Here is a 69,854-nt window from a genome sequence, read left to right on the forward strand (position 1 = left end):
TCAAGGAACTAAGGACCTGTAAGCCACAAAATGAGGCCCCAAAACCCTCCCCAAAACCAAAAAGACAAAAAACTAATAACTAGTTAAATAATAAAAGCAGAGATTCAAGGAGCAATGATTCAATGATGAGGATGTGCCATGAATCATGGAGAAGGCAATGGCACCCCACTCCAGTACTCTTGCCTGGAAAATCCCATGGACGGAGGAGCCTGGTGGGCTGTAGTCCACGGGGTTGCTAAGAGTTGGACACGACTGAGCGACTTCCCTTTCACTTTTTACTTTCATGCATTGGAGAAGGAAATGGCAACCCACTCCAGTGTTCTTGCCTGGAGAATCCCAGGGACAGGGGAGCCTCGTGGGCTTCTGTCTATGGGGTCGCACAGAGTTGGACATGACTGAAGCGACTTAACAGCTGCAGCAGCAGCCATGAATCAAGGATTATAGTTAACCCAATTCTTTGTACCTGAGGTCTGTAAATGGTCTTTTGTATATAGTATTGCATGGCACATGTGTTTGCATGGCAACAAAAGTAGTACTTTCTATTTGCATAGATTTTGAAGTGCTTCTACATAGCCATAAAAATTGTTTAAGTAGTTCATTACAGATGGTTGAACTCTGGGTTTCTATGTCCTGGGAAAAACTATTTTATTCTTCCAGTAGTTCTAAAGGGAGGCAGGACAGATCTTATCATCACTGTTTGACAGATGAGAAAGACAGGACTGAGAGGCACCGGACCCGCCTGAGATTACACAGCTGGTTAGGGCTGGACTGGGACTTAAGGCCCTGCATCTCTTGCCCATCTAAGGTTCTTCCCTTAGCCCATCTCTCTCCCCAGTTACTATCCATCCGTGAGACATTTATTCTGTTTCCACTACATGCCAGGCACATTGCACTTATGTGTTTGAGTTCATATATGTGTGTGTTTTCTGGGTGCTGTGTGTGCACTTTATGTAATTTCTATGCACAGAGTCCTTGTGTGCCCCCTTAGGCCTAACTGGTCCTTGTAATTCCAGGAGGAAGCCCCAGCTGGGGTTTCAGTTGTCTAGTTATTCCTAGGTCACTGGGCTGCAGCATCTCCCCAGAGTCCCAGCTAGACAGGAAGGCAGCTCTGGTATCAGGGACAGATCCCCAGGTAGTGGGCACAGAGCAGAAGAGCAAGCCATCAGAGCTTTAGCCGTGATAAGATTCACTATTTCACGATCATTTCTAGTTTATGGGGAGTTTTCATGAACATTATCTCATTTAATTCTCACTCAACCTTGATATTTGAATGTATTATTTCTCTCTCTCTCTTTTTTCAGATACAAAGAAGAGAGACTTGAATTCAGGTCATTTGCCTCTAAATTCTGTTCTCTTTCCACTGAGCCTCTGTCTCTGAAAGAGCAAAAAGAGCTTATGCTCTTTCTAACCTTGTGGAGAAAAGCAGGTGAAAAGTCAATGCCAGGTAGTAGGAAGGCCCCAGTGACTCTGCAGAGGGAGAAAGACCAACTCCCAGCCCTGCGTAGCCCCAGCCCAGGTGAGATGAGACTGAAGAGCTGGTGTTTCTGCCTCCGCACCCCTGCATCCTTCTCTCCGTCCATGGGCATCTTCCTTGTGTGCCCCAGGGAGGTGAGAACAGTACTGCACAACGGGTGGGGTGTCTTCCGATCTCTGTGGCTGTCTTTGAGGAGTTAGAGGAACGGGGAACTGTCTAACCTGTCTGCCCTCTAGCACGAGAGGAAGCTCTCAGTCTCAGAGACAGAGGAGGATCCCTCTGTCTTCCCCTCCCGGACTTGCGTCAGTGCCACTCTCTTGATGCTTGTACCTGTCTTCTTTCCCACAGATCAACACCATCCGCCACTGCAGGTCTGAGCATGGCATCTTGCCCAAAGTCAAGATGCTCACTAAATTAACTGCCGAGAAAGATCGAGTACCGGTGTTAGGGTAACCGTATTTCTCCTTGGCCCTGGAGTGAGTCCTGGAAGGGACCGTATTTCTCCTTGGCCCTGGAGTGAGTCCTGGAAGGGACTGTGCTCCTTTCTTCGCTACCCTTCACTCCTTCCCTGCTTGGGCTCAGGCCACAGGGCACCTGTCCTTAGGATGTTCCCTCCTCTGCTTCTTTCTGAGCAGGGTCTCCCTGGACAAGGGGACTCCAGAATATTGGGGGAACATGTGAAGCGCCACATGTGGCCATAGGTCAAGCCATACTCTCTAATTCAGCCTTCTCAGTTATTAAGCTGAGGTTTTGTCTTCACCTGTGTGATTCCTTCATTTTATTTCTGGACTGTTTTACCAGTCAGAGTGGGGAGGAGGTCAGCAGGGATATATTTCATGATCATCCCCAAACCTCCATCAGAATATATACAGAGACCCTTTGGCAGCATATATTTAGGGCCTCTCCAACCTCCTCCCCTGATTTGGGCTACATTTAGGTACAGCTAGATCTTTGGTGTGGAGAAGGCAATGGCACCCTACTCCAGTATTCTTGCCTGGAAAATCCCATGGATGGAGGAGCCTGGTGGGCTGCAGTCCATGGGGTTGCTGAGGGTCAGACACGACTGAGTGACTTCACTTTCACTTTTCACTTTCATGCATTGGAGAAGGAAATGGCAACCCACTCCAGTGTTCTTGCCTGGAGAATCCCAGGGATGGGGGAGCCTGGTGGGCTGCCTTCTATGGGGTCGCACAGAGTCGGACATGACTGAAGCGACTTAGCAGCAGCAGTAGAAGATCTTTGGTGGGCTTCCCTGGTGGCTCAGCTGGTAAAGAATCCGACTGCAATGCAGGAGCCCTGGGTTGGATCCCTGGGTTTGGAAGATCCCCTGGAGAAGGGAAAGGCTATCCACTCCAATTTCTGGCCTGGAGAATTTCATGGACTGTATAGTCCACCGGGTCCCAAAGAGTTGGTTGGACACGACTGAGTGACTTTCACTTTCCTTGGTGTCTTCCTCAGAGACATGAGGCTGAACTGGACCAGAATTTGGCTTCTTCAAAAACACCCATTTCTTAATGCTCTAGGTTCAGGGGCTAACTTTTCCATATTGGAGATGAGGTACATTGTCTCTTTTTGTTACACTGTCTCAGGGAATTCTCTCCACACCCTGTTCTTGCCACTGGGAGTGGTGGACCGCCTAGCGAAAGGAAAAGGCCGCCTGAATTCAGGCAGTCTGAACGCAGTCCTCTTCGCCTTGAAAAGACACCCCCAGAGGCTGCTGTCTTGAGGTAGACAATTGGAGAAAGTGGATTTTCTATCTGATTATGCAGACACTTTCATGCACCTCCCTTTCCCTTTGAGCGGCCCTCACTAATGGACAACTAGGGTTTTGGATGAGATGGTTGGATGGCATCCCCAACTCAATGGTCATGAGTTTGAATAAACTCCGGGAGTTGGTGATGGACAGGAAGGCCTGGCGTGCTGCGTTCCATGGGGTCGCAGAGTCGGACACGACTGCGCGACTGAACTGAACCGAACTGCGGGTTTCTCGGTGCGGCAGTCCTCACTAATGGACAACTAGGTCTTCTCGGTGCGGCGGTCCTCACGCCCGTCCCCAGCTCCGGCGGCCCTGGGCTCTCGGGACGCCGTGCGCCCTCCCCTTTAAGGCCAGCCCCGCCCACACGCCCACACCGCCCGGCCCTACCCCCGCCACCTCCTGGTCCCGCCCCCTCGGCCCTCCCCTTTAAGGCCCGGCCCCGGACGCAGACGCGGGTGTGACGCGGCCGCCGGCCCCCGGGCTGGGTACTCTGTTGCGCGGCCGCTTCCCCCCGGCCGGGCCCCGCGCGCCGTCCCCCGAGTCCCGCCGAGCGCCCAGCCCCCGGGGGGAGGGCGGCAGGCAGGCAGCAGGGCCGGCGGGCGCCAGCGGCGCGCAGCGGGGACCCACGGAGCCGCGCGACCCGCCGAGCCTGGAGCCGGGCCGGGGCGGGGAAGCCGGCTCCCCCCCGGAGCAAACTTCGCGGCCGGGCGGGGGGCGGCGGGGCCCGCGTCCGGAGCCGGAGGCGGGGCCGGCCGCCGCGCCCGCGCCCGCGGGCACCATGCTGTCCGGCGCGGGCGCCGCGCCCCCGCCCGCCGCCGCCGCGGCTGCCGCGCCGTGCTGCCCGCCTCCCGCGCCGTGCCCCGGCCCGCCGCCCGCGCTGTGCCTCGGTCCGCCGCCGCCCCCCGCCCCGGCGCAGCCGCCGCCGCCGCAGTTCCCCCAGTTCCACGTCAGGTCGAGCCTGCAGATCAAGAAGAACGCCATCATCGACGACTACAAGGTCACCACGCAGGTCCTGGGGCTGGGCATCAACGGCAAAGTTCTGCAGATCTTCAGCAAGAGGACACAGGAGAAATTCGCCCTAAAAGTAGGTGGCGCGGGGCGGGTGGAGGGCTCCCAGGGCCGGCGCCCCCTCACTCCCGGGCAGCTCGTCGTGGCGGTGCCGGCGCGCTCCCGGGACCCGCGTCCGGACGGCTGAGCAGTGGCCGCTGCGGGGGCTGCGGGCGCTGCGGGAGGGTCGCGGCCGCGCGGGCCGGGTTTCCGGTCACCTGCGGGGACTCCTGGGGACTCGTGAAGACTCGGGCGTTTGGGGTCTGAGCGCCTTCCGGCCGAGTCGCCGCGGTTGGCTTCGGGGACCACTTGGGCTCGTTTCCCCGTCTCAGGAAGCAGTTTTCGGGGGGCTTGTGGTTCCCGGTCCTCTCCTCCCGGCTCTCTCTTCTTTGCGCGGGCACAAAAGGCCCATTACTCATTGAGCTGGTTGGTGGGTTGGTTTGGAGAAGTCGGATCTCAAGAGGTTTATTTAGCCTCGCTCCTTATTTGGGAGCCGGAATGTGTGATTTCACTTCCCTGGGCCTCGTGAGTGCGGCTGTGCCGCCTCGGGGCGCGCGCCGGCCGGGGAGGTGCAAGGCTGGAGATTCCGGGCGCGGGGGCAGGGATTGTTTTGATCCGGGAGCTGGCCCCCTCCTACCTTCGGTGCCCGCGAGGCTCCAGATGGGAGGCCCGCAGGCTCCAGCGCGGTGTCTGCTGTTTCCTTAGTTCCATTGATCATTGTAAACTAGGTCTGGAAAACCACGCTTGGACCCGGGCTGATTCCACAAATCGGAGATGGCCACTTGAGTCTTGGACTTGGGCGATTGGTGGACAGTAGGAGGGAGCGTTTTCCTGGAGCTCGGAAAAGCCAACCTCTTTTTATTATTTTTTTTAAGGAGCCTGGTGTGGGGAGAAAGGGGATTTCAGTGGGAATATCTACTTCGAAGTTAAAAATAATGAACTTGGAGGCCTGATGAGTCCCCAGTGCAGTGTGAGCAAGTGTCTAGGGTCACTAAAAAGGTTTTCCCCTAAGCGGGGTTTCAGATCAAACCACATCTCTAAAGGTGACACATAATGCCTATTTCTCTTGAGGTGTCTTTAATGATTGGAGGAGGAGAAAAATACTTCCTGTGTTATATTTTCTCTTCCCCCTCAACCCCTATGGCTAGCTGTGTTTCAACTATTCATACACAATTCAGATATGTGTCATGGGTGGGACTGTTGGAATATATAATTAGATATAATAAAACCCTGGAACTTGGGATTGTAGAAGGCAAACATGTTTGATTTACAGATTTTCAGGCGTCTAAGATTGTTTTCTTGCTGCTTTCAGTTCTTGCTTTCAGGGAGAACTTCAGCTAGCCTCAGTACTGTCAGATTTCTTTGGTTTTACTACAAGCTATTGCTTTGGACTTTTGGAGAAGGAGTGCATCAGTATCCTGAACCCTTTAATATTTGTGCCTTAGGCTGTTCTTTCCATACTCAAAACTGGGGCAGGGAAGGAGAGTGGTTGTTTGACCGTGGCTCTGACCTTGGGGAGTGGAGTTGAGTGAACACAGTTGGACCACAGTTAACCTGCACCGTTGAGGAAGTGACAGATGTTCTTTCCAGGAGAGTTTTCTGTCCCCTCTGAGATGCCATCTGCCTTTACCCACCAGCAGTTTGGGGATACTGACTGCTCATTTTCTTGGATAGCTGGAACATGGTATAAAGACTCATAACAAAAGCTCTCAACTTCTGCTCCTTACTCTATTTGATAGACATACAAAACTACCCCCTAAAATGCTTTTGGGTGGCAATTCAGATTTCTATTGTAATTAATAGAGAGATTTGGATTTTTTTCCCCTTTAAATAATTTTGAAAGGGAAGATCCGGCAGTATTTTAAATAACACTCCTAGTTTGCCCTTCGCAGGTTAGAAGCAGGTGACGACTGAAGTCAGAGTGTGTTTTGACAGGCAGCCTGCTCCCGGATCTCACAAGTTGACTCAACTGTTAGATTGTAGATTTCCCACACATCTTTGTATAAAAACTTAATAATAGAGGAAGAAAGGAGGGATGAGGCATTCAGAGACTGACAGCAGTATCAACAGTGCTTCCACGTCCAAATGCTGGTAAGACATAATTACAGCTGTGGGGGAAGCCTGCTTCAAACAGTTCTGTTCCAGAGACACAGCAAAGAGATTTCCAGATCTTGAATCTTGACTAACTTAACCGTAGGTGCTGAGTAGTGAAATGATTTTTCAAAACCAGGAGTGTTTTGATTATGAAGCGAGGGAGAAAGATGTGGTGGGGATTGCCTCATCAGAAAGGTGCCTGAAGAGAAAGGGAGGAGGCCTCTGCTCTGTGTAGAGTGTGAGGCCATTCCTGGGGTTTAGGGCAGAGAGTTGCAGGGCCTCTGACGGGGTTCTCTGCTATCTCACAGCCCTGAGACTTGATGAGAGGTGGCAGCTGCTGTGATGGCCTGCTCCTCTGTCTGTGGTCTGGTGACCTCTTAGTCCTATTAAATGTAATCAGTGCTTTTAAAAATAGCCTCAACCCACCCTGCTATTTCTCTCCATCCACCTGAGAGATGCAGCATTGAAATGCTTTTTGGTTGGTGCAGTGACCTTGCCTCATGGTCTCTCCTGGCTACTTTTGCTAAGGTCTGAGTCATACTCATACTTCACTCAGAGTTGGAAGGACAGTAGAGGTCATCTCATCTGACTCTCTCATTTTGCAGATGAGAAAACCAAGGCGCAGAGCAAAGGCTTTCTTGAGGTGAGACAGCCACGCCGTTGGCAGAATCAGGATCAGAACCCAGGATGTCTGACTCCTTCCCACTTGATAACTGCTGTGACATCAGCGGGCTTGGTCCCAGGACTGGTTGCTGCTCCAGAGCCCCTCAAGCCCCAGGAACTGCGCTCACTCCAGGCCCCTCCTTGACTGTTGGGTCAGGGGTTGCTGGGTGGGGATTTGTCACCTCCCAGCACTGATCCCCAAAGTTGGAAGGGCAGGTTATAAACCAACTCAGCAGCTCTGTAAGTAAGTTTTGATCTGGAGTAACAAACTTTCTTTTTTTAACCACCCCCTCCTCTTTTTAGGAAGTGTTTGCTAGAAATCTTGTTTTACTATTATTATTTTTGTGTGCAAGAACATGAGAATTCTATTCACTATTTCTTTGGTAGGGACACTTAGTCTCAACCCACTCGTGCATGAATTGGTCCTGTTCCCTGCTGCTTCCTGCTTCATTGTGTCATGGTGACTCTTAGGTATTAGCTGAACAAATTTAATTAAAGCCAGCACCCGTTGTCCTCCTCTGCTGTGTGACTCTGATTTGGTGAAGCATGTTATTGCTTTACAGAGTATAGAATGTTGTAACGTACCTCTGTTTGTCTTTCCATTGTGTGAATTAGAGGAAGCAAAGTCCTGTTCCTTCTTCTTCCCTTTCTCCAGGGCTCCCTCCCCAGGTGACTCGCGTCGCGGCCATGTGGCTTCCTTGGTGTCTGCTGATACCAAGGGTCGCTGATCAGAACCTCTCAGGGTTGGTCTGGACACTGTCAGAGAGAGAGCAGGGCTGCCTCATCCCCGCACGCAGGCAGCACCCTCTGCTGTGTGCCTTTCAGGGAGCAAGCAGAGTTAGTGTAGCTGGGTGAGGGGCAGTGTTCCAGACGGGGGTTTGCTGGATGGAATCACAAGGTGAGCAAAGGTTCACTGACTGACCAGCCTCTTTTATCTCCACTATCATTACAGGTAGTTAACAGTTCTCTGAACATCCTACCATGTGCGTTGTGGTGCCTTAAAAATTTGGAGGTCCAGAAACTCTTTTGGAGAAGGGGGAATTATGAAATTAGCAAATATAGTCTAAGGCTGTACTGTCCACTATGGTAGGCGGTGCCCATGCAGAGCTGATTAAATTAAAATTAGTTAAAATTGATGAATTAAATTAAGCTGAGTTAAATTTAAAAGCCAGCTGCTAGCCACATGTCAACTGTCAGTAGCTAGATGTGGCTAGTGGCTACTGCATTGAACAGTGGAGAGGAACGTTTTCGAGCTAGTAGAAAATTCTACTGGGCTTTGCTGGTCTAGGGGTTAAGTTGTGTGGTTGGAAGTAGAGGAACGTGGAAGAGGGTGTCTGTGAGGACTGAAGGTGCTGAGGACAGTGTGTTGCTTGGTTCCTGGGGGATGCCCACATCTGCCTTCGAGAGGGGATGGTGGTCGTGGGGGAGCGGGGGGAGGGGTCGTGCTGTGAGGAGCACGCAGGGCTGGGGGCTCAGCGTGGAGCCTGACGGATCTTTGTGTTAAAAGCGGATGTTAAAGTGTTTGAGGAGCATGAAGTAAACTAACAGGATGTTATAAAGAAAAGTTACAAATCTCTGAGGTTGGGGCCTGTGGTTTTTTGGGGGAAGGTCTGGCTTCTGGGTTCAGAGACCCTGCGCCTTACTTTGGGCCCTGCCTGTTGCAGCAGGGCTCTTGACGCCCACTGAGGCAGGGTCAGAGCTGGGCCAGCGCGTGATTCCTTTTCACTTAGGAGTTCTGGGCTCTGACAGAGCTTGAAAATAATCTCCAGCTAACATGTGGGGTCAGCGGCTGACAGCAGTGGGGAGAAAGGCAGCCTTAGGACCAAATATTGATGGGTGTCTGGGAATTAAGGGGCTCCCCCCGTCTTTTTGAAAAATCAATTTAATGTCTGGTGGACTAGAATACAACCAGATTTTTTTTTTTTTTTCAGTTTGTATCGTGGTTGTGGCTTTTATTTACTTTTACAACCTTATTTATTTGTTTATTTTTGGCTGGTTCTTTGTTGCTGAGCACGGGCTCTTCTCCGGTTGTGGTGGGTGGGGAGCTGCTCTCTAGTTAACATGCATGGACTCTCATCGTGGCCTCTCTTGCTGTGGAGCAGGGGCTTTAGAGCATAGACTCAGTAGTTGTGGCCCACGGGCTTAGTTGCTTCACGGCATGTGGGATCTTCCCGGACCAGGGATGGAACCCGTGTCTCCTGTATTAGCAGGTGGATTCTTTACCACTGAGTCACCAAGGAAGCCCTTAGGGGCTCCTTTTTAGGGGATGAAGGTATTGGTATTCCTGATTAAGATGTTTTGGTTGCTTGGAATCTGAGCTGGCCATCATCAATTGATGATTTTATTGGGAGAGGCCTGGAGGAGCACTAAATCCCTGGAGGTAAACGAAATCCCTGGATGTCCTGGGGCTGAGGGAAGTCCCCCTCCCCGCCCACAGAGCCTGGGGATATTTGGATTCTGTGCCCGGAGGAAGGTCAGGTGTCAGCATCTGCGTCTGAGTTCTTCCATGATTCCCAAGTGGCCCTCCTGTGCCCTGGTGCAGGAAGCTCCTGGTGGTTTGATGTCTGTGGCACAGGATTCACACTTGACTGCCTGCTCCTCCTCTGCTTCAGGTATTCTCCAGGGTCCTGTGGAGTCTCTTCTTTCCCCTCTCCCCTGTGCTGCACCTTTCTCGTAGCTGCTGTGACCTGGACAGAGCTGTTCTTCGTGTCTGAAGAGGCTTCAGCTACTCTTGGTCATGATGAAAGGCTCAGGGACCCATCTTGAAGGGACCCACAATTCATAGCTTAGCGCTCACGACACTCCCTGCTCCTCTTTCTTGACCTTTTCCACCTCACCGAGGAAGAGGCTGGGCCGTTCTGAAAGGTTCAGCCACACATGCAAGATCTTACCTGGTGTCAGCATCAGAGCCATGTCTTGGGACCCGGTTCCCCGGGACCTTCTCTGGGTCTGGGTTCCTTTGGTGTTTTGGTTGCTGGAGCGAGTGTGGGGACTGTGGGCCTGGCAGTGCCAACCTCAGTGTCCACTAACCAGTCACTGAGCTCTTTCTTCATCAGTCGGCTTCAAAATGGGGACGCTGGTAAGGAGATAAGGTCGTGCCGCTGAGCATCTTGATATGTACCAGATACGAAACCAAAACCAGATTTTGTACCTTTTCTAGTCTTTCGGGAAATACTGATATTTTGTGTTTTAAGATATGTATGGATACAAATAGCTAGGGATGACTGTATTACCATGGGTTATGTGTTAGATTAGAAAGAAAAGAAAGAGAGAAAGATCGATTTAGTATTGGTGCCCTGCTAACTAGTTGCATGACGTTGAATAGGTTAGTTAAGCTTCCCAGGCCTCAGTGTACATGTCGAAGGGTCAGGCTACTGGTGGCCCCTGGCACAGGAGTGTGGGGTAGGCGGGCCATGCTGGAGGCAAGAGGCAGGAGAGCTGGCTGCTGTGCTCCACGTCTGACCATCAGCAGTACCATCCAGCGTGGATGCCCTTTTGACAGGCTCCTTGCTGGGTTCCAGGGCAGCTCCCGCCCAGTTAATTAATACCATCACGGACCAGCTGTTGCTTCTCTCGTGTGAAGACTTGGTCTGTGTTCCAGCAAGAGCCTCAGTGGAGAGGATGGGCTTTGTAACTCAGTGGGCTGTGAATCCTCTCCTTCCTTAGAAATCGGAAGAACCAGTGTTGTGTGGCTTAGGGTGGAGCCGGGAACTCTCCATCTGACCCTCCTTCCCATTTGAAGCTCTGGGGCCAGACACGGCCGCTGAGGTCGGCTGTGCCCTGCAGTTGTCAGGCTTTGCCTTGGTGTATGTCTGCATCCATCCGAGTGGGTGCCACCTTCTAATTCACCTGAAGTGATAGTATGGGTTTGGGGCTGTTCTGAGTGAGAATTGGGAACTGATTCCCAGAGCTGATGGGAAGTTAGGATACATACCAGGTACACCTGGGTACTCCTCCTTACCCATAGGACTGGGTGCTAGAGGATGTGACGGGACTGAGGAAGCAACAGGAGAGGGAAATGCCTGGTGATAGGTGTTTTCTCTTCTCTTCTTCCGGCCCATTTAGAGATACCGCAGTGGTTTCAGCCCTGAACTTTGGACCAGGGTCCTCGGTGCCAGGCCAGGAGATTTGGTTGAAGGAAGAGAAGACTCAGCGGAAAGGGGGCTACAGTTGTGCTCAGCCTCTGGCAGTGTAGAGTTCTCGAGGGTCTCTCTTCTCTGACCTGGTAAACACCTTTGCGTGCCATCTGGCAGGGAGTAGAGGCTGGGACGTGGCCCCAAGGTCACCCTTTATCGGAAGCAATGTTCCCTTCTAGGACCAGCCAGGCTGTGTGTGTGTTCCGCCCGGAACCGGAGCTGTCCAGAAGGGTCATATGAAAGGGCACCTTCCTCTTCAGGGATGTTTGCAGCACTCTGCCTGGGAGGTGAGGAGTGGTGACCAAAGGCAGAAGCCTTTCCTGTCTCAGAGAAGATGATGGGAACATCTCTGTGTGGCTTATCTCTGGGATGGTTCTTTTGAATGTGAAACAAAAGCAAAATCTCTCTAGTCCCAGGTACGGGGACCTGGGAGGGGACCTCTTGACGCGCCCCCACCAGCTCCTACACCTTCATGTTCCCGAGGGGCTCCTCCCCGCTTCCCCCAACATCCCCACCCCCGACCTAGGCAGGTCATCGAGTTGACCACTTTGCTGTCATTTTGATTCTTTATGTTGTCATGAGGCTCCCAGCCTGCACTGGATGTTTGTCACCTGGCGTCCCGACCGGGGCCCAGAACTGTCACTCAGCCCCTCTTGTCTCAGACACTAGAAATAAACCTGGCCTGCTGCCCCATCCGTCACGGGTCGCCCCGACAGCGGCCCAGGCCTTCCTGCTGCACCGCCGCACTGCTTCTCACACTCACTGGCGCCCCCTCCCCCTTCGCCCCTTCTTTCAGCCCGAGCTTGGTGGGCGGCCTGGCTGGTTGTGCTGAGAGCGAGCTGCGAGTGCTGGCCTCCAGGTGTAGAGATGCGTGTCTGGAGGCTCCGTGGGCTCTGGGGAGGGGCGTGAGGCGCTCTGTGCTGGCCTCCAGCTCCACCTTCCTCCAAGTCCTGCCTGCAGGGGGGCGTTCCCTGGGGGTGGGGGTGGGGGGCGTGGGGCTGAGTGGGGAGCCCAGGGCGGCTGCCAGGCCCTTACCCAGCTGCCGGGGGACTGAGTGGCTACCTGCCCCTGCACAGGGCTCAGCAGTCCGGGGCTTCGGGTTACCGCATCCACAGTGTGATCTCATCCCCTCGGCTTCCAAGAATAGCCTCTGTCGTGAGTCAGGCACAGCCCCCGGCCTCCCCCTGGGCCACCTGCAGGATGTCACTGGGAGCTGGGTCTCCTCTTCCTCCTGACTCGGGGGAGGGGGGGCAGGGATCTTGGTGATCTGCGACCCTTGAGGCCCATTGAGGTGGCCTCTTCTCCTGCTGCCGTGGGTCCTGGTACCCCAGGTGGTCCTGGTGCCCCTGGTACCATATAACCACGTGAGGACATGGGCTTAGGCAGCTTGCATTCCTGGTTGCCGGATGGACACTGGGCAGAGTGGTCCCTTTCGTTGGCTTCAACATCCTCCTCTTGTTCCTAATCCTCGGAGGGTGTCGGTGCTGACCCCACCAGACAGGGGGCTTCTGTGTCTGTTTTCTGGTGTGGGGGCTTATTTGGGAGAAGGGGTGCCTTGGGGGACCCTCCGTCTGCAGCTGGAGTCCCATCCCGAGCCCGGCTCCGTGACCGCCTGCTCCCGGCTGTCCTCTGGGGCCTGGTTTGCTCCCCAGGGAGGGATTTCTCTGCCAAGGCCCACGGGCCTCTGGAGGGGAGGAGCTGGGTGTAGATTGCTAAGGGTTTATTTTTAACTCTGACAGGAGTCCCTGTCCTTGGGGGAGCCGTGCTTTCCCTCTCCTCCCCCGATCCTGGGCCTCCAGGCCTGGCTTCTGTAATTCTTAGAGGAAGATGAGGAAGAATTTTAAAGGCAGGCTTCTGGGAGCCTTAGGTGAGGGCGGTCTTTCTGATTGAAGAATCTGTAGATTGCTTGTCTGGTCTGATTTCTGCAGAGTTCAAAGAGTTGGGGGTTGCGGGGGAGGAAGACTGGGAGCCCAGGGCGCTTAAAGCCACGTGTGTGGAACTCGGAGCATCCGAGGAATGCAGGTGGATGGGGGAAGAGCTCCCGTGCTCTGGAGCTTGCTGCAGTCTGGCTTTTCTGTGCTTGGTTTCGTACAGGCACCCAGGTCTGAGGAAGGCTGGAGGCCACAGCGGACTGAGTAGCGTCACCTCTCATGCTTACAGAAGCATCGTTTTGTTCCTCCCCTTGCTGCCACTCCGCAGCTCCGTGTCCCTCCCGCTGGACGCCAGTGGGACGCTCAGGACTTCCTGCTTCTGTGTCCCCCCCAGCCGTGGCCCTCGGTCACCTGTGCTCTCAGGGAGGAGGAGGGGCCGTGAGTGCCCCTTCACCTGTGCTCAGCTCTGCTGCTCTCACGGGCACTTTTGGTTTCCTTGCTTTAGATATTTAAAAGGAAAATAAAATTGAGTTTGAGGTGTAGTTAGAGGGCGGGCGTTGGAATGAAGTCTTGCCCCCTGGGTTCTTTGGCAAGCGTGGGGATTAGTTTGCCTGAAGCACAGCTCTGATCATGTCGCTTCCCAGCTTAAACAGTGGGTTCGTTTTGACTGCAGGGCTCAAGAGGCTTCCACGTCCTTCTTAGATCTGACCTCATTCTGTTTTTTTCTGAACATATGTTGTGCTTTAGCCCCAGTGACGTATGTCTACTGTGTGCTCTGGGACCCTGCTTTCTAAGCCCCGCTCCTTTATCCAGCGTGTCTCCCGTTGGTCCTGGGTCGTCCTGGCCCCCGCCTCGCCCCAGCCCTTGTCTGGGTCTGCCTCTTTCGCCCTGTGCCCACGCTGCTCCTTCCTTTGGGACCCCTTTCAGGCCAGAAGCGGGTCTTCCCATCCCTCCCTGTCACACTCGCCGAGACTCTCTTATGGTAAATTCCGTGAAGACCTCCATCTCCGTTATTTTCGTCTCCTCTTATTTCTATGTAGTAACTGTATACCATCATTAAAAAAACTCCAGAGTATTTTGGCCTTGTGCATCACACCCAGCTGCTTCACGAAGATGTGATTACTGAGTAACAGTGGATGCCGCCTACGCAAGTGTAACTCTCCCATGCTGAAGGGTGCTCTTCATCACTGCTGCCGACGGCCCTCTGCTGGGAAAGAGGTGGTCAGCCCGGGCTCCAGGGCTCCAGGGATTGGGAGTGGTGATCCTCAGGGTTCCAGGGGGTGACTGGGTGAGGGACAGGGTTGGCCTGGATTCTGAGAATGAGTTGGGGCTCTAGTGAGGGTCTCCCTTAGGGTCTTTCCCTGGTCTCCCTCCTGTCTGCTAAAAGGCCATTCAGGACAGTCTTCTGGGAGGTCTTCCCCTCACCCACTGGGGTCTGCTGACTCAAGCTGGCACCTGGCGTTTCTGCTAACGGAGTTCTCTTTCTTGTAAGGGCCCTGACCACAGTTTCCCTTGATGCCTCTCCTCCTTGTTTCAGAGCTCCTCTGTCTCGTGTTGCACTGTGGAGATGACCTTCCTGCCCTTTGGAGAACTTTAACTGAGGGAGGGACAGGTGTGGAGGTTGCCAGCTATCTCAAAGTTCTTGGCGTCTTCGAGTTAGCCCCAGACACACAGAGACACCTGGATGCAGTCTGATGTGGTCTTCCCATCTCCTGGCCTCGTCCAGTATGTTACAAGAGGGCCAGCATTGAGCAGCATGATGCCGGGACTGGGGTTAGAGGTTTGAACCTCGGGGAACCCGTGAGTTCCGGGCCGGGGAAAAGAACCTGCCTGGCCTCTGAAGCACCCACCCGGCTGTGTGGGTCTCAGCAAGTTCTTGAACCTGTTGGGGCCTCACTCAGCTTCTTCTTCATAAATCCAGGGCTCTCCTGTGCTGAAGGGCCCTCTTCATCACTGCTGCTGACGGCCCTCTGCTGGGAAAGAGGTGGTCAGCCCGGGCTCCAGGGCTCCAGGGATTGGGAGCCACCCTCTCTGCCCTCACTTTCTGCAGGCCAGTGTTCTTTCATGCCTCCTGGGCTGTAGTATTTTTATTCATTCAGCCGTTCAACTAATGTTTGTAAATGTGAATCCTCTCTGTGCCTGCCTCCCGTTTTCCCTGCTGAGTGGCCATTAGGAGGCCCAGATGGCAGGATTAGCCTGGAGGGGTGATCACTCTGGGTCTTCCTCTTGGGTTTAGACTCCTTTAATACCTCTGCTATGTGAGAAGAGAGGGGTTTAGAATAAGGAGGGTTGATTCTTTTCTAACAACTTAGACTGGACCCCTTCCTTTCTAAGTGGAATTTGCCCCAGGGTACCTTCTAGCTCTCTGAGTTCCAAAGCAATTTACTACTCGAGAAAATTAGCACTGCCAAGGATGACTTGCCATCTCCCTAAGGATAGATCAGAACAGCAGAATGAGTGATACATACAACAATATTCTGTCTTCTGTCTCCTTCAGATCACTGTCCAAAGCTTAGCAACACTGTGAAGGGTTTCCAGATTAATAGCAAGTCTTTACCGAGCAGATACTGTGTATCAGGCATTATATTAAGTGTTTCACTTACATTCTTGTTAATCCTTAATATTGCAAAGTAAAAGTCCCTGTTTTATGGGAGAGGAAATATGTTCAGAATCATTCAGTCCCTAGCAGTTACTTATTGAGCACTTACTAAGTGCTAAGTGTTATTTCAGGCTTGAGGGATACCCCAGTGTACCAAAAAGATCAAAAAAAAAAAAGAAGAAAGAAAGAAAATCCTGCTTGTGTGGAGCTTGCATTCTAGCATGGGGAGACAGACAAAATACAATCAGATAAATGATACAGATTGTCAGATGGCTGTAGGTACAAAGGAGAAAATAAAGGAGGGGAGGAGACCTTGGAATGCTGGGGACGTGTGTGTGGTGTTGAAATTTCAAATAGGGGCTCAGAGAAGGCTTCACTGCAAAAGTGACATTTGAGTGAGCCCTAGAAATATTTGGGGGAGAGGCAGGCAGAAGGAATAAAGTGTAGAGCCCTGAGGCTACTAATGCTGGGCGCGTCTGGCTTTCCTGTCTGGCTCCAGTACTGCCTCTCCTATAGTTCTTCCCTGACTCCACTGTGATTCAGTACTTAGTTGATTCAGCTCTTTGTTTTTTCATCAAATATTTATGGAATGCTTGTTGTGTGCAAACTGCTACAGTGATCAGATGGGAGCCCTGCCTTTGGGAACTTAGAGTTTAGAGGAGGAGCGGACACCTTTGTGTATAAAGGAGCGCAAATAGCCTGACCCCGCAGTCTGTACTGTGCCGGTTCACAGGCATTTCCTCTTGATGCTCTCCAACACAAGCAGTGCCTCCAGGTGGCTGGATCCAGGTCTTACCCATTAAGAGGTTCAGGTAGCAGACTCTGGGGAAACTGGTAGAATCAGAGCCTCAAAGGAAACAGAGACTCGGATGGGCTCCTCCAGGACAGAGGGGTCGGGGGTGTGGTCCCTTTTGCCTGGTGCGGACTCGCACCTGTGACCCTCCCACGGACCACTGCACACAGACGGTTGGGCAGCAGGAGGGCGAGAGCCAGGCTGCGGGACTCCCCTGGGGCTCCCATCTTCCGTTGGCAGACGTCTCCTGGGCTGTTTCTGTAACCGGAAGCGCTTGGGATTACGCTGACCGGCCATCCATGGAGCCGGGAGGACGGGCTGGCCAGGCTGCAGCCGAGGCCGCGGGTCCTCCTCTGGGCCTTCACGGGGCTCCTCCCCTCCCCGCGGAGTCGCGTCCTTCCTGTGGGGGCCTCCAGGTGGACTGGGGTGCCGGGAGGCTCTCTGGGCCCTCGGTCTGGCCGCCTTGCCTCCTGCCTCTCGGGTGCTGGGTGAGCGGAAGTCCGGGCCCAGGATGGAACGGGCCGTTAGTGCGGATGGGAAAGTGAAGCAATGGCTTAGGTCGCTTCTTCCTGAGCATGTGCTGTGACAAAGGAAGTTGCAACATTTTTTTTTCCCTTTCTTTCTTTCTTTTTATAGAGCAAGAAGGGGAAAAAAACCCAGTCTTCCAGTAAACTTCAGAAAAAGATCTAGCCTTTGCTGGATGGTTCTCCCTTCCCCCACAGTGCTTTTTTAGTATGTGGTCTTTCTCCCATCCTGCCTCCTCCGTCCATCCCTGCTGGCGTCCCTCTTCTCCGAGGGCCTGTGTTGCTGAAGTGTGATAAGTACCTCTCCCAGGAGGAGACAGTAAGTTGGTCTGCGGGAGCCGTGAGGGAGTGTCTTGTCCGTCGTCCTCTCCACATACTGAGAGTTATTTAAATATAACAGGTGTTTGCAGATACCCACCTGGCCTCTCTCACTGCAGCTTTGGTCTCTGTTCACTTGGTGCCCCAGAAGGTTGAGGTGGTACCTATTTCTTGGCTCAGATAACCACCCGCTTTGATAGGGTGTATGTCCAGTCAGATGGTGGGAAAGAGGCCCAAATGTGGGAGCAAGAATCAAGCTGAAAGACCACACATGTGAAGCTGGAGTCCTTGGTCAGGTTGAATCTGGCCTTTGTGCTGCACCTGGATGGGGCTTTCCAGGTGGCTCACTTATAAAGAATCTGCCCGCCAGTGCCGAAGTTGCAGGTTCAACCTCTGGGTCAGGAAGATCCCCTGGAGAAGGTAATGGCAATCCATTCCAGTGTTCTTACCTGGGAAATCCTATGGACAGAGGAGCCTGGCAGACTACACCATGGGGTCACAAGGAGTTGGACTCAACTTAGTCATTAAGCAGCAGCAGTTGTACTTGGGCAGGAATCCAGTTGTCTTTTTTAGTCTGCGGATGATACATTTTCCTGATGACGACGATTGAGTTCTGGAAAAGTAGTGTAACTTTTTTTTGGTGAGGTTTATGTCTTCTTCCTTGGATATCCGTGGGGCTTCCCTGATCGCTCAGATGGGAAAGCATCTGCCTGCAATGCAGGAGACCCCAGTTCAATTGCTGGGTCAGGAAGATCTGCTGGAGAACTGATAGGCTTCCCAGTCCAGTATTCTTGGGCTTTCCTTCTGGCTCAGCTGGTAAAGAATCCGCCTGCAAAGTGAGAGACCTGGGTTTGATCCCTGGGTTGGGAAGATCCCCTGGAGAAGGGAAAGGCTATCCACTCCAGTATTCTGGCCTGGAGAATGCCACAGTCTATGGGGTCGCAAAGAGTTGGACGTGACTGAGCATGTGTATAGATACCCAATATCTATACTCCAAATATACTATCCTGTATCCCTGTAGTATATTCCAGAGATATACTACAGGATATTTATACTCCAGCATAGCCCAAAAGTTCCAGTACAAATCAGCTTTGAGACTCCAGCTTCGGACAGCTGAGGGCTGTTCCAGGTCATCCTTGAGACCGAGGTCCTCTTGCTCTGGGGGAGCTGGGGGCTTGCACTGGGCGATAGGCTCCGATGTCTTGGATGGAGTGATGGCTGCTAGTGTTAATTGCTGTCTTGGGCAGAGAAGGGCACAGCCCTGTGGGGTGAGGATTGCTGTTCAGGCTTTTTGTTCTTTGTACCTGTTGTCTGCGGTGCAGCTGACACGGAGCTCCTCCTTTCCTGCCGTTTTCTCTGAATTGTATCTCCCCATCACAGGTCAGTCTCTTCGGGCTGGAGCTGACCTCCAAGAGGTGGTAGTGGAAGGAGTCAGAATTTGCTGATTTGTGTGGATCTCAGAGTGAATGCATAAGCCCTTTTTCACAGCTAGTTGTACTGCTGGTCCAGTAGCCACTAGCCACATGTGACTGTTTAAATTTAAATACTTGAATAAAGTTAAAAATTAGTTTCTCCATGCCGCAGCAGCAGCCACATGGCAAGTGCTCGAGTCACATAGAACTAGTGGCTGCCGTGTGGGGCAGTGCAGGTAGAGAACATTCCATCGTTGCAGAAGGCTCTCACACAGCGCCAGACTCTGAGGCCGTTGTTCTGCACCCTGGCAAAGATTTAGCAGAGCTGGGAGGGAGTTTGTGTAAGAATACGAGGAGAGGTTTTGCGGTCCAGGAGCAAGAGTAGAGAAGGTGATCTTTAGAAAGGCAGCTTTTGTTTGTCTTGTTCAGGACTGCCTCCCCACAAAATGGAGAAGGCAGTGGCACCCCACTCTAGTTCTCTTGCCTGGAAAATCCCATGGATGGCGAAGCCTGGTGGGCTGCAGTCCATGGGGTCGCTAAGAGTCGGACGCGACTGAGCGACTTCACTTTCACTTTTCACTTTCACGCATTGGAGAAGGAAATGGCAACCTCTCCAGTGTTCTTGCCTGGAGAATCCCAGGGACGGGGGAGCCTGGTGGGCTTCCGTCTATGGGGTCGCACAGTCGGACACGACTGAAGCGACTTAGCAGCAGCAGCAGCCCCACAAAATGGTCGTCTAGCTCAGTGGCTCCCAACCAGGTCGATTGTCAAAATCACCTGTGTGGGTAACATTTGAAAATACAGATTCCTGGGCCCCACTCTGTGTATTTTACTGAGTCCAAGATTGTGGGGTGGTGTTCAGGAATGTGTGTTTTTGTCTATGATCAATATCTCTGTTTGGCATCCTGTGGAACCTCTTCTTAAATTCCTCCAGTGATGGGGAGCTTACCTCTTTTGAAGAAAACCTTACTCTTAAAAACTTTTTCTGGTTTTATGTTTTTTAAAGTTTTATGTTGATCAAGTCAAAGTTTGGTTCCCTGAAGGTGCGTTACCCCTTGGTGCTAGTGGCGTTTTCCAGAGCCTCACGGAGTGCATCAGCCCATCCCCACCTGGCCTTCTGCAGACACCTGTGCGCGGCTGTGTCTGCCACCCCCTCGCCACGGCCGGGTTTCAGAGTACCCGACCTGCGAGGGCTCCCGAGAGATGCAGGCCGAGACATCATTCCCGGGATCCTGCCGATCGTCAGGCCTCGCTGAGAGATCGTGGAGAGGTGCTCGTCTCGGGGGACCCTGATGGTGGAGGGTCCTAAGGGCCATCAACCCGGTCATCCCCCAGTGCCCATCCTGCTCCGTGTTTCTCTGCATGGTTCACACCTGCTTTCTGAGGCCACTGATCCGGTTTTCTTTAGAGGCATTCAGGGACAGCCATCTAGCCAGATACGACCACAGTTATGTCTGTTTAGAGACCTCCCGTGGCCTCCACTTGCCTGCATTGTGACACTTAAACTCCTAAATATGGTGTTCAGGCAAGCTGGCTTTGACCTTTCTTTCTTCCCCTACTCCTAACCCCTAACACACCTGTGTGAACACGCGCGCACAGTCACGCATGCACACACACACACGCTCCCGCTCCTTCCCTTCCAGGAGAGGACTCCATCCCACCCTGCAGTGTGCTGCTTCTGCTTCCTGACCTTCTGTGTCTTTTTCTTGTTCATCCTTTTACTCCTGGGAGAAGTTTGTTTCTACTTGGAAGCTTAGATTTCACCCGCCCCGCCCCCAGTTCCAGGCAGAATAACTTTCTGCCCTATATTAGTGGTAGTTCACACACTGGCTACTGCTCTGAATTTAAATGATAGCCACTCCCATGTCCTGGCCTCTGAGTGCCTTAAGGACAAGACACGAGAAGGCAATGGCACCCCACTCCAGTACTCTTGCCTGGAAAAATCCCATGGACGGGGGAGCCTAGTGGGCTGCTATCTATGGGGTCGCACAGAGTTGGACACGACTGAAGCGACTTAGCAGCAGCAGCAGCCCCAGGGTAAGCACAGTGCTGGGCACTTAGCTGAGCTGCATCAGACCCAGGGAATGGCTGAGCCTCTTGCCTGTTTGTCTTCATTTGGATTCTAAGGAGACGGCCACCAGGGAGTTGGGCCCCTTTTCTAATACCAGCTTTTTACCCCTGGTGTCCTCTGACCACGTCAGCTTCAGTGAAGAAACTACTGCTCAGCAGCTGATAATTAACAAGCTGAGCGGAGCCTTGGCTGCCTTAGAGGCAAAACTGGTATTTAAACAATAAAGTTGCTAAAATCAAGAATTAAAGTGTCAGCTTCAGAAGAGCTACATCCAAACACAAGCCCGCCCAGTTAGAGAAGATAAGTGGAATAATGGAGCCAAGGAATTATCTGTAGCCTTGAGGAGTCCAGGGACAGGAAGCCGGGTGGGGAGGTTAGGGGGCTGGCAGGAGCTGGAGAATGCACTTTTCTGTCTGTCCTCCAGGAACAGAGATCTGGGGTCTGCGGTTGCTTGGGGATATTGGGGGGTGCTTCACTGGAAAGGGCTGTCAGTGTTCTCTTCGCTCCCAGTCTAGAGATTGAACTAGTTTTGCTGGGTGGGCAAGAAGAGAAATTAGGGGAAATAGGGTAGAAATAAACTGTGAACATTTTTCTAAGGTGATAAAACATGCATTTTTGTATTTGGTTATGAATGGAGACTGCTCAGTGTTACCTTGTGGGCTCTCACCTTATCTGATGTTTCCAGGGTTGGGAGGGGAGAGCTGATATGGGGCCTCCCCGCTTCTTAGGTCAGAACCAGAGTCCTCGGAGTTCCCCAACCTCTTGGTGGTACCCAGAGAAGAACCACAGTCTCCATCTCCATCGAAGGTATTCTCAGAAATGTGCACGCCAGGAATAGTCTGTGGCTTCAGAACAAGGGCAGAGGCTGTAAGAGGCAGAGGTTTCCTGGGTGCGGGGCCGGGGGCTGAGGGTGCCGCCTGGGGCCCAGCTGCCGAGGTCAGTGGGAGGTGCCCCTCCAGGGTGTGCTTTACTGTGAATGAAGCAGGAAGCCCTCACCAGGGTACCAGAGGGGCTCCTGAAGGGGCTTTTCTACAAAGTTACCCCAACACACAGCCTCTAGTGTTTCCAAGCCGAAGGAAGGGTCTGTCTGACAAGTTGTTTTTTTAGTAGGGGGACTACTTCCAGATCCAAGAGACAACCTGAAATACATAGTTTGAATATAAAAATACTGGACTTTCTGGTTCATGTTATTTCTGAGTGTCTGTCACTCCCATGGTGGGAGGAAGGTTGGGTAAGAACCCTTTCTGGTCCAGCTTGCTTAGCCCGCTGTTCTGTCAGGTTTCTCTGTTGGGATTGGTGGTGTCAGTGGCTGAGGTTGCCCCCACCACGTGCGATGCTTAGCGTGGCGGCATCTCACTGACCACAGGTGTGTACATTCAGTGCAGTCACCCAGTTACTTTTATGGGCAAATGCAGAACAGCTGAGGAAGTCTAGGGAGCGATTTGGTCAGGGAATAAAACCAGCCAGTTCATCCGCAGGTGAACCCTGGCCCTTGGTGGCATAAGCACAGATGATTCAGAGCCAGGGTTGGCTTGAGCGTATGCAGGGTTCAGTGTTTTGGATGAAGTTCTAGTGGTCTTTGCGGAAACGTCATCACTGGTTGAACCGAACTGTGAAGATACCACAGCACGCTCGTGAGTCTGTTCATTTGTTCACTGAAAGCTTATTGAGAAGGAAGCACGTAAGCAAAATGTTTCTCATGTATTTCAAATCGTAGAAGAGCTACATAAGGGACTGAGCATGGAATAGAGTCACCCATTTCTCCAAACACCAGACAGCCTTGGATTGTGTTGGTGGAACATCAGTCCTGGGACAGACACCCTGTGATCAAATGAATCTGGGAAACATTCTTCAGCACACATTAACATTCTAAAGGCGCTGAGAAGTCCTTTAGTAGAAGAATCTGTTTGGCCTTGTGGTGGTGGTGCTTCTGACATATGTCGGGCCCCTTTTTCTTGATACCTGTCACTTATTAATATCCTGCAGAATACTGTTTGAGAAATGGTGGTGAAGTCTCCCTGCTCTGGGAGAACTGTCTGGTGATTCAGAGAAAAATTCACCTGACTGTGTGTTAACACAGGTTTGAGAGGCTTAAAAATTTGTGTGTGTGCACGCCGGGGGTGTGGCCGAGAAGGGCCCCCTGGCAGGTGGCTTCCATTGACGTTGGCCTGTCTGCATTCCTGCTGGCTTTGTGCTTCTGGAGAAGGCTTTTGTCCTGTCTTGAACACACTGAATAGCAGTTACATCTGTCATGCCTGGGAAGCGGCAGTGTGCAGCATGAGGGGGGGGTGTGGGGGGGAGCAAGCAGTGGGCGGTCACCCCCGCTTGAGCCCCAGGCTACTGAGAGCTCCTTGCCCTTGGAGAAAGGGCCTCGTGATTCAGAGGCGGCTGCTTGCCAGGTCTGGAAGTGCAGGGGTGCAAGAGTTCACTCCCTTGCCTCTGCGTGGCCTCCTGGTCTGATGGGGGTCTCTGCACCTTGAGGTGGCCGTGGAAGAGGCAGATGAACTGTGTCTTTTCTCCCCTCCCCACCGGCCAGGGCGGAAAGGCACTAGGGAACCTCCATCACCTGGGGGAACCGAGATGAAGGCTTTTTGGCTTCAGTTTAAGGATTCAGAATTTGAAAGTGGACTTAGTAAAGTCTGTGGAATTTTAAAATTCAGGCTAGAGTTGTTTGCAGGCCATCGGTGACCAGAGGTGGATGTGAAGGTTGGTCCCCTTGACGGCGGCTCCTGAGGAAGGGTTTGGTGGCTCTGCTGGGCTCTTCACTCGCAGAAGAGCCTCACTTCACACCTGAGCCTGCTGCAGGCCTCGGTGCCCTCCCAGGGCAGCTTGCTAGGGGGTCATGGTTGTTTACAAGGAAGTCAGCAGCTGAGGGACAAAGGGAGTGTTGGTGGGAGTCGTTAACACTTCTGGAGATTGTGCACTGCCAATGTAGGTAGCTCTGTGTCATGGAGCCAGGCCCCGGACTTCCTCCCTGTGTGTGCGTGTATTTGTATTTTTATGTCTCCTCTTTTGACGTCCCCAGAAGGAAGGGATGTAGTGTGTCCTCAGGAACAAGGGTGCCTGTCCCTGTCTCCCTGGCATCTCCCTGCCTTTACACCGCAGGCAGCCTCGGGCATCGCTCGGGTGGGGAGGGGCAGCCCAGCCCCAGGCTGTGTGAGCCGAGGAGGGGAAGGGCAGCTACCCCACCAGCCCCAGGAAGCCGGGAGTATTAGCTCTGCCGCCAGCCATGGCTGTGCAGACTCCCAGGCTCCAGTGTCCCCAGAGGGACCAGTAACTCTGAGCCCCCAGGACTGGTGGCCCCCAGGGAGGGAACCCTTGCCAGAAAGCTCTGAGCTTACTCGAGATGGGCCTTGGTAACGGCAGCGTGAGAGCTGGGCAATGGGGAGAAGAAGGGGCGGCTCCTCCCTCCGCCCCTCTTCAGCTGGAATGCATCACCGCCACTGCTGGGAATGCTCTCAGGCCACTTGTAGGCAAATTGGTCATTATGGAAATTCTTTCTGACCCCGGGGTGGAGCTTTCCTTATTTAGAAGAACCTTCATCTGTGTTCTTTCCAGGTCTTGGCACTGAGGGACAGAGCTGTTGCCCTGCTGACCCCTCAAGGCTAGAAGGCAGGGCGGGGTCTGAGCCCCACTCTGTCGTCTCTCTCTCTGGTTCCCCTTCCCCTCTCCCGCCGTCCCCTCCCCTGCTGTCCCCTGCCCCGCCGTACTCTGCCCTGTCGTCCCTGCCCCGTCATCCCCTGTCTGGTCTTGCCCTGATTCTGGCCTGGTGAAGTAGGCAGGGGTTGGGGACGAGTGGCCTCGAGCCCCTGTGTCATCTTTCCCACGGGCCTTGTTGGGTCTGTGTCTCCTGCACGGCCCTCTTTGCAGCTGGGGCACATCTGGACCTCGACAGGGTGTCCTGTTGACCGGCCTGATGAGGATTCCAGATTTCCCCTAGGTACCGGCCAGTTATTCCAAGAGAGGAGTGGGATTTCCCCACCCGCAGGCACTCCACCTCCAGGAGAGTCTTGACCTCTAAGCCGCCTGCCCTCATGCCCTCCCCCAGGAGAATGGCAGGAAGGAAGTCCTGCCCAAAGTTGTTTTTTGGTTTGTGAAGTAACCTCGGTTTGAGAAGCATCGAACTTATACCCCTCCCCTTGAAGATCTGAGGCCAGAAGCTCTAGCTTCTCTGGTTTCCAGGGAAACCAGATGGATCAGGCAGGGAAAGAAGGGACTGGTTATGGGGACTGAAAGTCCTGAGAGGTTCCTGGGCTCTCCTGTACTTCTCTGGGAATGTGAGTGGTCTCCTCGGGGCCTTGGTCGTAGCCCTCACTTGGTCAGCAGCCGGCTGTGCTCAGCTCTCTGCACCCGAGTTGCCACGCATTTGAAATGAAGATCATGTGGGCTGTACATGGTTTATGACTTTATTTTATTTATTTATTTTTTGGTTTATGACTTTAAAGGGCTATGGAATATATAAAAATTAAACACGTTTTCGGGTTGTATTTCCTAACCCAGAAGAGAGAGTCATGTTAAAGGATTTAGCATCAGAAGAAACCTTGACCTCAGGTAGTCTAGGCTTATCCTAGAGAGGAGGAGGCTGAGCACAGGTGCCTTGAGTTCAGGTTCTTAGCAAGGGGACTGCAGAGCTGGGCCAAGGACCAGGCCACTGAGCTTCCCAGTCTCCTTTCTCTAGGCCAGCTCCAGGACGCGTGTCCTTGGGGTGGAGAGCCACAGTAGGTAAAACGTACCACAGAAAAAGGTTTACATGGTCTGTGCTGTTGCAGGCAGGACAGTAGGGATAGTCAAGTAGATAATTTTCAGATTATTGAAATTCGACTTCTCAAAGTATCAGTAATTTTTTTTTTTTTTTTGCTCCAGCCAATCTATCTTCTTAATTCTCTTGAATTTCCATACTATTCTGTGTCCCAGAAACCTGCCGGGTGCTGTGGGGCAGGGTACAGTGGTTCCTGTATTGGTTCAGTGTTGGCTGTGGATAATCCACAAAGTGGATAACTCACATGCAGACAGAGCTAGTTAGCTGCACCAGTCCCTCTTTTGCGGACATACTGATTTGATAGCCATCCCCTTGCTGGAGGAAACTGGCTGGAGCTCACTGCAGCTGCATCTCTGCATTCCTCGGCTCCTGTCTGGAAACATGGTTGGCACAGATGTGGTGAATAGCTGACTGTCCAGGGGAAAGGACCACAGCCAGAGAGGGGCAGGGCTAGGGCCAGAGAGTGATGGAGCCGGTCCCATGGGAACAAGAACTTAAGCCAGCGGAGGTCTGAGCACGCTTACGTATGCTCCATCTTGGCCAAGATTTCCTGCCCCCAGGTTGGCTGGGCCTTTTGCAATTCTGCCTTGAGAGGCCCCTGTGTTGACTGGAGCAGTCCCTGTCCTTCCCCTTGCTGCTGTCCTGCCATGACCTCCTGGCCACTCCTCTTTCCCCTGTGCCCCTTACTGGCTGTCACTCCTTCCCCCCTCAATCCATTAGGAAGCACTAACAGGCAGTGAACTTGAGAGAACTGTTCAGTGAGCGCCCATGTACCCAATGACCTAGATTCTACCCTTAACATTTGACTCTACTCGCTTTCTCCTGTCTTTTCTTCATCTCTCTGTCTCTTCTACTCATTTATCAGCCTGTCTTACTTTGAGAATGCATTTTATAGGAAGTGGCAGACATTAGTACCCTTTGCCCTTAAACATTTTAGCATGTATAAGCACTGGAGTTCAGTATTTGTTCGTGCATCTAATTAATTATTTTGTGGTAAAATTTATATAGCAGTGAAATGCTCAGGTTTTAAGTGTATCATTTGGTGACTTTCATCCATGCAATCCAAACCTCTGTCAAGATAGAGAACAAAAATTTTTATTACCCTGAAATTTCCCTCATGCTCCTTCCCAGGCCATCACAATTCTGGTGTGTTTTTTGCACTAGGGATTTGTTTTGCCTATTCCAGAATGTCATGTAAAAGGAAATTAATCATGATGACCTTTCTTATGTAAAGTTCATGCACCTGGTTACCTGTATTGGTAGCTCATTCCTTTTTATACGGTGCAGTTTTCCATTGTATGGATGTGATACAGTTTGCTTATCTCTTCTCCTTTAGCGCATTTCCAGGTTTTGGCTCTGATGAGTAAAGCTCCTATGAATATTCTTGCAGGAGTCTTTTCGTGGACACAGTGTTTCCATTTTTCTTAGGTCAATGGCTAGGAGTGGGAGTGCTGGGTCACAGGAGGCAGTTACTTCTTCTCGAAATAACGCGGGTGTTCTGTTGTCAAGATTGTGAGTATTAGAAAACACCTTATTGCTCATCTAGATGATTCTTTCACTCAGTGTAGGATTCCCCCCGAGAGCCTCTGCCTGAGTGTTTCCAGGGGTAAGGAGGTTAGTACCTTCCAAGCCCCTACTGTTGGAGGACAGCTCCTTGTAATTTCTGCCATGGGAGTCACGTAGCCCTCTTCTCTGTGACAGCCCTGCAGAATTTGGGGAGTGTTATCACATCCAGTCTCTCAACTGCTCAGAGTAACGGTCCCAGTCCATCTATCCACTTGTCCTGTGACTTTCTTATCAGACCTTTTATGTCCTGGTCATTACTTTTTGGAAGTTTAATAGTTTCCTTTTGCTTAGACGTGACAATGGATTCGTGTGATGTGAGAGGTGCCGAGTGTGACTGGGTCTGGACGCCTGTCTTGATCTAGGACCTTGATCTGCCAGGGAGCTGAAGGTGATGCTCACTTCTTGGCAGCTGCATCATGACCACATCATGGCAGTGGGTCAGGTATTTGTAAAACAAATACCACAAATCTAAGGTGATATTAAGGTACTCCTGCAGCTCGAAGTCGTTTAGAACCTCTGATATTAACAGCATCCTGTGTACCTTCTGCTTGCCATCTTCTCAGTTTATCTTTGCCACCACTGTATGAGAAAGGTGCTATTAAAACAAACTTAATAAAAACTGTTTGGTTTAAAACAGCATTTGTCAGCTTGGGTACTATTGACTTTTTGGATCAGATAATTCTGTTGTGGAAATTGTCCAATGCTTCTTAGGAATTAGCATCCTGGCCCTCTACCTACCAGATCCCAGATGCAGCTCTCTCTGTGCTGCAAGTTGCAACAATGAGAAATGTCTCCACACGTTTTCAAATGTCTCATGGGGAAAATCATGTCAGGCTGAGAACCATTCCCACAGTGTGGAACTTAGTAATTGAAAGCAATTTAAATAATGGAGCTCTTCCTGAAAGGTGACCACTGTCACTGTTCATGTGTATACTTCCCTCTGTGTTCATTCCTTGTGCCCGCAGTCCTTGCTTTTCACTGTTAAGTATACATGAATTTCATGGACTACAGCTTCGTTAAATAGCACCAGTCCCAAAACAGCATAGTTCCAGTTCGAGTTGTTATGACATGTGAACTGAGTAATTGTACAGAGTACAAACTTTGCAACTAGCTCTTCAGTTCACAGATCCCTGTGTACCTAACAGATGTGACCAGTGACAGGTTAGGCTCCGTGACCAGTCGCGGCCCTTCTTTGCGCCTGTTGGTGGAGGTCACTGCCTGTGTGTTGTTGAGTTCACACGGGCAAGTGTGCGGCTGTTGTGTTGCTTCCTTGTCTCCTAGCAATAAACTCATGTGATGTTTTACAAAAATGGATAATCAAAAGAGGAAATTGCCCAACACTGATGACATTTCAGCAAAGAAATGAAAAATGGTAATTCTGAAAGTGAAATTCCATGACTGAACATGAGTGGAATTACAGCTGACTGCAAAAATGTCGACATTGCCGCTGTTTGAGACTGCGAATGCGGCCAGAAGAATCAAGTAAAGGCAAATTCCCTGACCCAGCAGTTGTGACACAGAGGACAAAGAAGTGCCAGAGGAAGTGACACTGGGAAAAAGTTTCACATGGAAGGGACTCGCGAAGGTGTTTTGCAACATTAAAAGCCCAAAGGATAAAAGGTTGGAAACTGATTCAGATTTACAAAGAGTGTGGCAACTTATAAAGGCGTGGAAAAGATGTTTGCTCTGTCTTGTGTGTTAAACCTTGAGAAGGCAAGCCCTGTCAGCCTGCTCTGCATGAGTTTTTACAAAGAAACAAAACACTCATTCTCAGTGTCTCTGTTTTTTAGTTACAGTGTGCTAAATCAATATTAGTTTTATACTAGTTTCTTCTTTATTCATTTATAACTGACAGTAAAAGAGTTTTTAATGTTTTGATAAAAATTCCTAAAGGTCATGGAACAATCAGCTTTCCCCATTGATGATTAAGACTGTTTTGTGTGGTCATTTGCATGGTTCCACGTTACTTCCCAGGTGGCCCTAGTGGTAAAGAATCCACCTGCCAGTTCAGGAGACACGAGAGATGCAGGTACAATCCCTGGGTCCCTAAGATCCCCTGGAGGAGGCCATGTCAACCCACTGCAGTATTCTTGCCTGGAAAATCCCGTAGACAGAGGAGCCTGGCAGGCTACAGTCCATGGGGTTGTCCGACGAGCTCTCACTCATCGAGTCGTGTGGATCTGACTTAAGAAAGGTCTCTCATCACATGCTATTATTTTAGTAGATGTTTTTTGAGCCCCAACATATGATATTTTTAGGGAGTTACTTTGGCCCGTATTTTTACTTACTGTGATCTTTAAAAAAATCTGTTACCTACACACGCCCCCAATATGTGAGTCACCTGCAAGTTTGAGACACACACACACACACACACACACTCTACTAAGCAGAGCCTGTCTGGATTTACAAGAAAGTGGGTAAACACACATATACGTACACACATCTGCCTTTTCTTTTTCACAACATTTTGCAAAACTGGAACCAGACTGTATTTATCAATCTGCAGCTTGCCTTTTTCATGGAAGAATATCTTTTTTGGAGAAATTTTGATCTCAGTTTATCTAGATCTACCTCCTATTTTATAATTGCATGTTATTTAATGTACCGTTATGGGTATATTGTAATTTATTTGACCAGTTTCTATTAGTGGGCATTTAGTTTATATCATTTTTTTAACCCACTTGCAATACACTAATACACTTGACTCTTGACCAGTGTGAGGGGTAGGGGCACTGACCCCCATGCAGTCAAAAACCCGTGTATAAGTTTGTAGTCGGTCCTCTGCACCTGCAGTTCCGTATCCTTGAAATCAGCCAACTGGGGGTGCAGTTGTCCTGTAGTATGTATTTATTAATAAAACTCCGCATGTAAGTGTGCAGTTTAAACCCATGTTGTTCAAGGATTAACTGTAACGCTAAAGTGAATATCTCTGACAGATAATACCATTAGCCCCATTTAATGGATGGAAACATTGGAGATTAGAAAGTAAGGGAATTCCCTGGCAGTCCAGTGGTTAGGACTCTGCACTTCCACTACTGGGGACCTAGGTTCTATCCTTGGTCAGGGAGCTCATTTAAAAAAAAAAAGGAAGTGAGATAACTGCCTAGGGTCAGGCAGCTATTAATACTAAGCTTAGAGCTGGCTTGAATTTAGGGCAGTCTAATTGTAAGGCCCTTGCTTTTAACAACAATGCTTTATAGTTTCTCTTGGAAGTAACTTTTAACAACAGTAACAGCAACATCATCAAGAAACAATTGTAGAGTTTATTGAATTGCTCTATGAAGTAGGTACTGTTATTATCCCTGCACTGCAATGAAGGAAACTGGAGGTGTAAGTTAGGAAACTTCCAGAATCTCATGGCTAGTTAGTGGAAGAACTGAGACTCATACAGGCAGCCCGCCCTCAGAGCCTTCGCTCTCACTCATCGAGTTGTGTGGATCTGACTTCAGAAAGGTCTCTCTCATCACATGCTATTATTTTAGTAGATGTTTTTTGAGCCCCAACATATGATATTTTTAGGGAGTTACTTTGGCCCGTATTTTCACTTAGTGTGATCTTTAAAAAAATCTGTTACCTACACGCCCTGAATATGTGAGTCACCTGCAAGTTTGATGAACTTCTGTCCACTACATCTTTAGCCAGCATATTGGTAAAATTGTGGGCAAAGCCAAGGATGGCATTCCATGCTTTGTCACTGGAGGTGTTCTCTGGGTTTAGTCAACAAGCAAATATTATATTGAGTATGTCCATGAATCCATGTATTGGGCCCAGGATTAGGAATCAAAAAGTGAGTAAGACACGGTCCTAGCCTCCAAAAGGCACGTGGTCTGTATAGCAGAAGGAGGCCAGTCTTGGAAATGGAACCAGTGTGTGTGTGCGTTGAAGTAGGCACTTAATAAGAGTCTTGCGGGAGCAGAGAGGAAAGAGGGACTGACTGTGCCTGGAGGTCACTAGGGAGGCTTCACAGAGGCGGTGACATTGCACCGGTGCTGGAAGGATGCGAAGACATGGTGTCCTGACAAGGCGTGGCATGTTTGAGGACAGTGGGGTTCAGTGTAGCTTAAATAGGATGAGGGCAGAGGTATTACGGGCAGGAGCTCGGAAAGACCAAGCTAAGGAATTTGGATATTATCCTCTTAGCCAGTGGTGATGTTTAAGGAAGAAAATGTGTCTTCTCAGATTTGCCTTTTAGAGGTTGATGTGGGATGTGTTGGAGAGCAGACCAAGTGTAGAAGCTAGTTAGCACTGAAGGGCCAAGGGGACCAAGCAAGTGGCAACCAGACTGGAAAAGAGAAGATTGATTGGGGAGATCTTTGCGTAGGCAGGGGTGGATTGGCTCTGTTGGGGGCGGGTGGAGAGAGGCTACAGATGACTGCTTCAAGATTTATATCCGGGAGCCTGGCTACATATGTCATTGTCGTTTACCGAGACCAGGCAATAAGTCCGAGTTTGTGCCGAGTTCAGTTTGGTGCATGTTCAGCCTGTCCCCAGTGGCTCAGCAGTGAAGAATCTGCCTGCTAATGCAGGAAGGACGGGTTCAATCCCTGGGTCGGGAAGGTCCCCTGGAGAAGGAAATGGTTACCCACTCCAGTATTCTTGCCTGGGAAGTCCCATGGCCAGTGGAGCCTGGCGGGCTACAGTCCATGGGGTCACCGAGTTGGACACAACTTAGCGACTAAAAAACAACACTTAGCCTGTCCTAGATCCACTAAATAAAACTTTAGTGTTGGTCATTGATAACAATTACAAATAAACTCAAAGTACTTTGTCACCTCACCGCCTCTTTCTTTATCATCCCAAAGGTCTGGCAGGAGACTTTGTCCATGTCCTTTGTAGAAGTCAAGGACCCGTGCATTAATATCTGTTGTTTGTTTGGCCTATAATTTAGTAAGCCTGCTGGAAAAGGTGCTTCTCGGGGAGCTAGCCCAGGTTGTGACGGTCTAGTTCACGGCCTGCTCTAGAGCTTCACGAGAGACAGATGTGAAGTCACGTGGGCCTTCTTATTAGCAATTCTGTGTGCATATTGTTTCTTTTTCCTTGACTGTTTCCTTCCCTAGGCTGAACTCCTTGACAGCCTCCCCACCCCCCCCACCCCCGTGCCTGGAGCAGGGCGGGCACTGGGGGAGTGCTCGCTGCCAGGAGGCCGGGCACTGCCCACTCTCCCCACGGCTCCTCTCACGGCTCCTCAGTGCTGACCAGTGGTGGTTTGGGCATCACACCTGCTGCAGGTTCCTTCTGGTCGTGGGGTGTGATTCTTCTGAGACTGGGGTGTGTCTTTCAACTCAGTCATCTTTGGGTTCTTATCAGTTGGTTCTTGGGCGAGCTTGGATTTGAGGTCTGCCTTAAATACGGTCCAGTTTGAAGAGCTTTCTCCTTGACAGAAATGATAGCACAGTCGCTGTCACTTCGGCAGATGAGAGCCTCTGTCCCTCCACATGAGGGGTGCACTTCCTCCCTGGGTCTTCTTCCAGTCTCACGTGTACGTTTAAGACTTACTTCAAGCAGTTGTTGCGTTTCCATCCGCCCTGCTCACCTGTGTCTGAGCTCGTCCCACTCTCGTTGGGCCTGCCCTGGGTTTGGGCAGCTGCTTGGGACTTTGGACACCTCCTCAGCCCCCTGTGCTGTGACCGTGCCTTTGGCAGCTGGGGATTACCGTGCTTTAGACGCTCCGAGTCCACTTGTTGGAGACCAGGCCTCATCTTTCCAACTGCATTCCCTGTTGGGATCTCTGCTGATACTGTTCCTTTGTCTCAGATTTTTCAGGAAGTCTAGGCGAAACAATTGTTTTTGTCTCCAGGCTTTTTCTTCCCTCCTTTGAACTCCAGATTGACCAGGTTATCCCCTAATGTGGTATTCTTGTTGTTATTGTTTTTGCTAATCAAGGTTTCTTTCTTTCTTTTTTTTAATGTAATTTACTAGCCTTTGCTTTCTGGTTAGAATCGAGTTCTAGGTTACACTTCCCTTCTTGCATCTTCAGCTGTTTGAGAGGTGAACGCCTTAGTGAGGCAAGATAGGAATGTGTCAGGGACCCTGCCCCTAGCAGAAAAGGACTTCGTCTCGCTCTCCGATGTCCAGGTACTCATGGACGGTGGTTGGAGCTCTGTTTTGCATCTGGTCCGTTTTCATCAACTGTGTAGGAAAGAGCAGTTTCCGTCTCTTACCCCATAGTCCCCCACATGTTACCACAGTACCCACTTCTTGTTCTTTTTCGTTCTGCCTTCAGCCAGCTGTCTTACAAGACCCTCCTCTTCTACTTTCTCTCTCAATTCCCTCCACGTCCCCCCAGATCTGTTGGTTAGGGCACACTTTCCTTGAATCTCATTCTGCTGAACTAGCACGATGAAGATGAGCGGCATTTATTGCTTCCACCTGAAGGTTTATATTTGCTTTGTTAGCCGCATAGGGTTAGATGGATAGGGGCCACGTGTGGACCAGAAGCGTTGTTCATGACCTCTACTCGTCTTATTATCTCTTGATGGTTTGTCCATCTCTGGATTTCGTAAAATCATACCTATGTACTACAAAGAACAGGGCGTTTCTGTCCCCACCACTCGGACTTTAGCTTCCAGAACACTTGGCTGGTCCCGTGTGTTTGCTCCCTGCCCCCATCCGCCTGTGTCCGGGGAAATAGGCTGTGTCTTGGGCAGTGAGCCACAGCTGGTGGCGCGGTCCGGATCCGCGACCCCCGTTTGGTCGGTGAGTGTTGTAGCTCCTTGGCGTCAAGCTCTGAGCGGGGCCTGGTGGACACAGAGATGGCTGGGGCCGACCCCAGACGGGCCGGGAGGGGAGGCCTTTGGGAACAGGCGCTAGTATCCGCAGCCCGGGGTTTGTTTGTCGAAGCCTCGAGTGTCGTGACGACGGGGGCCTGGAGGCTGGGGTCTGAATGGGGTTGGATCCTGGCTGTCATCACTAGCTGTGTGACCTGGGGCAAGCTGCCTCACCAGCCCATCGCCACACCTGTAAATGGAGTCAGCAGTGGAGGCTTTCCAGAGGCCTGTGAGGAGGCTTAAATATAGCGTATTTTCTATATATAAAGTACACCCGATGCCTGGTCGGTGCGGCACACATGAAGATTCTTCTTTCTCTTTCTGTCTGCTGGAAGAAGCAGAAATCTGTGTCCTGTGGCTTTTGGGTTCCTTCCTGAGACTCCTTTGTGGTGACATCCACGCTGAGTGCAGGCCTTTTTCCCAGATAAGTCAGAAGTGCTCAGCAGTGGTGGTTTGGGGCCGCAGCCTGCTCTTTGTCATATTCGGCTTATTGTTGTTGTTCTTAGTCGCTAAGTCACGTTTGACTCTTTTGCGACCCCGTGGACTGTAGCCCACCAAGCTCCTCTGTCCATGGGTTTGTCCAGGCAAGAATACTGGAGTGGTTTGCCATTTACTCTTCCAGGGGATTTTCCAAATCCAAGGATGGAACCTATGTCTCTTTATTGGCAAGTGAATTCTTTACCGATGAGCCACCAGGGGAGCCATTTTTGGGTTATATAGTCTCCAGGAAGATGGCAGGTCTTCTCATCATTTGGGCTTCCCTCGTACTCTGAGTACCAGCAGGCCCCCCCCACCCCCACCCCCACCCGATGTGGTCAACGAAGAGTCCCCATCTCCGCTGCTGCTCTAACAAGAAGGTGGACTTGCTTCTGGGGGGACTTAGGCTGGTGGTCAAGTGGAGGACCAAAGCATACCGCACCTGTTGAGAATCCCTAAACTTAATTTTTAAGAAGAAATACATGCAGATGATAGAGACCCAAACAATACACAAAAATGTAAAATGTAAAAGGGGAAAGATGAGAAAATATAAGCTCTTCTTTTGGTCAACACTGTGGATGTTTTTTGGGGGGGGAGGTAATTTAACTTATATGCAGAGTACATCATGAGAAACGCTGGGCTGGAAGAAGCACAAGCTGGAATCAAGATTGCTGGGAGAAATATCAATAACCTTAGATATGCAGATGACACCATCCTTATGGCAGAAAGTGAAGAGGAACTCAAAAGCCTCTTGATGAAAGTGAAAGTGGAGAGTGAAAAAGTTGGCTTAAAGCTCAACATTCAGAAAACGAAGATCATGGCATCTGGTCCCATCACTTCATGGCAAATAGATGGGGAAACAGTGGAAACAGTGGCAGACTTTATTTTTCTGGGCTCCAAAATCACTGCAGATAGTGACCGCAGCCATGAAATTAAAAGACTGCTTACTCCTTGGAAGAAAAGTTATGACCAACCTAGATAGCATATTGAAAAGCAGAGACATTACTTTGCCAACAAAGGTCCGTCTAGTCAAGGCTATGGTTTTTCCTGTGGTCATGTATGGATGTGAGAGTTGGATGGTGAAGAAAGATGAGCCCGAAGAATTGATGCTTTTGAACTGTGGTGTTGGAGAAGACTCTTGAGAGTCCCTTGGACTGCAAGGAGATCCAACCAGTCCATTCTAAAGGAGATCAGCCCTGAGTGTTCTTTGCAAGGAATGATGCTAAAGCTGAAACTCCAATACTTTGGCCACCTCATGCGAAGAGTTGACTCATTGGAAAAGACTCTGATGCTGGGAGGGATTGAGGGCAGGAGGAGAAGGGGACGACAGAGGATGAGATGGCTGGATGGCATCACTGACTCAGTAGACGTGAGTCTGAGTGAACTCCGGGAGTTGGTGATGGACAGGGAGGCCTGGCGTGCTGTGATTCATGGAATCCAAAAGAGTCGGACACAACTGAGCAACTGAATGAACTGAACTGAATTTAGCCTCCAGAAAGATGCTAAACATCCACGAGTCTGTGTATCGTCTCGCTCTGCCTTAATCAAAACAAAACCACCACCCAAGTGGTGTATTTTACATTCTATTTAGCACTTTTTTTTATTTTTGGAAATTTAAAAAAGGCAGAAAAGGAAATGTTACCTATAGTACTACCATTTATGTTTAGTGGCTTGCAGGATCTTAGTTCCCTGACCAGGGATGGATCCTATGCCCTCCACTAATGAACCTTTTGGTGTGTCTGCTTCTTGTTTTTGTGAACATACTTTAAAAGTTACCTAAGTAATGTGAATTCAGCTCCATTTAAAAAATAATTAGAACGTAAACAAGAAAGCCAAAGGATCCTCCTGTCCTTGTCTGCGTCCCCGTTTATTAACGCCCAGTCCCCTCTCAGTGGTGAGTGCAGCCCTGCCTCCCTTGCAGCAGGCTGTGCCCCCCTCTGTCCTGTGTGGCACCTATCTGATCAGTTCCTTAGTGGTAGACGTTTAGGTTATGAGCAATTTTTTTTGCCATTAAGATGCTTTAGGAACATACTTGTAGAATGATTTCCTAGCTAAGTAGTACTGGGCCTAAGGTTTGAACATTACGGTTTTGATAGACATAGCCAAAAATATACTGGTGTATGTCCCTGTTGTGTGTATGCTATGTTATGCTAAGTCACGTCAGTCGTGTCCGACTCTGTGTGACCCCACAGACGGCAGCCCAACAGGCTCCCCCATCCCTGGGATTCTCCAGGCAAGAACACTGGAGTGGGTTGCCATTTCCTTCTCCAATGCATGAAAGTGAAAAGTGAAAGTGAAGTCGCTCAGTCGTGTCTGACCCTCAGCGACCCCATGGACTGCAGCCCACCAGGCTCCTCCGTCCATGGGATTTTCCAGGCAAGAGTACTGGAGTGGGGTGCCATTGTTGTGTGTATGAGAGGGTGCCTTTTCCTCAAGAATCTTTGCATAAGCTCAGGAGTTTGTTTTTTGGTTGGATGGCTTACAGGATCTTAGTTCCCAGACCAGCAGTGGATCCTCCGTCCTCCACAGTGGGAGCTCAGAGTCCTAACCACTGGATTGCCAGAGAATTCCTTCTTTTGTTTTGTTTTTGGTCAAACATTAAAAAAAGAAAATTTGCCATTCTGGTAAAATTATTGTTATGTTTTATAAACATTTCTCTCTTAATGAGTGGCAGCAACCTTCTTTCGTTTGATTTTCTTTCTTTGTTCTTTTCTTTGGCCAGTTTTATATTGGATTGTTAATCTTTTACAGTTGATTTGCCAGAATTAAGTTAACCTTTGGTTAGCACGTGTTGCACATATTTTAAAATGTGTGTCGTTTATAAGCATAACTTGTAAGTCTCTTGCCTTTTGGTTGGAGGCTGGTCCTCCTGTCTGCCCAGGAGAGTGAGAGTGAGGCTGAGGCGGGAACCACAGGGAAGGTCACCCTCCTGGGCAGAGTGGCTCAGGGCTATAAAGGCTTTGGGTACTGGGTTCCCCACTGTAAGTTTTCGCTTTGCTTTGGGTTGGGATTTTCTCCTGTCACGTTAATGAAAATCAGTAAACAATATGGATAATCGCTTTTACTTCCCAACCAAATGTTTGGGAATGTGTGTGCCAACATGTGGGACCCTGATGATGTACTTCTGTGTGCCTTTTATTTCACAGACTATCTCACCTTCAAAGACTGAAAAAAATGTGCTGTTAGATTTCTGTTTCGATCTTCCTAGGCGAGGTCCATCAGTTGCTCCTCTCTGAGCTGGGTGGAGGTTCTAGAACGGGATCCTACTCTTTCTGCCCCTGTAGATGTAGAGGAAAACCATAATTTCACCCAATACTTGACCATGTCTCCTGTCTCATGTCCTGAGCTGAGCTGGATAAAGAGAGACAAGAGACACCTCTGCAGCCTTTCATCTCTCTGAAATTGGGGGAAAAACAGAGATTCTTGCTCAGCAGCACTGCTGCTTCTGTGACAGCACATAACTTATGTCCTTTATAGCACAAATCATGATGTGTAATTTAAAAATAAACAAAAAATGTGTTCGTCGCGTGCTTTCTGCACTGAAGTGTAAGCTCCGTGGGGCAGGCTTGCGTTGCTGTGTTCTCCGTTGTGTCCCAGCAGCTTCCACACCAGCACGTGACATGTGTCCGGTGATGACCGTCAGGGCAGATGAGGTCAGGGGCTGCGAGGGCTGCATGTCTCCCGCCCCCTTGATGGCTGCAGACCCAGGGCGGGGGGCTTGGGGGGACCCCGCTCTTCAGGGAGGTCACACACGGTACCGGGGCAGTGTGCGGCCTCGTGACTCCTCAGACCTTGTTGGCCATTCAGGGCTGCAGGGGCCCCGTTTCCCAGGTTTCAGGCTGAATGAGAGTAGAGGTCCCGTGATCTTTCAGCCTGACACGGATGCTCCACTGCCAGCCGCGGCACTGGGGAGGCGGGGGTCGGGGCCGGGTGAGCTGGAGCAGGCAGAGCATGGTTGTGTGGCTTGCACTGCAGGTCTGCTCGTCTCCTCTCCGTGGGGGCCTGTGCAGCAGCGGGCGTCCTCTGGGCACGAGCCACTGCCCCGCTCAAGACTCCAGAGCGCAGCCCCTGGCAGAGCTGCCTGGGCGCCCACAGCTGCTGTTTCCCGACCACTGGGCCCGGGGGTTTGAGGGACAGCCTCCGAGTCAGATGCAGAGAGCTGAGCTTCTCTGGCTCTTTAAAAAGTATACATGCTAATTATGAGTCACTTAAAGAATAAAGATGCAATAAAGAAAATTAAGGCTCCTATTATTGTATCTTTCAGATATATTGTTATTAACGTTTTACTGAGTGTGGTTCCCGTTCCATATATATGTGTATATACATACACATATACAGGCTGATTTATACATCTGTGTACATATACATACGAATATAAATAAACATACGTATGTATACATATACATACATAAACAAAGACGTGTATACGTATGCAGATATACATACAGGACTGTACTTATTGGAATATACATATAGGACTACACTTAAAAAGTTTTTTAGAAGATGATTTTAAGGCTTTTAGCTGGAGCATTGCTCCACAGTGTGGTGGTGGTTTCTGTGTACAGCACAGTGAATCAGCTGTGAGCACACAGATGGCCCCTCCCTCTGAGCCCCCCACCCCCCCAGCTCACCATGGAGCCCCAGGCTGAGCCCCTGTGCCGTCTAACAGTGCCCCGCCAGCGCCGCCTCCCCCGTGGAGCTCACGGCGGGGCCCAGGCTGAGCCCCTGTGCCGTCTGACAGCGCCCCCCAGCGCTGCCTCCCCTGTGGAGCTCACCACGGGGCCCAGGCTCTGACAGCTCCCCGCCAGCGCTGCCTCCCCCATGGCCGTGTGCCTGCGTGAGTGCCCCGTCTCCACTCGTCCCGCCCTCTCCTTCCGTCTGTGGCCACAGGCCCGCTCTCCTGTCTGCGACTCCATTCCTGTCCTTCAGTTGGGTTCATCGGTACCGTTTTTCTAGTTTTCATATATATGCATTAATACACAGTGTTTGTTTTTCTCTTTCTGACTTAACTTCACTCTGTATAACAGGCTATAGATTCATCCACCTCACTGTCGCTTGCTTTTTTTACTTACAATCAGACAGACTTAAGGAAACTTCAGATGGAGATTTGTGCTACAGAAGAATAAAGTGCTACTGTTGATAGTGTTGGGGTGACTGAAACCCTTAGAAATCCATTTCCCCTTAAATATTCTTCTGAAACATTATTTTAATGATTGAAGATCATATAGATAAACTCCTGAAAAAGCATCTCTGTTGCCTGTTGCTGGGCATTCAGTTTGTTACTCATTTCTAGTTAAAAGTAAGCCAGGCTTAGAATACATATAGTGTTAAAGCTCCTATGATTAGTGCCAAAGGGTAAAATTCTAACATTCTGGGATTTCAGGGTTACAGAGCTGCTTTGCGCTTTCAGGCTTGTGTACGTTTTCAGCCCCTGATGGTGGCTGTCGGAATCATGGATACCCTTGGGCAGATGTTCTGCCCTTTGCCCTTCCTCGGGGTGGGGGGAAAAGGGCTCTGGGTGCAGTGGGAGTAGGGTTCAGACCCCAGCGCTGCTGGGAGCAGCCAGTTCAGGGACCTCGAGCTGGAGCTTAGTGGCTCTGCTCCTGTGTTCTCCCACTCAGAGAGTAGCGTGCATCCTCGTGGGCTGGGTGTGCGGGCTCCTGCTGACGTGGACGGCTCCGCTTTCCCTGCTCCTCTGGGCTCTCAGAGGCTGCTGCTTGCTGGCCACCAGCTCTGCGCTCAGGCGCTTGCTGGGACTCAGCCCACAGCAGCAGCCCTCCTCCCCAAGTCCTCCTCCTTTCTTCTGGCCTGCTGAGTGCCCAGGTAGCCTCCTTCCTTGTGGGTGAGCCTGCCCATGGCAGAGGTGCCGCCCTTCTGCTGGGAGGGCAGAGAAGGTCTTACTCACAAGGGTGCCCCAAATGTGGGCACCGCATTCTGTGCCTGAGTCAGGCTTTTGCATCCTTCACTCTGGGCACTCAGTCGGTCGTGGGGAGGATGGACGGCTTCCTTCTCTCTGGACACGTGCTCCCTGCCCCCAGCTGTCTGGGTGGTGTGAAGGGAGAGGGAGACCCAGGGCCAACATGCCAAAGCCCACTTTTCTCCGGTGTTCTGGGTACCCTTGTCCCAGCGCCTGGAGCCGTCAACAGCACCGTGAATGAGACGCGTGTGAGCGAGGTGCCCGCTGCCCGACCCAGTGGGACTCGTGCAGGGGTTTGGGGCAGAGCAGTAACAGCGGCACTGGTGTGCACGCGCTAGTTCACTTAGTGCAGGTGGGCGCGTTACTGTCCTGTTCAGTAGATGAGCCTGCTGCTGCCGCTGCTGCTAAGTCACTTCAGTCGTGTCCGACTCTGTGCGACCCCACAGACAGCAGCCCACCAGGCTCCCCCGTCCCTGGGATTCTCCAGGCAAGAACACTGGAGTGGGTTGGCACTTCCTTCTCCAATGCATGAAAGTGAAAAGTGAAAGTGAAGTCGCTCAGTCGTGTCCGACTCTTAGCGACCCCATGGACTGAAGCCTACCAGGCTCCTACATCCATGGGATTTTCTAGGCAAGAGTCCTGGAGTGAGGTGCCATTGCCTTCTCCGAGATAAGCCTAGACAGCGTATTAGAAAGTAGAGAGACATCACTTTGCCGACAAAGGTCTGTCTTGTCAAGGCTATGGTTTTTTCTGTGGTCATGTATGGATGTGAGAGTTGGACTATAAAGAAAAGCTGAGCGCGGAAGAATTGATGCTTTTGAACTGTGGTGTTGGAGAAGACTCTTGAGAGTCCCTTGGACTGCAAGGAGATCCAACCAGTCTGTCCTAAAGGAGATCAGTCCTTGGTGTTCATTGGAAGGACTGATGTTGAAGCTGAAACTCTTAATACTTTGGCCACCTGATGCTAAGAGCTGACTCATTTGAAAACACCCTGATGCTGGGAAAGAATGAGGGCAGGAGGAGAAAGGGATGACAGAGGATGAGATGGTTGGATGGTATCACTGACTTGACATGGACATGAGTTTGGGTGAACTCCGAGAGTTTGTGATGGACAGGGAGGCCTGGTGTGCAGTAGTTCATGGGGTCGCAAAGAGTCGGACACGACTGAGCGACTGAACTAGTAGATCAGGAAACTGAGGCACAAAGGGATTAAATCTTCCCCATCTTCGCACGCTTGGTGAGTGCTAGAGCCTGTGAGGGATGGTCCCCCGGGACTGGGGCTTGTTCTTCCTGTCGTCCTCAGATCGGCCCCGCTGGTGAGCAGTGTTCAGACCCCAGCCTCTGTTTCTTTCCGCTTCTCTGGCTCACCTGGGCTTAGAATGCTGCCCCCGCCCCTCCCCCCCCTGGGTCATCATGCAGTCCCATGATGGAAAATTCATTTGGTGGGGGATATGAGGCAGACTGTCCTTTTTTGCCTCCAGATTCCAGCGAAGACAGAGGCATGGAACAGTGTTCTGTTTTTTTGTTTTGGATTTAAAGGTTTTGAGTTGGAGTGTAGTTGGAATAACACAGAGTTGTGTTCCTTTCAGGTGTGCAGCACAGGGGTTCCGCTGTGTGTGTGTGCTCACTCCTTCTCAGATTCTTTTCTCACATAGTGTATCCCAGAATACTGGGTAGGGCTCCCCGGGCTATGCAGTAGGTCCTTGTTGACTATCTGCTTTATATATAGTAGTGTATATCTGTTAATCCCAAATTCCTGATTCATCCCGCCCCTTCCCCTTTCTCCATTGGTAACCATAAATTTGTTTTCTGTCTGTGAGTCTTTTTCTCTTTTGTAAATAAGTTCATTTGTATCATTTTTTTTAGATTCTACATATAGATGATATCATATGATATTTGTCTTTGCTTCACTTAGTGTGATAATCTATCTATGTTGCTACAGATGGCATTATTTCATCCTTTTTATGGCTGAGTAATATTCCATTGTATTCACATACCACATCTTTCCTATCTTGGCTGTTGTAAATAGTGCTGCTATTGGGATGCATGCATCTTTTTGAATTGGAGTTTTTCTGGGTACACACCCAGAAGTGGGATCGCTGGATCGTGTGGTAACGGATCAGAATTCGGGAGAGTTCCCTCATTGCCACTGTCACCCTAGAGGTTCCTCCCCGGCAGCGGGCACTGGTCTGGTCCTGCCTCCTGGCACACCTGTAGGCAGGTGGCCTTGCCTGTTGCATTGCAGTTTAGCACATGGGACCTTCTCCACTGGGGGAGGGAATTTCAGAGGCAAACTCTGGGGGGCCGAGGCAAGTCACAGTATCCATTGCAGGCTTAGCATGGGCTTAAAATGTTTTATAATCCCCTCAGGCTTCCTTGTCTCTGGGCCTCTGGCTTTTTGGTGGGAAGACCCTTCCTTCCCTCAGCCGCGGGCCCTCAGGGCTGCGGTCCTGGGCCTTTTGGCCTCTCCTGTCCTTGTCCAGGCCGAAGAGGTGGAAGCCTTTCCATGTGACTCTCTTGGCTCCTGGTCGAGCCTGTTGCGTTCCTCAGCTGGTGGCCCCTGGCGGCGCGCCAGAATCCTGTTTTCTCTCCCTGACGCTCCTGCTCCTCGGGCTAGAGCTCAGCACCTCCCCTGTCCGTCTCTGCTCAGCCCAGTCCTCCAGATTAGCGCATTCCTGCCTGCCTCTCTGCGGCTGCCCCACAGCTGTCCACCCAGCCTCTTAGGCTCTTCACGGCTCTGCCCCGTGACATCAGCCAGCCTGGAAGCCTGACTGGGTTGAAGGTCTCGCTTTCACTGTGGGCTGATTTTTATATCCATTCAAGGATGTCGGACACATCCCTGGATGTCAGTTACTGGTGTTCATGGGGATTCTTACTCTGCTTCTCTTAGAATTAGAAAGTACTCCTCTAATTTTCTTGTTTTGACAAGCTGAGAAGTGCAGAAGTGGGATGCAAATTGTGCGTGATTCGCAAAGCCAGGTTTGTTGTACTGTGTCACTCCACCTCCCTTGCCAGCTACAGAGTGAACTGTGTGCAAATCTGAAGGCGGAATGTGAACCCAGGCTTCCGGCCGCACGTTCTCTTTGGCCTGATGCCCCGCACGCTGCTGTGTCTGAGGTAGAGAGCAGGCAGAACCTGCACTGTGTACTCTGAGTTTAGGAGGGGCTGAGGGGCGTGCACGTGGGTTTGGGCCTTGGTGTGTGCTCACTTGGAGAAGGAAATGGCAACCCACTTCAGTGTTCTTGCCTAGAGAGTCCTGTGGACGGAGGAGCCTGGTGGGCTGCTGTCTCTGGGGTCGCACAGAGTTGGACATGACTGAAGCGACTTGGCAGCAGCAGCAGCGTGCTCACTTAGCACAGCTGTGGAAAGTTTGAGCAGAGCTGGTTTCTAGGCGGTGGTCATGGGGCTGCAGACACAAACCCAGCCTATGGTCTTGCTGGTGACTTGTAACATCAGGGTTTGTCGGTTATATCAGCGTGTTCCAGCCTCACTCAGAGGTGATGGAGACGGCCCCTGTGCTGTGGCAGTTACGCTGATGGCTTGCAGAGGTGAGCGCCTTTCTGATAACAAAGCGTGCTCAGAGGTTCTTTCATTAGAAGCTTGCAGTGGCTCTGTGAGGGAGGGAGGCAGATATTCTAGCCCCTGACTTGCAGATGTGGAGCAGGCTCAAAAGGTGACGGTCTTTCCAAGGCTATGCAACTAGAAATGGACAGATTTCAGACCCAGGCCCAAGTCTCTCCTAACTGCAGATCCTTGAGCTCCTGTTGCCTCTGAGTGCCTGTGACAGCTTGGGCTTCAGCACTGTGTGCCTGTAGAGGGCGATAGAGGTCTTTCTTTTGGGGTTGCCCTGAGAACGCTTTCTCTTGAACTCTTTGAATTTAGCAGTCTCACAGCAGCTTCTCACTGGGTTATAAGCATTTTCTGTGTGGCGACCTTCGCTCACGCCCCTTCCCCCAGTTTGAGTTCTTTCAGGTTGTTCTGTTGCTCAGTCGTGTCTGACTCTTTGCGGCCTCATGGACTGCAGCCCATCAGGCTTCCCTGTCCTTCACCATCTCCCGGAAGTTGCTCAGACTCATGTCCATTGATGGCATCCAACTGTCTCTTTCAGAGTGGGACTCTTGGTTTTGGTTTTGACGTCTAGCACAATATGTGGTCCATAGGAGGAGCTCTGTAAATGCTTGTTGAATTGAAATACTTGCAAATGAGATTATCCAGAGTCTCTTCCTGCTTTTCATAGTGTGTGGGAAGGGAAAATAACCTTTTTCAATGAACGAAGTTGAAGGGAGCAAAACTCAGGATCTGTGCAGTGTCCCTAGACTGCCACCAGGTGGCAGTGTGACCCCATGGTGACTGCTCCCTAGGAGACTGAATTATCTGGGCACCTGTTGGGGGTTGTGTCTCTGAAGCCAGTTTGCTTTTGGTGATCTAAGACTAACAAGTCTTGGCTTCCACTCCTCCTCTAAAAGTTGCATGGTATCGTGGAAAAGGTTAAGGCTTCGGAATCTACATGGCCTGGATTCCAGCCCTGGCTTCCCCCAGGAAATGAGCCTGGGACACATTGCTCCTGTGAGCCTCAGTTTCCTCAGCCTGTAAAATGGGCAGCTGTTGTACAGTTAGGCAAAGCCCAGCATGTCACAGACCACAGCCTAAATGTTAGCTTTACTGTTGTCAGTACCTGGTGTGCCTTTCCCCTTCCTGTGTAGTCTGGCTCCTCTCTGGCCATCTGATCTTCCTCAGCAAGACTCATGCACTTCCCAGCAGGTGTCTCAGTGCTCCGCTGTGTCACCCCCACTGCAAGGTACCCCCTGGTACCAGAGTGACTGCCCTGGCACCAGGTGCCACGCGCGGGAGACATGCTGCCTGCTCTGCTCCTTTCAAGAGGCCGCTCCTCAGATTTCCTGCAGAGTGCTACCTGACCAGTGTTGGGTCTTAGTAAAACGCTTGGGATTAATGAAACCGGCTTAGACTAGTCAAGTCTCAGTCTTTGACGCAGGTAAGGGAGCCGGGCTCCTTTAACACCTTGCCCATCTGGTCCCTGAAAGAAGAGGGGTTGGGAACAAGGCTCATGTTAAGTGACTTGCTCCAGGTTGGGGATCTATTAAGAACCAGGGGTTAGATCACACTGGCTGGCTCCTGAGGCTGTTTGCTGTTGAAAGGATATGGCTGTGGATTGGGTATGCTGGGTTTAGGGATCTTAGAGCTTCCTTTCCTAACAGATCTGGAGGCTCCCTTCTCTAGGTCCCTTTCCACGGTTGTCTGGATTTTCCTCAGTCTGTCTTCCCACCCGGGCGTCCTGTACTCTCTGCCTCCCAGTGCTCAGCCCTGCCTGCCTTTTGGAGTAGACTTCATGCCCTTAGCTGGGGAGAGGCCCAACCATCTTTCCCTGCGTGGTCAAGGGTGGTCTCCGGTCAGCTGTGGAGACCTCACAAGGGGTCATCCTGAAGTTTCTTTTAGAGCAGATAAGAGAGCTGCAGAGCCCCAAGTCAGGCTTGGGAGGGGGTGTGGGGCTGTGACAAGAGGGCGGGTGCTGGGCCGGGTTGGGGGGTGGATGGGCCGGGGCGGGGCAGATGGGCCAGGGCCGGGGGTCGGGGGTCAGGGGTGGATGGGCTGGGGCTGGGGGTGGATGGACTGGGGTTGGGCGTCGATGGACTGGGGCGGGGCGTCGATTGGCTGGGGCAGGGGACTTGATGGGCCGGGGCGGGGGTGGATGGGGCTGATGGGTGGGGCGGGCAGGGTGCGGATGTGGGGGTGTTTGGTGGCGGGCACACAGGCCGGGCCAGGGGAGGTGCAGGCGGGGCAGCCCCCGCGCTCCCTCAGGAGGTCTGGCTTTCAGATGCTGCAGGACTGCCCCAAGGCCCGCCGCGAGGTGGAGCTGCACTGGCGCGCCTCGCAGTGCCCGCACATCGTGCGCATCGTGGACGTCTACGAGAACCTGTACGCGGGGCGGAAGTGCCTGCTGATCGTCATGGAGTGGTGAGCAGCCCTTCCCTCTGGTTCCCGGCCCAGCCTGACCCTGCTCCCCGCCCGGGCCCCTTTCCTTCCCAGGACTGCCGGCTGGGGACGCTGAAACTCAGCATGCAAGCGCCTCGTTCCTCTTGGGGGGTGGTGGCGGGCGTGCTAGTGTGATGTCATGGCCCCGGTCTCACTGTGGCTTTGTTTCAGTTTGGATGGCGGAGAACTGTTCAGTCGAATCCAGGACCGAGGAGACCAGGCCTTCACGGAAAGAGGTAGAAAGGGTCTGTCGCGGGCCCAGCCTGGCGGCGGGGCAGCGGGGCTCCAGGGGCCTGTTCCCGGGAGGTGCTCAGGCCCGCCGCCCACCTGCTGCTGGGGCTCTGCCCGCTCCTGCCCCTCGCCTTCTGGGGTGGGTGGGGGCGTTGGGGGTCTTAGGCTTCCCGGGAGGGCTCTTGCCTCAGCTTTTCAAACCTAAGGAAACGTCTTGTGACTTGGTTTCTGTCTCCCTGCTCCCGTCTCCTCTGCAGAGGCCTCAGAGATCATGAAGAGCATTGGCGAGGCCATCCAGTATTTGCACTCAATCAACATCGCCCATCGGGATGTCAAGGTACCAGCTGTTTGTACTGCCCACCCAGCCCCCAACTCAGGGGGCCTAGAGGCCGTGGGGGTCAGGGCCACGGTGGCCCTCGAAAAGGTCCCCAGGGTCGTCCTGTGTCCCCATGGCCTGGGTCCCGTGGCAGAGTGGGCAGAGCGCCTCTCTGCCCCGCAGGCCCTGCCCTCTGGGCAAATCCCGCTCCCGGCCGGGAAGCCTTCTGAGCCTGTGCTCCTCAGTCACCCCCCACAGCCCCACCTTTGGTCTGTGTCCCTGTGGTGCTCACTCTGTCTCTGCGTCAGTGTTTTACTCCCACGCCTGCCGTGAGCCCTGGGGGGGTCAGGGGCTGAGGGTCCTGATGGTGTGCGGATCATAGGGGCCAGACAGACAGTTGCTGAATGGGGGTGGGAAGAAAGGGAGGAATCGTTCCCCTGCAGGTTTCTGACGGCCGCTCACAGGTTCAGCAGAGATACTCCTTGTCTCTCTCTCTCTCTAGCCCGAGAACCTTTTATACACCTCCAAAAGGCCCAATGCCATTCTCAAACTCACTGATTTTGGCTTTGCCAAGGAAACCACCAGTCACAACTCTCTGACCACTCCTTGTTACACGCCATACTACGTGGGTAAGTTTGGAGAAAGCCTGGGAGCCCGTCTTTGCCCGGAGCTTCTCCCAGAGCCTCCTCTTGCTGGTCTCAGGGCCCCAGGGCCCAGGAGAATTGTGTCTGCCGGCCCTTTGTAGCCCAGTTCTGATGTGACCTGACCTGAAGTAGGCTTAGCAGATCTCGCGGGCCTGAAGTGGCATGGGAAGTTAGGTGCGTGAGGTTACGGATGGAAGTTTGTGCACGTGTGCACTTCACTGAGAAGAGCTCTTGTTCCCGTCAGACCCCCAGGGGGGTCAGGGATGTGCTTCTGGTCCAGGACCCCCAGCCAGCTGCACAGAGGAAACTCTCAAAATGGGTTTGTCAAACTAAAAGGCAGTCTGAAAGGCTCTTGCAGTTCAAGACTTGCTTTATCTTGAGATTCTGGCCCTCGGGCTCCCCCCAAGGAGGGTCTTCAGGTCTCCTTTACCCAGCCCTGGGCCTGGGCTACGACTGTCCCCCTTCCAGGCAGGCCTAGCTGCGGTCCCGTCGTGATGGGCTGAAGGGTTGGGTGGGCACACCACCCACAGAGGGCCTGGGTGGCTCCTGGTGTTCTGAGGACCAGTTCCACTGCCTTCGTCTTTGTTTACAGCTCCAGAGGTGCTGGGCCCAGAGAAGTACGACAAGTCCTGTGACATGTGGTCCTTGGGTGTCATCATGTACATCCTGTGAGTGTGGGGAGGGGCCTGGGGACGAGGGCTGGGCAGGCGTGGATGGAAGCCTCTACCTCTGGGGTGAGAGGAAGAGGCCACGGTTAGCGTCCCCTTCTGGATGGGGTGCCCTGGGGGTCCTGCGTGTCCCCTCTCAGTGTTGAGTGGACTCTGACAGCTCAATGCTACGGATTGGCTAACGGGCAGGAAGATATGTGGTTTAGATACTCAGTATGTTGGATTCCTGGGCCCTGTCCCTGACTTTGTACCTGAATCAGTGAGTCCCAGTTTCTCTGTGAACTTTGCAAGAAGTCCTGGTGCGGGACCTAAATAACATAAGCTCTGTTCCTCTCTTCCTGCTTCCTCTCGGCTCAGGCTGTGTGGGTACCCCCCCTTCTATTCCAACCATGGCCTTGCCATCTCTCCGGGCATGAAGAGTCGCATCCGAATGGGCCAGTATGAATTCCCCAACCCAGAATGGTCAGAAGTATCAGAGGAAGGTAAAGAGCCCGTGTGTCTGTGTGTGTGTGTCTGTGTGTGTGTGTGTGTCTGTGTGTGTGTCTGTGTGTGTGTCTGTGTGTGTGTGTCTGTGTGTGTGTGTGTGTCTGTGTGTGTGTGTCTGTGTGTGTTTGTGTCTGTGTGATCTCCCATCAGTGACGTGACTGTGGGTCTTCACCGAGCCCGCACCTCCTGGGTATGTCCTGCCTGTGTCTGTGTCTGTGGTGTGTGTGTAGGGATGATCTCCTATCAGTGATGTGGCTGTGGGTCTTCACCCAGCCCACACCTGGTCTGTGTGAAGGGCCCAGCAGGGCCAGGGCTTGGGACGTGCCTGGCCGTCCGATGGTGGAGCTGTCTGTAATGGTCCTCAGGGCCAAGCATCTTGGGTGGTCTGTGTCCACACCCCCTATAAGTCTGGCTTCTCCTTGAAAACTGGGAAGGAGCGGGAGGGGAGGGTGGCCCCTGCGCTGTCTCTGTCCCCTGTGGGCATCCTGCTTTCCTCCCGCAGTGAAGATGCTCATCCGGAACCTGCTGAAGACCGAGCCCACCCAGAGGATGACCATCACCGAGTTCATGAACCACCCCTGGATCATGGTGAGCCCGGTGGGCTGGAGGTACCTGGGTCCACGGGGCCGGTCCCTGCGGACCCCACCCCGCTCCAGGTCTTCACTCGGACCCTTTTCTCTGCCCCCAGCAATCGACGAAGGTCCCTCAAACCCCACTGCACACCAGCCGGGTCCTGAAGGAGGACAAGGAGAGGTGGGAGGACGTCAAGGTGAGGGGGCGCCTGGCCGGGGGGCTCGGCGGTGCTCAGGGAGGCGGCTGGCTCTGCATCCTCTCACCCTGGGTCATCTGGTACCACAGCGACTCTGAGCCGCTTCCCCGACCTGGCTGTGGGCAGAGGCTTCTGCGTCAGTCTAAAGTTGGCTGTGGCTGTTTCCTGCCAGCCGTTACACTCTGCCTCTGAAAGGGCCTGAGAGGTCCTCTGCAAAGTCTCCTCACTTTGCAGATGAGGAAATTGAGGCCTGGGTGGGTGCCCTGTTCACGGTCATGCAGCTAATGACTGGCTGGAGCAAACATGAGACCAGGTCTCCTGGCTCCTAGTCGGTGCTCTTTGCTCCCCCAGGCTTGCTGGGGGTCTCCGGGCCCTTAGCGGGGCTCTGCTGAGCTGGCCGTAGGCTCTCTGGCTGGCTTGCCCTCTGTCTCCACTCCCACACGTCACCCCTTCCTTGCCCGCTCCATCTGTGGTCTCTGACGTCTCTCCTGGTCACCACCCCCAGGAGGAGATGACCAGTGCCTTGGCCACGATGCGGGTCGACTATGAGCAGATCAAGATAAAAAAGATTGAAGACGCGTCCAACCCTCTGCTTCTGAAGAGGCGGAAGAAAGCCCGGGCCCTGGAGGCCGCGGCCCTCGCTCACTGAGCTGGGCCAGCCGCTCCACTGGAGGACAAGCAATAACTCTCAACCCGGCTGGATTTTTTAAACAGAGAGACCCAGAGTCGCCTCCTCCCGCTTCCCCTCCTCCTCCGCCACGTGGGGCTGGGACCTCTTCAGAGGCTGTGTTCTGCCTTCGGTTCTGGCCACCTGCCTGAGAGGGGGCGCCCGGGAGGCTGGGGCCCCAGGGAGAGGGAGCACCGTGCCCTCGACACTGTGCTCATTTGGCAATTTTATCAGTAATTTGACTTAGAATTTTTACGAACCTTCTTTTATCGTTCTTGCCCTCACTCCCGCCCGTGTCCCCCAAGCCTCGTCCTGTCTGGAGACTGCAAGGGTTTGGGGCTGTGTCCCAGGGTGTCTGTGGAACCCTCTCGAGGGGCGTCCCTGTGTTGCCCCGCTGGCCGCCTGACCTCCCCACTACGGCCCCAGGTCCCCACTGGCTGAGGCCTGCCAGGAGCTGCAGACCGTGGGGTCCGGGGCCCAGAGGCTCTGCTGAGTCCTTGGATGTCCCTGGTGTGCCAGAGGGATAGGAGTGAGTGTGTGTGTGCGTGTGCGTGCGTGTGCCCACACCCGGCTCAGTGCCTGTGCACGTGAGGGGCCCCTGCCGCGCTCAGAACTGTTTCCCCCACTCCCACCCCACCCCGGGCCCACCCTGCCCGCGCTGGGCCTGCCCAAGTGCCTGGGAGCCTGTCTGGCCCCACGCCAGGCCGCCCACCCCGCCTGTATGGGTTGCTCCCGGCACAGGCGCGGGCGCGCGGAGCACTGGTGCAGCGCCAGGAAGACGGAAGCTCCGCTTGGAACCCTCCGCCCCGTTAGTGCCGGTCCTAGGCCTCCGCCCAGGCACCGAGCTGCCGAGTCAGGCCTCTGCGCCCCCTTCCTGCCGTTCTTAACCTGCTGGTGTTTGTTCTCTCATGTCTGCAGCCGTTTTGCAGCAGGCCTGCCCTCAGCCCACGTGGGTGAGCCTGCCTTACGAGTGCCTCACGGGCTCCAGGGTGTCGGTCCGCAGCCCCTTGGGGGCGAGCGCGGCACCCCTGTGGCCTCTGCAAGTGTCCGTGGCGCGGCCTAGCGGGTGGGTGGGGGAGGCTTTGCACCAAAGATGTCCAGACTCTGCCCCTCTCCCACCAGCCGCTCCCCGCCCCCCGCCCCCCGCCCCAAACAACTCAGCGACATATCCAGGCCAGTGTGGGGTGGGGAGGCCTCGTGTTAACCTGAGCACTGTGGGGAGGGCCCCTCGCCGCGGTCCCTGGGGCAGGGGGCGGTGATGCTTCAGCTCTCATCTCCCTCAGGCAGGGCTGGGGGTGCCCGGGGCCTTCTCGGGGTGCGAGGGCAGGGCTCTGATGCCCGCAGCGCCTCCCCGCCTCTGACGGCGCCCAGCTCTCAGACTGTTGTGAACTCTTGTCGTTTTGTATGAGCAAAATTGTCTTTACTAAACAGATTTAATAGTTGAAAGGCTTTCTCTCTTCCTTCTTGAGGTTCAGCCCCTTGACGCCCCCCACCTCTTGTCTTCCCACGCGTGGTGAGGGGTTCCGTGTGTGGGGAGGGCAGAGTCGGGGTATCCTGGGGGAGAGGCGAGCCCCCGGCCCAAGGGAGCCAGCCCCCGCCCTGTCGGGGGACTGGGGGATGTCTCTGGCCTGGGCATGGGCCCTGCAGTGGGGGACCCCGCGCGCTTTGCCAGTTACTGAATCAGGAGCCCAGCCGCTTCCCAGCCCAGTCTTAGACCTGTTTAGCCACGGCCGGACGCAGACACTCTCAGCCGGGGGTTGGGGTCGGGGTCGGGGTCAGGGTCAGGGTTAGGGTTAGGGCTGGCACGGGGACTGTGAAGAAGGTGGTGGTGGTGAATTGGTCCAAATCCTGGGGGAGTGTCAAGGAGCAGGTGTTCCTGCAAGCTCCAGTAGGGGGTGCCAGCGGCCAGCCAGAAGGCAGAAAACAAACCATCAGCTGGAAGAGGCCTCAGCGCTCCTGTGAGCATTCAGTCTGCAGATGTGAAGGCGAAGGCCTGGGATATTTGAGATCGCATGGTGAATTGACTTGTGGCAGCGCCTAAGGAAGAAATTGGTTTATTGACCTCACTGCTCTCCCGCCCAGTCAGATGGAAAAGGAGCTGTTGATGAGTTTACTTGCGTTTTCTCACATGATCCTCAGAACTGTCAGGGAGACAGGCAGGCCAGGATGGTTATCCCCATTTTATGAGTGAGAAAAGTGATGAGAGCGAAGGGATGCACTGGGGGTCCCCCTGCTAGTGTGTTTGGACTAGAACTCAGGGTGCAAGGCCTAGGGTGTTCTTGTCCCAAGACCTCCTCCTGCCTGGAGGAGAGAGGCCTGCTCACCCTGTCATCAGTGGGGTCCCGTCTCCCCTGCCCAGCCTTGTGGCAGAGACAAGGCCCCCACAACCTACCCCTCACAAATCCTGAGTGTGGTTGGCTCCTGCCTTGAAGCTCAACCCATGTCTCTAGAAACCACTGCTCAAATGAGCCAGCGGGAAGTTTTTCTGTCAGAGAAGTCCAGTCATGTCTGCGCTTAAGGTGGGTATCAGAGGTGATAAGAACCCGGGGAAAGAGGGAATAAGGGGTGATGGGGCAGGAATTGGGGTGCAGGGGGGTGTTTCCCAGTGCTCTGCTCTCTTTGGAGGCTGTGTTAGTTTCCTGTTGCTGCTCTAATACATTCTGTGGCTTAAAATAGCACACGTTTAATTGTTAGACTTCTGAGGTCAGGAGTCCGATGGTCCCCCAGTCTGAGATCAACACAGGGCTGGCCGGGTTGCATTTCTCCCTGAAGCCTTTGCAGCTTCCAGAGACACCTCCATTTCTTGGCTTGAGGCTCTCTTCCTCCGTCTTCAAGGCCGACAAGGTCACGTCTCTCTGGTCTTGCCAGGAAGGAGCCTCTGCTTTGAAGGACCTGTGTGGTCAGAGGGGGCCTTCGCAGACACTGCGGTGGCCCTTCACCTCAGTCCCACCAGCAGAGTCCCTTTGCTGTGAGGCGGTGTGTTCCCAGGCCCCGGGGTTGGCTGTGAGTGTCGAGGGGCCGCTGCCCCGTCCCCGAGGCCCGTGTCATGCCACCTGCCCCACACGTTGGCCCCGCGTTCTGCTTCCTCCTCCACCCGGGCCAGCCCGTTTCACAGATTGGACCTGGCATTCGGGAAGGGTGGCTAGGGTGAAGGACAGGAGGGGCCTGGCTTGATGAGAACGGTCTTACCACACCTGTCTACCCTCTCCAAGCCCCTGATGGTCCACGCTGGCATCAGCCTGTAATTCTCTGCCTCTGGGAAGTGCTTTACCTCCTTCTGCTAAACTCCCGGGTGGGGTGGCGGGGAAACTTTTGTACCTAAAGGCAGATGCTGGCTGCAGGGTTGGAGGAAGCAAGATAGGATGTGATCCTCGAACACCCTCGAGTGGTGTGAGAGGTAGGGAAGGCCTGCAGACACTCGTGGGCACCGGGAAGGCCTGCAGACACTCGTGGGCACCGGGAAGGCCCGTGCTGCACTGGGCAATCCCCCAGGTCTCTTCACCGTCATAAAAGGCCTCCGGGGGAGGCGGTCTAGCCTCCCGCTGACCTCAGAGAAGTAAAATGAAGAAAACTCAGCCTCAGAGAAGTGAAATGACTCTCCCAAGGCCTCATGACTAAGCAGAGGTCGATCTGATTTGGATCTCCTGCTTCCAAGTTTAGAGCTTCTTAAAAAAACCCACCAAAGATAAGGAAGGGAAAAGAGGGGTCAGGCAGGGAGACAGCGGGCTTCCTCTCCACTGGGCACATTTCCGTTTCTGTGGAATGGCGGTGGCTGTCCTCGGCCTTGGGGGTGTTGAGTGCCGTGAGACGGTGGACTGGGACGCCACGTCGGGCCGAGTGACTTGGCTCACATCTGTGTCCCGCCCTCTGGTGGGCTGCCCTCCCGGGAGGGCTCAGGAAAACCCAGGTTTGAAGCTGGGACTGTGGTCTAGGCTGAAACCACATTCCTGCTCCGCTTGAGGCCTCTGGGTTGGTAAACAATAACAGAAAATGTGGGGTTTTCCTCTGAGGGGGTTGGAGACAGGAAATGCGGAGGTCTGTGAGTGACGGGTGGGTAGAGCTGGTGGGCAGAGCAGGTCCCAGGCTGCTCAAAGTGTGAAGGAAACAGCTCTTCAAGGGACAAGGGTGGAGCTGGTGAGGCCGGGGAAAGTAGCTGTCTCCCGCAAACCTGCCGGGCCTTCTCCAGGCGGCGGGAGGTGGCTTAGGGGGGCGGCCTCTGTAACCCTCAGACTTCCTTTAGTGGCTCAGCGGTCAAGAATCCGCTTGTAATGCTGTAGACACAGGTTCGATCCCTAGGTCAAGAAGATACCTTGGAGGAAGAAATGGCAACCCACACCTGTATTCTTGCCCGGAAAATCCCATAGACCGAGGAGCCCGGCAGACTACAGCCCATAGGGTCGCAAAGAGTCTGACGCGACTGAGCGTGCATGTGCCCTCAGCCCTGTGGATACAGCCCCTTCCAGGCTCTGTCTCTTGAAGCCCACATGCAGTGCCCACCCCGCAAGAGGGAGACTGGCCGAGCTGGGGAGTAGTCGTTCTTTGGAAGGGACCCCAGGCTCCGGTGGGGCCTTTTCAGTGAATTTGTCTTCCTTTCCCTGCACTCAGTCAGACCCAGCATACTAAGTCACCAAATGAACGCCCAGGCCTTTCTACCTGCACTCTGCTTTAGTGCAAAAACCAAGTGTAAGACCCAGTGTCGGCCCGAATGCCAGTCTTTGAGATACAAAATCTGCGTGCGACTCTCAGAGACCTTGTCTTTCCTTTCTCTGCATCTGGAGTCCCGGACGCATAAACATTGTGGTCTGAATTGATTCAGTCAAGACTGCCCCAGTGAGGGGGTGCAGTCCCAGCCCAGGTGGTCTCTGTGGGCCTCAGAGGTTTTGAGACTGGCAGGATGAGTGAGGTCAGAAGATCCTGGACCGCCATCCTCTGTTGGGTGAAGCCCTCCTTGTGTGCCTCGCTGGGGGCGGACAGTGTTGGCCCTCCCTGACCCAGATGCGTGAGCATGCAATGTGGCCGAGCCTGGGCTTCAGGAGGGGGGAGCATTGACCAGGTGCAGGGGTGGCCCCTCCCCGGACCGGCTGCCCTTCAGAGGGTCGGAACCTCTCTGCGGAGACTCCTTCCAGGAGCAGCAAGGCCACGCTCTGATGCAGCTCCGGCCCTCCTGGGGCTCAGCCTGGAGGAGGGGGGCGTGGAACCGTGCTGGGGCGGGAGGGTCAACGGGCCCGGAGGCTCGACGCTCTGGCCAGGTCAACAGCCCTGGAAGTGGTGGGGAGGGGAGCGCTGCGCCTGCAGAGACTCCGAGTTACGGTCGGCGCGGTGGAGGTGTTCCCGTCGTTTCCGCTCTAGTTTCTGCAGCGTCAGGGTCCGCTCTTCCTCTCCCTGAGTCTGGGATCCCCCCTCTGGCCTTTGGTCTGCTCAGCACTGCAGCTGGACTGTTGGCCGTTGAAAACCTGGCAGCCCCGGCAGTGGGGCGTCCTCGGTGTTCTCTCAGTCCCTTCAACCTGGATTCCCCTCCCTCATCGTGTTTGTTTCCCCCAAACCCAAATTTGGGAACATAGCCTGACAGGATTTCCCCACATATTTCTTTAAAAACTGCGATATACTTGATTTACAGTATCATATGTTTCAGGTGTACAGCGCAGTGATGTACAGTTCTTGTTAAATGTTATACTCCATCTAAGTTTCGTAACGTCGGCTGTGTTCCCTGTGCTGTACAACGTATCGCTGATGTATTTTATACTTAGTAGTTTGTGTCTCTTAATCCCCCATCTTGCCCCACCCCCTTCCCTCTCTTCACCCTCATCGTTTGTTGTTTGGCTGAACTGCGCCTCAACCCCGGGGGTTGTAGCCCACCAGGCTCCTCTATCCATGGGATTCTCCAGGCAAGAATACTGAAGTAGGTAGCTATTTCCTTCTCCAGGGAATCTTCCTGACTCAGGGATCGAACCCACATCTCTTATGTCTTCCCCTGCGTTGGCAAGTGGGTCTTTACCCACTAGCACGACCTGGGAAGCCCCTCTGAGTGTCCCTGAAAATTTAGAGTTCTTTGCAGGTCTTTCTGATCTCTGTTTACCATGGTCCCTATACCATGGGCTTCAGATATGTTAAACCTGAAGCTCTTAGGAGCTTCCTTGTAACAAATACACAGTTTAATGTACCTAAGCTTCCATACTTTTTATTTTGCACACACCAGCATCTCAGGCCTGGGTCTACCTTATGTCCATCCACCCCTTGGAGGGAATAATGATTGCGCTGAAGGGAAGTCAGAGCTGGTAATCAGAAAGTCTTGTCTGTCCAGCCTGCAGGATCTCAGGTGGGACTCTGGGGGGAGTGACTGCCCCTGAGAGCAGGGAACCTTCATGTGATAAGTCATTTTTAGGGGGCAGGCTGCCATGCAAATGCATTCATTTGCATAACTTTCTTGCTCTAAGGGACAGTGAAGTTTCCTACCCTATCCGGCACCCCTGCCAGGATTTGCAAGTGAAATACTGGGACTGGCTTTCCCCCCTCCCTTCATGAGTCCTTCCCTCCCCGCCGCCCACCCCCCGCCCCGAGTTCAGTTTCTGTCCCGCAGGTCCTGTGTGACCAAATACTCGTCTTGACCTCTCTGGTCCTAGGGGAGGAGTGTTCCTGGGCCCTGCGATGCAAAGTACTGGAAAGGTCATGCAAATGAGCCTTCAGATGGGATGGCTCTGGCCCAAGCCCAGGCCAAGTTGCTGGCTCAGGCCACTGGTGTCTGGGACCATGTGAAACGTGATCCTGGTCCTTCCTCAGTTTCGGCAGCTGCTAGTCTCTTGTTCCTCAAATAGAGCCTCCCGAGGCCGTGAGGCCTTAAGGTTCAGAAAGAGCTGAGTTCTCCCAGCCCTTAGCCCTTAACCTCTGATTTGGAGGCCTGTGGTTCTGAATTCACCAGGCAGAGGTTTACTTTTCAAAGAAATCACAATCTCATCTGACTCTGAGACCAGACCTTGGTTAGTTGTGACAGGAGCCTGTACTGCAGGAGGTCTGGTTTCTGTAGTAAGACCCAGAGCGGCCGAGGGTTTTCTGGCACTCAGCTGTCTCTTTTTCTGATCAGAAACCTCTTTTACGGAAACGGTCCTCATAGTGAGATTCTAACACGACCTCTCACTCCACCCACCCAGCCACAGCCTGCTGGACGAGGGCAGGCCATTTTCTGACTCTGCAAGGCAGAGGAAGACCAGAAATCCAGTTTCTTTCTCCTATTCCAGGTTCTGAGGATGGCAAGGATCCAGTCCTTGCTGGCTGGATGAGTGCATCTGAAGAACAATTTAACGTAAGCAAGTCCAGTCATTCAAATAAATTGTGTGTGCTAAGTCACTTTAGTCGTGTCCAACTCTTTGCAACCGTATGGACTGTAACCTGCCAGGCTCTTCTGTCCATGGGATTCTCCAGGCAAGAATACTGGAGTGGGCTGTATTTCCTCCTCCAGGGGACCTTCCTGACCCAGCAAGATCAAACCCGCATCTCTTGCAGCTCCTGCATTGGCAGGAGGATTCTTATCACTAGTGCCACCTGGGAAGCCCAAAGAAATTATGTACACACACGTAATTACATACACATACAGAGTGAAATGTGAAAGTTTTCTCTTTATAGTCTCACCCAACTATGCCAACTCCCTCTTCAGAAATAACTACTTTTTCTACTTTTTTTTTTTTTTTTGGCTGCACCACATGACATGTAAAGTTTCCCTGACCAGGGATAGAACCACAGTAGAAGCGTGGATCTTAACTATAGGACTACCAGGGGAGTCCTGAAGGAAGTACTTTCAATGGCTTGATTTTATTTTGATTTGTCTATGTGTCTACATACATATATGCTTAGAAACACAGGTGAGAAACTTCTATGAAGCCTATAGCAATTGAAAATGGAATCACTAGGCATATTGTTCAGCAATTCGCCTTTAAAAAAAAATTGCAATGAGGGAATTCCCTGGTGGTCCAGTGGTGAGGATTCAGCACTTTCACTGTGGGGCCTGAGTTTGATCCTTGGTCGGGGAACTAAGATCCCACAAGCCGCATAGTGCAGCCAAAAAAAAAAAAAAAAAATGTGGTGCAGTACACTACACATAACATAAAATGTACCGCCTCCACCATCTTTAAGTGTAGAGTTCAATAGTGTTAAGTATATTCACATTGCTGTGCAACCATCTCCAGAACTTTTTCATACCCGTTAATCATGCAACTTGCTGTTTAAATTTAGCATCTCTTAGTGGGTGCCTGTGACAGAACTCAGAACAATCATATTCATTTTTAACAGCTGAGATAATTCCGTAGTGTGGATGTACCATAATTTATCTGTCTGCTATTGATAGATGTCTTATTTAAAAAAAAAAAAACTTTATTAATGATGCAAGCATCTTGTACAATATCTTTATGCACATGGTAAGGAGTTCTATAGGCTAGATTCCTAGAAGTGGAATAGTTACATCAGCGGGTAGTCACATTTTAGGTTTTGGTAACACTGCCGAAAAGACAGTATCAATTTATGAATGAATGCACTTAGCATATTGCTTTCTGAATGAGAAGTAAGAATTAGCTGTCAGCAGTGGAGCAATCTGGGGATAGAGTAAGTCAGCTGATAAGAGGGCGTCTGAAGCACTTCTCCAAAAAACAGATGCATACCACCTTGCATTGTGGGCGACTGGAAAAAACAAATCTGGAAGGGGCAAGGGGATTCCTAAAACCTTGTCCCTCATCAGCAGCTCTGCTCACTCAATTATGGTTATTTGCATAGGTTTTGGATGTGTAGGCAGAATAGCTCAAAGACAATTCTGAGGTTCAGCCTTAGTCCAACCTTCTACTGGTATTCGGACAGGTTCTGACCCACTCCTGAGACTAAGCAAGTGTCCCTGATGGGAACACCAAGTGGATGATAGTGTGCAAGTGACTTTGATATCAGAAGGACTGGCGGGTGCTGCAAGAGCCCCAGCGGGGGTTGGGTACTGTGTGGGGTTACCGAGGAGGGAGGGTCCCTCTGATTAGGGAAATTGGCAGAAGAAATGCTCATGACGGGGGAGATGGCTCTAACTCAGGATCCCCGGTATTATGGAGGACTCAGGAGAGACGAAAAGATTTTTTCCTTACTATTCAGGAGCTCAGCCTCATTTCCCCTGAAAACCCTTTTTGGGACGCAGTTTGTATGCTCAGCCCTCTGCTGATTACCGAGTCTGAGATCTGGCCTGTGACGCGGTGGTCAGTAGCTCAGATGCACACTGCACAGAAGTCTCTGTAGTTGTGCTCAATTTGATTTCCAACTATGGACAGGTAACTTGACCTCTCTGGGCCTCAGTTTACCAAGCAGTACAATGGGGATAATAATTGTGGCACCCCACAACTATTAATTAGATATCTATATTTATATGCTATGCTATGCTAAGTCACTTCAGTCGTGTCCGACTCTGTGCGACCCCATAGACGGCAGCCCACCAGGCTCCCCCATCCCTGGGATTCTCCAGGCAAGAACACTGGAGTGGGTTGCCATTTCCTTCTCCAATGCATGAAAGTGAAAAGTGAAAGTGAAGTCACTCAGCCGTGTCCGACCCTCAGCGACCCCATGGACTGCAGCCTTCCAGGCTCTTCCATCCATGGGATTTTCCAGGCAAGAGTACTGGAGTGGGGTGCCATTGCCTTCACCGATCTATATTTATAATAATTATTAATTGTGAGAATGTGCCTCACAGGCCTCTGGTTCCAGCGTGATCATCCAAGGGCCCCAGCTGCTTGCTCTGTGGCCTCTGCCTGGGGGCCATCCTTCCCCAGCCAGTGACAGGGCCCAGCAGGGATGCTAAGGTACCTGGGTTTCTGGGGGAGCCAGAACTCCAGTGGCTTTGACTGGAGGCTCCCTGGCAACTCTGTGGAACCTCTAGGACACCTGTGCCCAACCTCTTCTCCCTCGCTCCTCGATGGCATCAGGAGGGGTCTGAAGGCTCTCTCTGCCTGGCCTGGGTCCCACCCTATTTTCTCTCGCAAAGGCATTTCCGCTCAGTAAACCACTTGCATGTTTAAGCCCTTTTTATCATCTGCCTCTCAGAGGACTCAGACTAACACAATAATACCACTGACCTCATTCGGTTGTTGTGAGAAACGAAAACTATAAAAATCATGTAAAATCTCAAGCATAACGCCTGGCACACAGCACTTGTTACCATGCATCATAGGAGGTCATCTCATTATTGTATCAGTGCGAGCAGGTTGACTTAACTAAAAAGGAGAGTTTGGGGTTGGGGATCTGGAAACGTGCCTTCCCTCCCCTCTCCTGACCCATCTCCTCCCACTTTCTCTCCCTGCTGACCCTTTCATGGTGGTGGCAGCTGTCTCTGCGGTGTCCTGGGCTGGCCCCTGTTGCCCTCTGCCTGGGAAATGATGAATGCTGTGTGGCTTTGGTTGAGCAAGGCTGCTACAGGGTCTGCAGCAGGGATGTTCAGACCCACGGACTCTGCAACTCTCTAGCCCGGCAGAGAGGACCCCTGCCCACACGGGGATGTGACTTGCAGCGGGGGAAGCTTGAGTAGCTGGTGGGACGGGGGTGTTTCAGGGGGAGGGTGTTGGCAGCCAGACAGAGCTGGGGGCTGAGGGAGGCTGATGGGAAGATGGTGTACCTTTGAGTGAAACAGGGCCCATGAGAGGTGAAGGTGAGTCACGGGGTTTCTCTCAAAACCCCGTGCCCGTGGTATCTAGCATGAGCTGAAAGTGGAGCCTGGCAGCCCCAGCCTCAGCCCCAGTTCTAAGAACGTGTCTCCTTCCCTCCCCTCCCACAGCTGACAAAATTAATCAGGCCCCTGACTTCGGGGGTGAGAACCCCTGGGTTATATCCCAGCAGAGGAGGTCACTGAGACTGGGGCTGATGGAAAGGAAATGTGAGAGAAGCCGAGTCTAGGTTGGGTTTCAGAACCCGGTTCTTTGTGCTCACACCAGCAAATACAGTGTGGCTTGAGGGATTGAGCAGCAGAGGGGTTGCGGTGTGCTGTGGACCACACCGGGACTCCCACAGCCCCGGGGTCACGTTCCGGCTCTCCCGCTTACCAGATCAAAGCTTTCAACCTGTATGAGAGCCTCCCTTTCCCATCAGTGAAACAGTGATGGAAAAGGCATCTTTGTCATGCTGTTTTGTGAGAATTAAATAGCTAACTTCCTGGCATACCCTGAATGAAAGAACACACCCAGCCCGGCTCAGAGATCCCATCCCCCTTTGTGACTTCTCTCTGCTCATGTGGATTTTGACCTCCAACAGCCCTGTGAGATAGTGGTATTACCATCCCCATTTCATGGATTTGTAAGTGGGGGCTCAACTTGATTGAGTACCTAGAAAACAATGCTTTGTAGTTCAGGACCCTGACGTGATCAGCAGGGGTTTACTGCTTTTTGGAATGTCTCTGAAAGGCCAAGAGCAGGCAGTGACGTCAGCTGAGGCTCAGAGAGGCTCCTGTTGCTCATCCTGGAGGAGCCGAAACACCCATGGACCCCTCTCCCTGCCCCCCGCCCCAGGCTCCCCCTCCTCCCCCAGGCCTGCCGCGTGTTTCCTTTACGTTCTGTTCCTGTGTCACTTTTTCAATGACGTCTACCCTGATCGCTCTTCAAACTGCCGCTTCCTCCCCGACCCCAACCCCGTCTCTGGGCGCTAGGTTCCTTTCCGTGACTTTATTTTTAAAAATCGTTATTATTGGAGTATGATGTGCATGCAAAACAATCACCCTACTTAGACACCCCCCTCCCCCATAGATCTGATCACCTTCTTACAAGCTGCATCACTTATTTATAATGAGTGGAACATGAGCTCCTTGAAGGCAGGCGTTTGCGTCTGCTTTATTCACGATGCCTCCCCCGCGCCTGGCCCTGTTCAGTGATTGTTGGTGGGAACCTGGGAAGTCCTAGTATCGAGCACAAGGCGGAGAGGCCCTGCCTCCCTGACAGTTTCGAGGAGGCGGCGTATGACTCAGTGCCAAAGGGTGTGGCAGAGACTGCGGCACGTGCGGCAGCAGGAGCGGTCCCCGGGGGCCAGGGAGCAGGCCTCCCAGTGGAGGGGGCGGTGGGCACCTGACCCTGCCAGCCCTCCTGCCGGCTGAGCTGGCGCCTCTGTGCCCTGGAGGGCAGCCTACTCCCCGCCAGACCCCCATCCCCACTGCTGACGCTTTGCCTGTTTCCTCCTGTTCCACCCTCAGTGGGTCCTGCGGCAGCAACCGCACTAACCATGCCCCCCAAGTGCACTCCTAAGCCTGACCTCCCCGCAGGCCTGCCAGGGGCTGCCACAAAACAGCCACAAACCTGTGCAGCCTACAAGGGGCATGTGGAAAAAATGTGCCCCTGGAGTGGGGTGAAGTCCTGGAGGCACCGTCCCTGGTTCCTGTCGGGAAGCTGATGTAAATACCGGGTGAGCCGATGGATGCTGCTAAGGCTTAAAAGATGTCCTGAGAATTCCATTTATTTAAGGCTCTCTTTTAATACTTGATCTACGTCTTGAAATGGCCCGTTTTTGAAAGTGAAAGTGTTAGTCGCTCATTGCATCTGGCTCTTTGAGACCCCGTGGACTGTAGCCTGCCAGGCCCTCTGTCTATGGGATTCTCCAAGCAAGAACACTGGAATGGGTTGTCATTCCCTTCTCCAAGGGATCCTCCTGACCCAGGGATCGAACCCAGGTCTCCTGAATTGCAGGCAGATTCTTTACCATCTGAACCACCAGGGGAGCCCTGAAAATTCCTTTTAATAACCTAGCATCTGTCTAGATTTCAGCAGCTACATTATTTAGACAAGTTTTTGGTTATTTCACTCTATTGTTTATTTGTATTTAGTATTTTGAATCAGAGATCAAATTGCCAACATCCATTGGATCATAGAAAAAGCAAAGAGAGTTCCAGAAAAACATCTACTTCTGCTTCATTGACTACACTAAAGCCTTTGACGGTGTGGATCACAACAAACTGTGGAAAATTCTTCAAGAGATGGGAGTACCAGACCACCTTACTTGCCTTTTGAGAAACCTGTATGCAGGTCAAGAAGCAATAGTTAGAACTGGACATGGAACAACAGACTGGTTTCAAATTGGGAAAGGAGTACGTCAAGGCTGTATATTGTCACCCTGCTTATTTAACTTCTTTGCAGAGTACATCATGTGAAATGCCAGGGTGGATGAAGCAGAAACTGAAATCAAGATTGCTGGGAGAAATATCAATAACCTCAGATAAGCAGATGACACCACCCTTATGGCAGAAAGTGAAGAGGAACTAAAGAGCCTCTTGATGAAAGTGAAAGAGGAGAGTGAAAAAGCTGGCTTGAAACTCAACATTCAGAAAACTAAGATCATGGCATCCGGTCCCATCACTTCATGGCAAATAGATGGGGAAACAATGGAAATAGTGACAGACTTTATTTTCTTGGTTTCCAAAATCACTTCAGATGGTGACTGCGGCCACGAAGTTAAAAGACAATTACTCCTTGGAAGAAAAGCCATGACCAACCTAGACAGCATATTAAAAAGCAGAGACATTACTTTGTCAATAAAGACCTGTATAGCCAAAGCTATGGTTTTCTCAGTAGTTATGTATGGATGTGAGAGTTGGATCATAACAAAGGCTGAACACTGAAGAATTGATGCATTTGAACTGAGTTGTTGGAGAAGACTTGAGAGTCCCTTGGACTGCAAGGAGATCCAGCCAGTCCATCCTAAAGGAGATCAGTCCTGAGTGTTCATTGGAAGGACTGATGTTGAAGCTGAAGCTCCAATACTTTGGCCACCTGATGCGAAGAGCTGACTCATTGGAAAAAACCCTGATGCTGGGAAAGATTGAAGGCAGGAGAAGGGGACGACAGAGGATGAGATGGCTGGATGGCATCACCGACTCAACGGACATGAGTTTGAGTAAACTCTGGGAGTTGGTGATGGACAGGGAGGCCTGGCGTGCTGCGGTCCATGGGGTCACAAATAGACATGACTGAACAACTAAACAACAACAATTTAGTATTTATTTTTATACCACTTTTTTCCAAATAGAAGCTTCCAAAACTGTATTCACTATGGTATAATAGAGCTGAATAAAAATAAATAAAAATCAAGGAAAAAAGAAAAGTGGGACAGTAAGTACCTCCCCAGAAGCTCTGGGCCGCAGCGGGACTGGGTCACGTGAAGCCCAGACCTTTGAAGCCTTGCTATTATAAGGGGGGGAGCGTCACAATTCTTATGGGATCCCGTTGTTGTGTCTGACTCTTCTGCGACCGCGTGGACTGTAGCCCCCCAGGCCCCCCTGTCCCTGGGATTCTCCACACAAGAATACTAGAGTGGGTTACCATGCCCTCCCCCAGGGGATTTTCCCAACCCAGGGATCAAACCCGAGTCTTTTACATCTCCTGCATTGGCAGGCAGGTTCCTTACCACTAGCACCACCTGGGAAGCCCAATTTTATTAATATACAGCTGTCAAAATGTGGAAATGGCAATGGTGTTACATAATAAATGTGCTTCTTTACTAATGCATTAATTAACAAGATCTAGCGGTGGGCCAACAAACTGTTGACATTTCTAAGTAGTGATGGGTGTTGAGGTATCTAAAACAGCCATATGGGATACAGAATATCTGTGATTTCTATCAGCAACCAGGTCATAGGCACTGTTAATGCTACTGTGGTCTATATTTTCTTCCTGTCCTCTTAATAAAAACAAGAGGTTACATTTTGAATAGAGGTTATTGAAAAGATAAGATGTGGCTTTTCCCCATTGTCCTGCCAGGTTAGGAACTCCTGTATTAGAGCATCTCTTCCGCTCACCTGCCCTGAGGTCCCAGGAGAGGTCCCAAGAGATTAAGCCTGTTCCTGCTGGTATTCATGGGTCATCCAGCTCAGTGTCCACACATGGGAGACTTGAAGTTTGTTTTGGGAATTAAAAGGAAAAGAATTGAGTACATCCTTATTCTCCTACGTTAGGGCTCAGTTGTGTCTGACTCTTTGCGACCCCATGGACTGTAGCCTGCCAGGCTCCTCTGTGCATGGGCCCATGGATTCTCTAGGCAAGAATACTGGAGTGGGTTGCCATTTCCTTCTCCAGGGACTCATCCCGATCCGGGGATCAAACTCACATCTTCTGCATTGGCAGACAGATTCTTTAACTTGGGAAGCAAAAAAAAAAAAAAGCCAGCTGCTTCCCTCTCTGGTACATCAGAGACCAGGTTGGGTGATGAACATTAAGAACATCCTTGAATCAGAGAATCTCAGGGCTGGAGGCCTGCGGAGGGACATTGCTACTTCCCAAGCTTTCTAAAATCATGTAACATCAAATAATATTGTTCACACTTTACGCTATAAACCTGTTACTTAAGAAGTGTCCCTGCCCTAAGTCACTGAATAGCTACATACAGAGGAAAAGCAAAGGGAAGCCACTCCTTTAGGGATATGGTCTCAAAGAGGTAACATTTTATCTGTTTCACCAACCAGTAGCAATCTTTCTGCCAGTTCTTTGAGCACAGCTGCCTTTGTTTTCATAGGATCTGGGCTGGAGTTCCGTGAACTCTATAGCTTGTCACCAGCATCCCCCTTTACCCCCACACCCCAGAAAGGAGCTTCTGTAGTCGTGTCAGAACCCACGCCCCTTTCCTCTTGGTTTGTCCCCGGTGACCCTGAAACGGGGCAAGAGCTGGCTGCTTTACAATCATCCTGTGAGACCTTTACAGTGAAGCCAACAGGGCTTCAGTTCAGAGCCCTGACGTGCAGGCCCTTTTCCAGTTTGGGACCTGTTCCCTTTATTTTTTCTTAAAGACAGCCTCTACATTGCTCAGGCTTTGGGCCCCACAAAGCCTGGATTGCTTGCTGCTTGCAATCCACCGTGGCAGGGAAGGCTGGCCCCGAGCCACGGGTTCCTACCCCTCCCACAGCTGCCCAGCTTGCGACTGCGTTTTCCTCAGCGACTGAGTTCTAATCGGTGCAATGTGGGCAGAAAGGAAATGCCCGCATTCCCTGCTTTACCTGTGAAAACCTCCCATCAGTCTTCCATTTTCCTTTCTACCTTCCCTTCTGGCCTCCGTGTCAACACTCAAAGCAACAATGAAACCTGTGTGTTGCTGAAGCAAAGTGAATGAAGAGTCTGACTTTGTTTTTGATGTTTGACTGGGACGTCCTTCGAGCCTACCCCTCCCCTCGCCTCGTCCGTCTCCAGGAACCTTGCCCTGGCCTTTGGCACTGGCAGGAGGCGTGAACCGTGAGGGTCAGCCCGAGCCTCAGAGCCCTTAGCAAGTCCCCTCACCTAAAGACCACGAGACCCCAGCTCCCTGCTGTCTCCCAAACCACTCCTGGGCCTGTTCCCCAGGAATGAGGAAGTCTGAGAAGCTGCCCTATTCTCCACAGAGAGCCTCGTTATGTGAGCAATAAACCTTTCCATATCCTCTTGAGCTGTGTGTGTGTGTGTGTGATTATCAGTGTGAACCACATTTGGGAGTGTTTGGGGTCCACCCCGTCTCTGCGGGGTGACTCTGACACAGAACCTCCATCACCACAGATGACGTGTGGAACAGGATCCTTGTCTGTATCTCTTGCTCTGACCCCTCCACACACATCCCTTCCGGGAGTGACAAATACATTTCTATCGTGTTAGGTTACTGAGATTGCAGGGTTTACCTGTCACAGCAGCTAGTATTACTGTAACTACCATAGGCAATGACAAAGGTGACTCCAGTTCTAGTCACGTCTGTCACATTAATCCTCACGTCGTAAGAAGCTTCGGGAAGCTTGCGGGGGCGGGGGGTGGGGAATCACTGGATGTCCTCCTTTCTGGCTTGAGAGAAGGTGCTGACTCCTTATCTAGCCAAGAGATTGTGGATAGTAAAGCCATTTGATGCAGGACGTAGGAATAAAGATGCTGTGATTTGGGAATGATGAATTATTTACTCATATTAATATGACTTTACTCATTCATAGTATTTTCCCATGGAAATAAGAGGGGAGGGAGAAGGTTATCATGTGTTATAAAGTAATAGGAGACGGGAAGGAAAGAACGAACCCAGAGCAGCAAAATCAACTATCTAATAAGCAGTCCACTCATGCAGTCTCCACGGCCCAAGAAAGCTGCAGGTCAGGAACTTCCCTCCCCTCCCTCCTCCAATTCAAGATTTCACCCAAAATGGTGGTTTCCCGAAGAAAACATGGACTTGCGTTCGTCCCCTCTCCTGCTGAACACATTTCAGCTTCTGTGATGTGTGTTTCTCTTTCCTCTCTGAGTCTCCCACGCCCAGTTTCTATGTGGAAACACTGTTCCCACTGCCTGCCTCCACCCTCAGAGCGGAGAGGAGCCCCGGATTATGGAACAGTGGTGTGCGAGCAAGCAGAGGGGAAAGCAGCCGTCACCGGGATTCCGTCAGCTTCACCGAGGTTTCACCTGCAAGGCTGTGATGCCCTTTGTGTCGTGATGGGCTCTGGGAGACACTGGAGACCAGAAGAGTCTGCAGATGTGAGGGCAGAGTCAGATTTTAGAGGCGCCAAAAAGCCATGCCTGGGAGACAAAGCATCTCCGATACGCAGGCTGGAGCAAGACCGTGGGTCAGAGAAATTCAGGTTCACTCACCAAAATGAGCAGACGCTTTTACATAGCGGCAGTCTAGTGTGGACAGGGCAGATTCGAGGTCTCTCTGCTCTGCTACTTGTTTCACATGGCCACTGGACCGATAGATGTGGGCTTCCGGGTGTGACTTGACCTCGTGGATTTCATCAAGGCCTCTGAGAAAGTCTGACATGATCAGTTTCTGGATGAGCTCTGCTGCTGCTGCTGCTAAGTCGCTTCAGTCGTGTCCGACTCTGTGCGACCCCATAGACGGCAGCCCACCAGGCTTCCCCGTCCCTGGGATTCTCCAGGCAAGAACACTGGAGTGGGTTGCCATTTCCTCCTCCAATGCGTGAAAGTGAAAAGTAAAAGTGAAGTTGCTCAGTCGTGTCCGACTCTTCGTGACCTCATGGACTGCAGCCTACCAGGCTCCTCCATCCGTGGGATTTTCCAGGCAAGAGTACTGGAGTGGGGTGCCATTGGCTGTCTCTTATTTCTAGCTGGCAGAAGGATCTTGACTGATGACGTGCTGTGGCCTTGACACAACATGCCTACTGTTCTATCAACTTGGGCAAACATAGAGCAGCCACATTTATCAAAAGCTAGGTCAATTGTCCTAAATATTTAAGAGTAAAGGAGACACAGATGAGCACACACCATGGATTTAATGTAAGAATCTTCTGTGTACAGCACAGAATGAGGTTGAAGTGACTTGGTCATAGTTCAAATTTAAAAGATGTGCTTTTAACTGACTCTAGGGTATTAATTCCTACGGCTTCTGTAAAAAGAGGCCACAATCTGGGTGTCTTAAAACAATGGAAATGTATCCTCTCACAATTCTGGAGGCTGCTGCTGCTGCTGCTGCTAACTCGCTTCAGTCGTGTCTGACTCTGTGCGACCCCATAGACAGCAGCCCACCAGGCTCCCCCGTCCTTGGGATTCTCCAGGTAAGAACACTGGAGTGGGTTGCCATTTCCTTCTCCAATGCATGAAAGTGAAAAGTGAAAGTGAAGTCACTCAGTCGTGTCCGACTCCTAGAGACCCCATGGACTGCAGCCTACCAGGCTCCTTCGTCCATGGGATTTTCCAGGCAAGAGTACTGGAGTGGGGTGCCACTGCCTTCTAGTCCAAAATTAAGGAGTCATCAGGACTATACTCATTGTGAAGGCTCCAGGAAAGGCTCTTCCTAGCCTCGTCTGGTTCCTGGTGAGTGCCAGCAATCCTAGTGTTTATTTGTGGCTGCATATCTCCAACTCTGCCTCTGTTTTCACAGGACCTTCTTTGCTGAGTTTATGTCTCTGGATCCCGATTATTTCCCTTTTGTTGTAAGGACCAGTCACTGGATTAGGGCCGGCACCACTTCCATATAACTTCATCTTAATGACATCTATGAAGACCCTATTTTCAAATAAGATCACAATCCAGGTACTGGGAGTTTAGGACTTGAACAGATCTTTCTTTTTAAAATAGAAACAACTTGAACAAATTCTGAGGGGAGACATTGTTCAACCCATGACACCTCGTACGGCCAACAGTGTGGTGCAGCTGTCGCTGAACGACCTCACGACGGTGATGAGGCCACATTGTGATAGATGATCCTGGGGAAGGAGGGTGATGCTCCTAACCTGCCAGCGGGTGCATCCTGAGGCTTCTTGGCGGGATTCGGCTCCTCCTGATCCCCTTGACTTCCATGCCTCATTCTCCATTTCTCTCTCTCTTTCAATTGTTTATTTTTAATTGGAAGATAATTGCTTTACTGTATTGTGTTGTGTGGAAAATTCTGAAAGAGATGGGAATACCAGACCACCTGACCTGCCTCTTGAGAAACCTGTATGGAGGTCAGGAAGCAGCAGTTAGAACTGGACATGGAACAACAGACTGGTTCCAAATTGGGAAAGGAGTACATAAAGGCTGTGTATTGTCACCCTGCTTATTTAACTTCTGTGCAGAGTACACTATGAAAAACTCTGGGCTGGATGAAGCACAAGCTGGAATCAAGATTGCCGGGAAAAAATATCAATAAACTCAGATATGCAGATGGCACCACCCTTATGGCAGAAAGTGAAGAGGAACTAAAAAGCCTCTTGATGAAAGTGAAAGAGGAGAGTGAAAAAGATGGCTTAAAGTTCAACATTCAGAAAACTAAGATCATGGCATCTGGTCCCATCACTTCATGGCAAATAGATGGGGAAACAGTGGCTGACTTTAATTTGAGGGGGCTCCAAAATCACTGCAGGTGGTGATTGCAGCCATGAAATTAAAAGATGCTTACACCTTGGAAGGAAAGTTATAACCAATCTAGAC

The 69,854-nt window shown here is 51.9% G+C and overlaps 1 protein-coding gene across 2 annotated transcripts; it reads left to right on the top strand.

Moving 5' to 3' along the window:
* Window positions 1-3,864: 3,864 nt before the first annotated feature.
* MAPKAPK2 (MAPK activated protein kinase 2) lies at window positions 3,865-51,462 on the top strand. Of its 2 annotated transcripts, none has more exons than XM_019975903.2 (10): window positions 3,865-4,314; window positions 46,078-46,217; window positions 46,407-46,471; window positions 46,724-46,803; window positions 47,285-47,411; window positions 48,019-48,094; window positions 48,452-48,576; window positions 49,083-49,168; window positions 49,269-49,349; window positions 49,855-51,462. In XM_019975903.2, exons 1-10 carry the CDS (start codon window positions 4,009-4,011, stop codon window positions 49,996-49,998), a joined length of 1,230 nt encoding a protein of 409 aa, XP_019831462.2. In that variant the 5' UTR covers window positions 3,865-4,008; the 3' UTR covers window positions 49,999-51,462. The 2 variants fall into 2 exon arrangements, with proteins under 2 accessions (XP_019831462.2, XP_070623950.1); XM_070767849.1 differs by lacking the exon at window positions 3,865-4,314 and adding an exon at window positions 33,582-33,779 and having other exon boundaries at window positions 46,407-46,480.
* The last annotated feature ends 18,392 nt before the right edge of the window (window positions 51,463-69,854 follow it).

Source organism: Bos indicus, chromosome 16 (genome assembly GCF_029378745.1).
Source record: "Bos indicus isolate NIAB-ARS_2022 breed Sahiwal x Tharparkar chromosome 16, NIAB-ARS_B.indTharparkar_mat_pri_1.0, whole genome shotgun sequence".
NCBI lineage: Eukaryota > Metazoa > Chordata > Mammalia > Artiodactyla > Bovidae > Bos > Bos indicus.

What these genes read in the sequence shown, in the direction of transcription:
- MAPKAPK2 (XM_019975903.2), top strand. Translation starts at nt 4,009, where the DNA reads ATGCTGTCCGGCGCGGGCGCCGCGCCCCCGCCCGCCGCCGCCGCGGCT. An exon ending in AGGAGAAATTCGCCCTAAAA is followed by an intron (nt 4,315 to 46,077) that starts GTAGGTGGCGCG and finishes TCTGGCTTTCAG; the next exon opens with ATGCTGCAGGACTGCCCCAA. An exon ending in CCAGGCCTTCACGGAAAGAG is followed by an intron (nt 46,472 to 46,723) that starts GTAGAAAGGGTC and finishes TCTCCTCTGCAG; the next exon opens with AGGCCTCAGAGATCATGAAG.